The 62,880-nt window shown below is 44.5% G+C and overlaps 1 protein-coding gene across 1 annotated transcript; it reads left to right on the top strand.

Moving 5' to 3' along the window:
* The first annotated feature begins 2,180 nt into the window (after positions 1–2,180).
* ANKRD46 (ankyrin repeat domain 46) lies at positions 2,181–33,011 on the top strand. The gene is made up of 4 exons (XM_090040440.1): positions 2,181–2,323; positions 20,524–20,866; positions 21,868–22,026; positions 32,058–33,011. Exons 2-4 carry the CDS (start codon positions 20,556–20,558, stop codon positions 32,272–32,274), a joined length of 687 nt encoding a protein of 228 aa, XP_089896566.1. The 5' UTR covers positions 2,181–2,323; positions 20,524–20,555; the 3' UTR covers positions 32,275–33,011.
* Positions 33,012–62,880: the final 29,869 nt, after the last annotated feature.

Raw genomic sequence — 62,880 nt, 5'->3', positions numbered from 1 at the left:
ACTATCTCATCCTTTCATGACATGCATGTCTAACCTGATTTTTTTTAAGCCTACAGAGATCCCACAACTTACACAGATAATTCATTCCTGTGCTTAACTGTGCTTACAGTTGGAAAGAGGTTTTCCCCCCACCCTAATGTCTTTTAAATCTCTTGCTGCAACCTAAGCTTATTACTTGTCCTATCCCCAGTGGACATGGAGAACAAGGTATAACCTTTCTCTTTGCAGTAACCTCTCACTTAATTGAAGATTATGTCTGCTCATCAGTCTCTTCTAGACTAAACCAATCCAATTCTTTTTATCTTTCATCAGAGGTCATACTTTCTAGATCACTTTTGTGGCTCTCTGAATTCTTCCTAATTAGCCCACACCTTTTTAAAGTGCAGTGTCCAAAACTAGATGCAATGTTCCAATGGAGACCTTAGCAATAGTAAGTGGAGTGAAAGGATTATTTCATGCCTTCCATCTGATATTCCCATTTATACATATACTAAGTTTGTGATCTACTCTAGCCTCTAGATCGGGGTGGGCAAGATGCAGCCTGCTGGGCCATTCTATCCAGCCTGCAGGGCCCCTAAAAAATTTAGAAAATTAATATTAATCTGCCCTGGGTTGCCGGTCATGTGGCCCTCGATGGCTTGCCGAAACTCAGTAAGCAGCCCTCTGCCCAAAATAATTGCCTGCTCCTGCTCTAGATTCTCTTTCGAGAACTACTTCCAAGCCAGTTTCCTCTTTTTCTTTGTGTGGCTCGTGATTAGTTTAGTTCAATACTTTTGAATTTCTTCCTATTTATTTCAAACTGTTTCTCCAATTTGTCAAGATCCTTCTGAATTCTAATCCTGTCCTGCAAATGGAAAAACTGTACTTTTTATTCCATCATTAATATAATTAATGAAAATATTGACTAGCACTGGATGCAGAACCCCTCGCTTGATATATTTTTCCAGTTTTAAAGTGCGCTGTTTAGAACTACTCTGTGTAGTTTTTCAACCAATTTTGTAGCTACCTTACTGTAATTTCCCCTAGACCAGTGGTCTCCAACTTTTTAAGTAGAAGATCATCTTTAGCATCTAAAAGCAACCCAAGGTCTACAGTGCACCACCACCACCCCCCCTCTGTCCCGCACAGCAGGTAAGTCTGGGGAGAGAGAAGGGGGGGCAAATCAAAGCAGAAGGAGAAAAAAATTATCTGGGGGTGCACCCCCCTGCAGGTAAGTCATACCTGGCTGGGGCCCCACTCAACTTACCCCTCCTCCTGCCTCTGCGGCACTGTCCTTCACTGCAGGGGCCTTGATCTGGGCCCTGCCCCTTCTGTCCCCCACGGACTGACCTGCTGGGCTGGGACATAGACACGCAGGCAGGCACTCAGCCCTTGCCCCAGCCTTGGATTGACTTCAAGAGGCTTTGAGATCTCCTGGTGGATCAAAATCCACTGGCTGGTGATCACTGCCCTAGACCACAGTTCCCTAAATGGCTTAAAAAGCTGTTATTTAGGACTGTGCTAAAAAGCATTGCTGAAGTCCAGATCTATCACATCTAGTTTATTTCTCTATTCACTAAGCCCACTATTGGGTTGTGCAGAAATTAGGCTGGTTGACGCAACTTGTTCTTGAGAACACAGGTGGAGTATTTATTTCCTTATGTTTCTGAGAAGAGGCTGGGCTGGCTGCTCTGCAATCCCCTGGATTTTCCTGTTTAAGGATAGCAACCGTGAGCCTTTCCGCAGTTTCCTGGAGCCTCGCCCCTCCCCCACGCGTTGTCCAGGCTGGGGGAGAGCAGTCGGGGGCAGCCCTCTGGCCGGCTGCCGCAAGCTGAGTCCTGCCCTCCAGGCCCCTCTCACCTGCCCAGTGCCGTAACAACCACGATTGGTGCCCGCACAGAGCCGGGGCCACGCGCCCACGTGCTTCCCGGGAGCGCAGGCCGGGCCGGGAACCGCCCTTCCCCGCCTCCGCGCCCCCAACCAGCTGCTCGCGGCTCCGCCCTGCGCCGGCCGGGCAGCGCCTCTGGGAGCCCCTTCAGTTCAGCTCCTGGGCTGGTCTCCCTTCTGCTCCCCGCCCTACACACTCTGCTCTGCTTGTTGCTCCCTACGTGATCTGCTGCTCTGCTTTCGGTTACCGGCAGTCCTCCCGCCTGATCTGCTTGCTGCTCCTCAGTTGAAGTGCTGCTCTGCGCCACCCACCCATCTGCGCCTCTGCTTGCTGCTCCGCTCCGCGACCTCCGGCCTGCAGGGGGCGCTCCCCCGGGCGGCGCGTGGCCAGTGCCTTCCCTCTCGGCGCCGGGCGAGACCAGGCCGAGGCCGGCGCGCAGCCCGGGAGGGGGGACAGGTACGGGCGGGCCGCGGCGGTTGCGGGAGGAGGGCGGGTTTGTTCGCGGGAGCGGAGGAGCCCCCGGCCCGGCCCGGCCCGGCCCGCGGCAGCGGGGGTGGGAGGAGAACAATGACAAGGACGGGGGGGCGCCTCTGAATTGAAAACCCTGGGGGGGCAGCGGCACTGGCCGTGTCCGCCTTGCCGGCGTCGGGGAATGGGGGAGACCCGGTGTGCAGCTCTGGAGAAGCGCGGGGGACACTGCCGCCTGCCCGCCCCTTCCCCCCCCGGCTGCGTTCGTGCTCCCTCCCTGCCCCCCTCCCTCACCTTCTTCTCTGGCTCTGCCCCTCTCCCCAGCTGCCCCTTCCCCTCCGACCTTTTGCTCCAGCGCTGGCGCCCCTGCCTGGCTGGGGGCTGCCACCGCTGCTCTTGGGCTGGGCAGAGTCCGGCCTGCTGCTGCGGCTGCCTGTCAGAGCTGGAGGTAGGCGTGGGGGGAAGATGTAGGGAGCAGGAACAGGCTCAGGCACAGAGGGGCAGGGGGGAGCCGGGTCTGGCACAGACATGGGGTGAGCAGCAGATCTCTTGCTCTTTGCCACTCCTTCTCCTGCCCCATTACTGCAGAAGGGGGATGATTTAAGATGACCTTCCACTATTTAGATTCTTCACATGTTATAGCACATGTGTAACTTCCCACCACATTTACCCAAATCCAAGACAACTTCAGATTTAAGATGACCCCCCAATAATTAGAGTCTCTGTACATGCAAAATTATAAAGATGTTATAATTTTCCATGTAAAGAGTCTAATTAGTGGAAGATCATCTCAAATTTGAAGTTGTCGTAGATTTAGGTAACTATGATTACTGTACTATGCAAATAGCAAAAGTTAAACTTTTGTAACAGTTTTATAACAGTGACAAGCAACATGTGTTTTAATATTCTGTTCTGTATAATGTAGGGTTCAGGGGAAGGACTACATTAATTCATCTTTCTCCTGAATTCTGTAAGCTAAACTTTCTAATATGCTGCAGCCTTTTCATACTGCCAGAGTAGATCAAAGGGCCAGGGCCTTGCTCAAAAAATACTTCAGGTATTCTGTTTTCCCTGGGTGGTGAACAGCTTCCAGAATTCAGATTCATTCTCATCGTCTCTGTTGGAGTACACAGTGTTCAGAGTATGCCATACCTTGCTATAAGTCCTTGCATAGAATTATAGAAAAATAGGACTGGAAGGGGCTTCAAAAGGTTATCTAGTCCGACCACTTGCTAAAAGTAGGATCATTTCTATCCAAACTGCCCTAGCCCAGTGTTTAACCTCTAAAAACTTCCAGGGATGGGGAGTCCAAAACCTCTCTAGAGACGTGGCCACATGAGAGTTTATTGTGGAGTTGCCTAATTAGCTCTGCAGTAAACTTCTGGCATCTACAGGTGCAGGGCTATTAGGCTGGAGTAAATTAATAAACTCTGCAGCAAGATAGTGAATACAAGTACTATCCTGTTGTGGAGCTTTTTTTACTCTGCAGCAGTGCACATCCAGACACTGAAGTAGCTGGTTGGAGTACAAAGGTGCTGCCAGCTAGCCCTGCACTGCAGCACTCTTGTGCCCTAGCCAGCCCTGCCGCAGCATGTTGAGCAGTGTCAGAGCAGCCCTGGGCTGGCAAGCTGACCCTGCCAGCCAGCACTACTCCGAATGTTTAGCAGCTCTCATGGTGAGAGAATTAATATGTAACCAAAATTTTCCTTGGTGTAATTTAAGATGGTTATATCCTGTCCTGTCCCTTGTGTCCATGGTGAATAGTCAGTTGTCAACATCCTATTTAAGTAGCTCCCCACCTTTTTTTTTGCTGCAACCCTAAACTGGCCACCAACGGGACCTCCCGACCAAGTGCTGTGGGAATTGCTGGAAGCAGTGCGGTGGCAGTGACAACAGCAGCCTGGGGCCAGGGGCAGGGATGGGGGAGCCGCCACTGCTCACTTTGTTCACGGCAGCCCTGCCCTGCCCACCGCTCCCGGGTCACGTGTGTTGTGCATGGGCCCTTTGCAACCCTACTAAGGACTCCTGTGATCCTGATTTGGGTTGTGCCCTGAGGTTGGGAACCAGTGTCCTATTTACAATCATATTTTAGGTATTTGAAGACATATTAAATCCCCCTTCAGTGTTCTCTTCTTCAGACTAAATAGTTCTTCCAGACGTTCCTTTTTTATCTTGTTTCCTAAACCCCTGATTGTTTCTGTTGCTCTCCACTGGACTCTTCCTAGTTTGTCCATGTTTCTCTTGAATACACTGCCCAAAAGTGAACTCGGTACTCCAGGTGAGTAGCACTAGCACTAAACTGAATAGAAAAATCACTTTGACTTGCAAGTGACATTCTTGTTAATGTCATCTGGTATGCTGTTGGCTTGTTTTGCAGCCATTGTATCTATTGTAACTTGTTTTTGGCTTATGTTCTGTCATAAATCCCAGGTCTCTTTCTGCAGTACTGCAGTGTAGCTCATCCATCACCAGTCTGTATTTATGTGTCTGATGGTTCTGTCTTAAGTGCAGAACTGAGTCCTAATTCTGTGCTCCAGTGTGTTTGCAACTCCACCAACCTTGTCATCTGCAAATTTGCTAACCTTTCTTTCAGGCCCTTTTTCAAGGTCATTAACAATGGCGTTAAACAATGAACCTAGAACAGATCCTTGAGTAACCCTGGTCAGTACCTATTCCCACTTATATATCAAACCATTGATGACTTCGCTTTGAGCTTGATGATTCCACTTGTTATGTGTGCACCTTATAGTACTTTCTTCTAAACCAGTAGAGGCCAACCTTTTTGGGAGGTGTACCACAAAATAAAATCCATGGCATCCCTGAGTGTTACTCTGCTCCCCCTGACCAATCTGCTGCTCTCCTTTCTGCTTCCTGTCCCATCTTTTATATGGTAAGACACATAAAGACTGCCCTGCTACACATGCTACAGATTGAACACATCTCATGAGAGAGTGTATTGAAAGCTTTACTGAAGCTGAGGTAGATCACATCCACTGCCACTGCTTTCCCTTCACCCAGAAAGCCTGTTGCCTTGTCATAAAAGCAAATCAGGTCGATCAGACATGACTTGATTTAAGTGAATCTGTGCTAGTGATTCCTAGTCATTTTGTTATCCTCAAGGCACTTAGAAGTAGATTCCTTGCTGCCCTACTCAATGATCTTTCCTGGTTTCCAAGTCAGACTGACCAGTCTAATTCCATGGATCAGCCTCCTTTTTGTTTTTGTAAAGATACACACCATATTTCTCTGTTCCTGCTCATCTGGGACCTCACCCAACCTCCATGAGGTCACAAAGAGAGTAGCCAGTGGCTCTGCAATTACCTCCACCAGTTCCTTGAGTTGTCTAGAATGTGGCTTGTCTGGCAGTGTTAATTTGAAAACATTCAGCTCCTCTACGTAAATCTCTTGTTCTTTCCCTGCTCTAGCTTGCTTATTTCTTCCTCTGTCCTTGCTGCCAACTGTGCCTGTCATCTAGCAGCTGACCTTATTTGTGAAAACTCAAGTTAAAAAAATAAATGCTTCAGCAGCTTCCATTACTAGATTGCCCTTGTGTTCAGCAAGGGACCTACACTTTCTGCTTTGCGTGTGGTTGCAAAATGATACAGTGGGACCTGGGTAAAAAAAAAAAGGGAGATTATGAAGAACCTGTCTTACTTTGACCTTTGCATTACTAAGGACTTGTTTGCACAAGTACATTGACAGGAATAGTTTCCTTTGTGCTCATTGTTATTCAGAGTAAGAGTAACCATATGAATAGCAAATAGCCACTATATTTTAAATGTATACCCTATCTTATTTGAGAAAAACTTTTCTTTGTAATCAAGCTCTGAATGTCTCAGAATGGTAACCTCATTGGACATTTTTCCCCCTTTGAAATCTGCCTTCCACTTTTAACTTTTAATACCATAATAAACAGTGTAGTTCTTTTTCTCCCCAGCCCTCCTCCATTTACTGTTATTATTCACTAAAGTGCTTTGGCAGCTTGCCTCCCAGCGTTTTCTAAAATTTAGAAGGATTGTGAGGAAACAGTGAGAGGTCAGAGCCAGATGTGAAGTCTAATTAATTTTTATTCAAATAGTGTCAAATAGAATCAAATAAAAGCTTGTATATGAAAGGATACTTATTGCATTGCTTAGTCTATAACCCAGAAAACATAAGAGTAACACAATGGACTGCAAAAGCAATACTGTGGGTGTCTAATTTTAGCTTTATAATGTTATCTGTTATACAAAACTGAGTTTCTGTGTTTAAAATACAAAACAAAATCTATCGACAAGTTGAAAGCTTTTGCTGGTTAAGGCTAGGTCTGAGCACCACCTGTGCTGGTGTTGTATTTTAGATATCTCCATTTAGTCATGATCCACTGTGCAGTCAGGTGGTTCTTGGGTGATTATTTTGGAAGCAGTTAAGAGGTAAATCATGGTCAAATAGCTGTGGTTTAGAACCTTATTGATTGGGGATAGGCAAGGCATTTTAGCCTGAAAAACTGTGCATTTTTGCTTTAATTTTAGTAGCTATTCTACTGTTTATTCTAGAAAAGCACAACTTGAAAAATTAAATGAACAAGAAATTTGAGGTATATCTGTGTAGCACATTGGAGCTCCCTATTGAGACACACCACCCAGGAAGGCTCTCTCAGCTGTACTAGGCAGCATCTTGCAGAGTTTATTGGTCCATCTACAGAACTACTTGGCTGTGCGCCGTCTGACTGGAGAATAAGGCACATGGAGCAGATGTGGTGTCTCAGCTTGGCGCCACATAGGCATACCCCAGATTCCTACAGCAATCAGTATCAGGACAAAAGAATGTAAACAGAAAGAAGTGGAGCTTCCTGATGTTTAACTTGTTTGTAAATTTTGATAAGGAAAGGGCTGGTACGTACCATCAGTTTGTTTGCTAGTTAGATATATAGTACAATAGCGTATCATTGCATCTTGTCATGGCATGTGATATGGCATTACTTTATAAACCCAATAAAAGTATTTAAAATCATAGTTTACTGGAAAACTTAAAACATGAGAAAGAGGTTGTTATTTCAGTCCAGTTGTCTGTTAAGCAGCGATAAAGTGATTCTGCCATCTGTCGTTTAAAGTTTGCCCCATTTTTGTCCTGTTGGCGTGGTAAGAGCTGTATATCTGCTGGTGCTAATTTTACTACCTTTGCTATTGAAAATAAATATATTAAAAATAAGCAAGACAGTGAATTGGTTTTATTTTAGGGCTGTCAATTAATTGTTGTTAATGTGCAAAATTAACGCAAGAACCAATTCACACGTCAGTTATTTTTAATGCGTTAATTGCACATGTGGTTTTGGAACCGGTGCCCCAGGTGCCCTGTCCTGCTGCCATCACCACCACCTCCGAGCTGCCCAGGAGGGCAGCAGTGGCAGTGCAGAGGAGCTGTAGAGCAGCCCAGGTGTGGGCTCCAAGCAGCTGCAGCACAAAAATGGGGAAGGGGGCATACCCACATGCCTATAAACCCCATCCAGGGCCCCAAGCAGCCAGGCTGGCAGTTTTGGGGTTTCAGGGAAGTCAGCTCTGAGCTGCAGCGAAGCTGCCTGGCACTCTTGGGCCCTATGGCATGGGCTTGGGGGATTGGGATCACCTGGGAGCTCCAGCAGGAGCTGCCTCTGAGCCCACAGGTCCCCATGCATCCCCAGTCTGGGACTCCAAGGAGTGGCAGCAATGGCAGGCCCATACCTTGTGCACCCATGGAGGCAGCCACTGCCAGCAGGCAGGGGTTGGATTCCTGCGGAACCACCTCCTGCAGTCCTTGGCCCATGCCACACACCTGGCCCCAGCCCAGCATCAACGGAAGTCAAGCTGCACCTAGCACCACTGCAGCACCGGGCAGAACTACTGCTCTCCTCCCCACACTGGGCTCCCACACAGAGCTGCCGAACCTGCTGGGTCCCGGCAAGAGCCCAGGCAGTGCAGGGAGGAGAGCGGTGGCTCTGCTCAGCAGTATCACTGGGCACAGATCAGACCCCATCAGCACTAGAGTGGGGCCGGATGTGCGGCATGGGCTGGGGGCTGTGGGAGGTGGCTCCATAGGAATCCCGCCTACTGGTACTGACTGCCTCCACCGACAGGCAGGTGCCGGGCTGCTGTCACTGCCACTTCCTGAGGGCTCGGACCAGGGATGTGTGGGGACCCTGGAGGCAGCTCATGCTGGAGCTCCCCAACGGTCCTGACTTGTCCTGAGCCCAAGTTGCAGGACCCGAAGATGCCAGGCAGCTCCTCTGCAGTGACTCTGTGCAGGTCCTGGCAGGATGCAGGGTCTAGGTGGCTGCAGCAGGAGGAGGTGTGGGGGGCATACCCACAAACCCCCATCCAGATCCCCAAGCAGCTGAGCCAGCAGCTCCAGGGGTTCCGAGATAGCGACACTGGGCTGTGGTGAGGCTGCTTGGGTTGGGACTGCCTGGGACCCGCTGAGCAAGTAAGCAGGGAAGTTTGGTCCTGAGCAACTGCCCCCAACCCAGGCTGCCTATGGCTGCTGCTGCTAGGGCCATGTTTGGGCAGGCGGCACACCTCGGGCCAGGGGCAGCTCCACAGAGACCCCGCCCAGATTGGCCATCCTGCCAGGGTGTACAGGGGTCCCCCCTCCCTAGGCTTCATACCCCCCTGCAGGCAACCCCCCTCCCTGGGGTCCAAGCCCAGTACACACCCCCATAGCCTGCTACACCTTCACAGGTTCCTCTCTCCCCCCCCCATCATACAAAATACATGAATTACTTTGCATAACATTGAGGTTTTTCTTGCATAATTTTAAAGTTTCTACAAGAATTATGCAACACTGCAAATAATGCTCACATTTAAAATTTTGTTGAGCTGGCATTCTCTTAAACTTTATTTTCACATCTGTCAGTCCTTCCAGATTATGGTGCATGTGTGAAAGGTTACTCAGACCTTTGATATATGCTTAGATAGGAGTTTTTGAAGGAGCAGAGGTTGCCCAGACCTTCCATTCCCCCTTTAGGCCACTGAGACAATTCAATGGCTAGACTGAACCTGGACATTTGGTGCTTCTATGGCTGTAGTTGTGTAAGTGTCCAGGAATCAAACCTAGGTCTTCTGTGCAGCAGACAAGGATTCTACCACTGAACCACAAGAGACTCCTTTCTTAAAATGAGCCGGGTCTGTTCCCTAGCTATTATAATAAATACCAGCAAGACCACAGAAACCTTATGAAGAGGACTTGGAAGGTTAAATTCATGGGTAAGAGATTCAGCGTAGAAATATGTAAGCTAATAAACCCTAGTGCAGATGTTCATAGAAGGAAATATACATCGGAACATAACCTTTGTAGTATTGAGACCTAAGCTTAGACAGAACTTTATAAATAGTAAAAGACAAAAAAGAAGGGAATATGATAGCATGGAGTTTGTGCTAGGCTGATTTGTAACCTGTACATCCTAGTTTGCCAGACTACACAGACTTAGTACTTGTTATTTACTGTAATTCTATGTCACAGAGGGACAATGAGTCTCCAGTGTGGTAACAGCAGGGTATTGAGGCCATGACAGGCTATACATAGACTGTTCCTCTAAGACACCTGGCCAGACCTGTGATTTCAACAGAATTGGCTCAGATTAGTCAGGACCACTGTCTTTGGCATAAATGAAGATACAGGAATTTTGGTTCTAAATTTTCTCTATCACTGGATGATACACTCACTTTTTTTAACTGAATACTTCAAAACAATCTCATAGTGTGTTGCAGTTACAGTAATTTATACTAACTTTCTCAAGATTTCTTTTGATGACTCTTGTTTCATCATCCTATTAGTTTAAAATCTTATTTCCAATTCCCCCCCCCAAGAAAATCAGGAGCAAAGCAAAAGAAAAATGATTAGAGTATGTCTAGTTTGTCACAACTGAATGTGAACTCAGTAGACCACATGGTGGCATCATTCATCCACGTAAAACCAGAGCTTATGCAATTTAAGAGCAATTGCTTATTAAAGAACTGTTTCCTGATGCACACTCAATGAGTATCAGTTGTCTCTTTTTCCATAAGGTTCTTCCAGGATCAGCAGTAAATTTAAGTTGAAATGCACCAAGAGCTGGAAATAATTTTAGCTTTTAAACAAAACTGACTTTTGTGACCTTGATGACTCCTGTGGATGAATTTCTGGAAACCCTTTCTGCAGTATCCCACTGGAGACAGAGAATTTGCATAAGGGTTTCTGAGCAGTAAAGTGTGCACTTCACTAACTTCCCGTAAAAGCAGAAGTACTGGAATGGGTAGCATTAGCCAACATGTATTGTTTATGCTTCCAGATTGGGTTTAAAGTATTTAGCTCCTTCAGTCACAGTATTTAGCTCCTTCAGAGCACAATGACAGTGAATCAAGGCCCCATATAATTTGAACAGGTTTGTTCAGTACTACATTATCTTAGTCCCTGTTTATGGAAAAAAAAATGCCCAGAATCAGAAATGCTTTTTAAAGGTATCATATAGTAAACTGTCCTGAAACACATTCGAGCAAAAGAATGCAATTAGTGTAACTGATTGATCTGAGTATTGTTGCTGAAGAGAGTTGTTTGGAAATGCCCTCATCAGTAGTTTTGGTTTAGGTAAAATTTACAGTATTTAAAGGACAGGGCAAATGTAACAAGACCTTCCATCCTTTTTTGCACTGTGCTATCATTTTGTTACTTTGGGAGGCATTGTGGTATAGCAGGGTGTGGACAGAATTAACAATGTAAATGTTTCAAATGCCTTTGAAATGCTTCAGGGAGCCAGGCGTGTAAATGTATGTGCCCTTTGAAATGTTCCAGAATAGTACCTCTTGAAATTAGATCTTGTTTTGAGGTGTTTCACTTGTTGCATGTGCTTGGGGACAGGGGACCCATAGTTCCTCCAGAATCCTTCCACTCCCATCATAGGGTGGGAGGAGGGGAGGGTGAGCAATGTGAACAGGCTGGTAACCTGCCGGACTGTTTAGGTGTGGGGTCCTAATCTGCAGTCCTGGTGACTCCAGCCCTGGGGTGTACCTCTTCTCCAGTGAGATGGGGAGAGGAGAGTTTCAGGGGATTGGGGTTGGGGACCTTGGCACCAGCAGTGACAGGAGGTCTCCAGCATGTGCTGTTGGGATTCTCCACCCCCCATATCTTGTTGGAGGAGGGGAAGGGAATAGTGGAGCTAGGGGGTGCCACAGGGGTTGTATGGTGCCACAGGGGTTGTATGGCTTGTTATGCATGGATACATTTCAAAAGCTGCTTCTGTCCACATCTGTAGATAAAGCACTGGATTGGGAGGTGAGACTGGGAAACAGTTTTTCTGGCTCTTGCTATCTACATTATATTGGGCAAGACACTTCACTTCTCTTTGACTCTATACCCATCTTACAGCAGCAGGTGATACTATTTTATGCCCCAAAATTTTTGTCAATTTATGGTTGTTTCTGAAGTCAAGATAATGTAACTGTAAACCCTGCAGATGCACATGCATTGCCAATGAGGGAAGATGGGAATGACTTACAGGAGCACAAGTGTCCCACTGAATGCCAACAACAGCATAAAGTGCTGCTTTTGCATTGTCACCAGCTCATATCTGTAATGACTTAGAAAGCATTACAGAAGAGATGATTCATAAGGACTGACTGAGACACCTTGCAAACTGGAACTATTAATAAAATAACTCAAGGCAAGAAGAGGGGAAGTGCTGCTTGCTTTCTTTTAGGAAAATATAATGCTGCTTATTATGATTCCTGTATCTAAAAGCTTTCCGGGATTGGTTTTGCTCATCTGAGAGGTCTTCTCCCCCCGCAGTCTTGTATTGGTAGTAATCCACTAGGGGGAGGGCTTGTTAGTGCTGCAGACAGAACTGCCAGAGAAACCAGATGTGTTCAATGGACCGCTCCCCAAGCAAAAATTACAGTAGAGTTTACCATTTTCAGACTGAATATGCAACGTGTTTGTTCCATTTAACTCTTCCTCAGTAACTTCTACAAACAAAAACAAATCCACATACAAGCACATCCTGTAAACTAACCAGGCAATTTCTCCTCCACATGGAGAAGGGAGAGAGAGAGCTGGCATTGTTTCTACTTTTAAATACTTTGGTGGGACTCCCATCCGACAGTAATGGGGAAGGGGTACCATTTCCTGTAGGACTGTGTTTGTATTTCCTCTTATGGATAGAAGTATATATTTTGAATGTTGCTTTTATCTTGTATGCACATATAAATATGGTGTATTTGGGGTTGCTTTTTTTTCCTCTTTAAATGTGACTGCATATAAAACATCACTTTCAGAAAGGATCTCAAAGGTCATTCAGTCCAGCCTCCTGCACAGATGCAGGATTCACTATTCCAAAATATGTCTATAACCCAGTCTGTTCCTGAAAATCTTCACCACTGCCCTGGCCCTGGCCCTGCTTCTGGGAGGCTACGGCATGGGGTGGTGGGTGGGAGCGCTCCGTCCCTGCCCACTAGGGCTTCCGCAAGTACCCCCGGGGGTATGCATACCCCCACTTGACAACCTCTGCTCTATATCATATTCTAAACATTGTCATTAGTCCCTTGATATAAGGATAACTGTCTTCCAGTAAAAAGAGAAGTCATCAATGAGTCTGTAGATGACTGAGAAGGTCAGTCTGTGGCTGATAGTTCAGGGACAAAGGAGTAGATTCTGGTGATGTTGGGTCGCAGCTGCTTTCCTTTGTTTCTCTGATCTATCTGTCTCCATAGTGAAATGTTTGCTCAGAATGATTGATGGCTTGTTGTATATCATGGCACCACTGAGCACAAGTCATTGCTTGAGTCTCTCGGGTATTGATCCCAGGTATTGGCCAGGGATCACAGGAGGTGGTTAATATCTCATCTCTTCAGACTGGCCAACAAGGTGTCCTTGAGTGTCTTCTTGTGCCCACCTGTAGAGTGGTGACCATTGGTGAATTGGAAGTACAGGACCTGTTTGGGGAGCCATTTGTCAAGCATCTTTATGACATGCTTTTTCCAGTGGAGCTAGTACCATGTAAACATAGCGTCAATGCTGGTGGTGTTTGCTTCAGACATAACACTCGTGTTTGTTCTTCAGTCCTTCCAATTGATATGGAGGATTTTCCAAAGACATCGCTAGTGGTGACATTCCAAAACTTTCAAGGGTTTTTCCAGTATGCTGGCCAAGTTTCACACCCATATAGCAGGGTAGGGATGACAACAGATTGCTAGATGAGAAGTTTGGTTTGGGTCCTGATGTCATGATCATTGAAAATACAGTTTTGGAGAGGTCCAAAGGCAGCACTGGCGGATTTTATCTGGCGTTGAATATCCTTGTCTATATTTATTTTTTAGGAAATGTGTTTACCCAGGTAGGAGTAATGCTTAACGTTCTCCAAGGATTGCCCTTGAATTGGAGCAAGTAGAGGAGCCCCTCATTGGTTTTGGGTGGTTTGGTAAGGCATTTGGGTTTTTGTGAAGTTGACAGTGAATCCCAGCATTTCACATGCAGCCCAAAAGAAATCACAAGCTACCTGGAGCTCTTCAACTGAGTGGGCACACATGACACAATAGTCAGTGTATTGAAAATCAGTATTGAAGTTGTTGACTATCTTGGATTTGGAAAGTAACCAGTTGATATTAAAGAGATTCCTGTTCATATGATCCTGGTTGCTGACTTCAGATCTATCAGCAATGAGATGCAGAATAGCTGAAATATAGATGGAAAAGAGTGTTCATGGAAGCACACAGCCTTGCTTGACTCCAGTTCTGATAGTGATGGGATCCATTTCTGAGCCATTGCTTAGGCTTAGGATGACTGATTTCATGTTGCTACTTGTATGGTTGAGGGCCTGCAGGCAAGACCCTTTGAAGACAGACTGAGGGATCTGAATCTCTTCAGCCTCAGCAAGAGAAGGCTGAGAGGCAATCTTGTAGCTGCCTACAAACTCATCGGGGGCAGGGGGGCAGCAGGGAATAGAGGCACTGTGTTTACCAGGGCTTCTCTCCCGGGTTACCAGGAATAATGGCCACAAACTGAAGGAGAACAGGTTTAGATTGTACGTAAGGAAGAAATTCTTTATGGTAAGGGTTGCCAAAATATGGAATGGGCTTCCAAGGGAGGTGATGCTTTCCCCTACCCTAGAGGTTTTCAGGAGGAGATTAGACAGGCATCTAGCTGGGGTTACCTAATCCCAGAGCTCTTTCCTGCCTGGAGCAGGGGGTCGGACCCAATGATCTACCAGATCTCTTCTGACTCTAGAAATCTATGTTATCATGAAGAAGTCTAATAATGGTAACAAAATTTGGTAGGTATCCAGATCTCATTAGCATCTTCCTTAGGGTGTCTCTGTTGATTGAATCGTAGGCTTTAGTCAGTTCAACAAAGGCCATATGAATATCTCAGTCTTGCATGTGGAACTTCTTCTGTAGCTTTCTAGCAACATAGATCATATCTGTTATACTTCTGAGTGGTCTGGAACCACACTGGGACTTGGGTAGAGCTCCTTAGTGAGGAAAGTAAGTCTAGTGAGGAGAATGTGGGCACAGATTTTCCTAGCTCTGGACAGGAGTGCAATACTACAATAATTGTTGCAGTCTAACCTATCTCCTTTCTTGAATATGGTAATGATTCTGGTATCCCAAGTCACTGGGAATCTGTTTATGCTTCTAGATTTTCATAATAGTAGCATCTAGTCGGACAGATTTTTTTTCCAGCTTGCCTATAAATTTCAGCTGGTATTGTGTCAGGACCACGTGCCTTGCTTTATCTGCTTAATGGCTTTCAAGACCTCTTGACAAGTTGGTGGATCTGCAAGGTAGTCCTTTATGAAGTGTTGTGGAATGGCTTTGATGGTATTTTGTCTTCAGCATCAGAATCTTAGTTCAGGAACTCTTGAACACGATCCTTTTACCATGTGTTGATGGTGGAACTGTCTTTAAAGAGTAGGCCATCCTTGAACCTCAGCGTGAGTTTCTTGTATGTTTGGCCCATAAAAACTTTGGTTGCCCTAAAGAAATTATGCATGTCGTGGTTATCAGCAAGCTTTTGAATCTCCTTTGCTTTATGATGAGCCAGTACTACATTGTACCTCTTTATTGGGCTACCCATCCCAGAAGTTAGCCTCAGATGCTATTGATGGAACCTCTCCAAAGATTTAGATGTGAAATTTGTAGCATAGTCTCAGTTCATGAACATCAGTGAGGTAGGGGGATGCTTTATAGCAATGATATTCAACCATGAAGACCTTTTAAAGGTGCTGTATAGTACTGCCTGTTCTTTAGCTCTCAAATTTTCCCATATCTTCCCTTCAATGTGGTAATTAGTGTCTTGCTTCTGTTTGGAGTTGATGGTATTCTGCCAAACTTTGGAAGCTCTCTTTTTTCTGTCAGTAAGAGCTTGAATTTCCTTATCATTCTCATTGAATCAGTCCTGATGTTTCTTTTGTGCAGAAGCCTAGAGATTCTTCACACACCTTATTGATGCCGTTCTTGAGGCTCTCCCAGTAGTGTCTCTCAGTAGTTTCAAGATCATCTGGGAGGTCAGAGTTTCTCACTGAGGCATTGCTGGAAATTATTGTTTTTATCAGAGTCTTTCAAGCACTCAGTGTTGAACCTGTTCCTTGGTTGCTGCTTCTGTTCTTATCATTTTGGGGTGATATGAATGGACATAGTGGAACTTATCAAACAATGTCTATGTAGCAGTCATCTGTGCTGGTCATAGCTCTGGTCATATGGACATCACACCAGTCCCGTCACACCATGATCAGGTGCCAATGTTTTGAGCAGGTGGTTTTTAGTTAGATGACTCTGTTTTTATGTTAGATTTAGAGCTGCCATCAAATTCATTTTTCTAAAACAAGGTTTCTGACCGTCCATAAATTTACTGATGGTCTGTAAAAAAACAAAACAAAAACTACCCCCCACCCCCCCAAAAATAAAAATCCAAACTCTAAAAATGCCTATCCATAATAAAAATTGAGCTGTCTGTAAGACTGAGTTCATTTCAGAATCTGTGTGAATAAAACTAGATGCAAATGTGTTTGGACATAGATTGTAGAGCAGCATTACCTGGTATCTTAAATGGGTGGCTGTTCAGAGCCCTCAAGTGACTGTCTGTCTGTCAGGGCTTTCTGGCCCACTAGAGCCTCTGTAGCTCACTCTAACAATTGTTGCCACTGTATGCCTGCCTGCTCAGTGCTCACTTTGAACGTACTATATACAGGGCCCACCAGCCCTAGGGTGGGCAAGACAGGTGGAACCATGGGCCAGGGTGATGTGGGGAGAGGTAGAGGGTGAGGGTTTATTCTGGGACATGATGGATGGAACCGGCAGGATTAAGGCTGGTGGTGAGCTAGGGAGCAGCATGGTGCAAGCGAGGTACAATTGGGGGTGTCAGGGTATGGTTTCAAAATTGTGTAAAACCATTGCTATAGAGGGGGTTGCCAACCCAAGAATTTTTTTTTACTGACAGTGAAAACATGTCAGTAAAAAGTTTGGTTGCTGGTAAAAAGTTTGCAAATTGTCAGTTAAACAAAAAAAGTGTTGGTTTAGCAGCCCTGTTCTGAAACCATTTAAGGCGAATGATTAGTAAGGATTTTTTCTGACATAATTAAATGACCAGTTCTGCACAAATTAGACTTTTTTGACACATCATGGATAAGGTTGCAAATTCTGAGGTGAGTGCTAAATCCAGAGTTTGTTTATTTAAGGGTGTCTAAGGAAACAAACCATTTTATAATTTTTCCAGAATTTTGGTTGGTAGATATGTTGCCGAACCAAATTCTGTTCAATGGGGGAATGTATTTATTTATTTCTATATTTATTTATTTATTTAAAATTCTGATATTAGAGGGTGGCCTCACTCAGTTTACTGATACTTTGAGAGGGATTATTTCTTCTTTGTAATTGGGTTGTATCTGGCACAAGTCAGGTAGCTTAATAGAGAATTAAGTTTGCAGAATATCATTAGTAACAAAGATTATTCAGACCAGATGGAATAGTGGGAGTATATTTTGTGAGCTGCAATGTAACAGTTGCTTAGTTCATAATCCTCAAGCATTGGTAGGTGGGATTTATTTTTGCCTTTTTAATGTTACTTAATTATTGTGGAACACTTGTTTTCTCTAATTTTCTTGCTTATTAATTAACAATTCTTTGCCAGGTCCTAATTATCATCAGTTTTAAAGTAGGTCCCTGGCAATCCTGCTCCATGATAAACAGCTGCTTCTATGCCCCCCCACCTTTATAAGAGTCTTAAAGTTCTTTTTGGTCCTTAATTTATGTTCCAGTAGGTATGCATGAAAGTGGAGAACACTTTACCAGACTTATAAACAACCCCACATTTTCCAGTACTCACTACTCTATTTCAGGAAGTACTGTACTGTTCTAATAGAATATTCGCCTTGTTATAGATTTGTGCTGGCACCAGAAGACATTTATTTTATTAAGCAAGCTTAAAAATCCCAGTGGTGTCCTGCAGCCACTGAAGGCAAGATCTGTTTTCTTAAAAATAACTGGGATTTTACACTGTTGGTATGTTTGATAGCTGACAATATTAAAGCAATTTATGATCCTACTTTAGGATCTTGTGCAATACTGTAATGAGTTCTTTGGAAATTGGGCCTGACAGTTTGTGGGGAAGGTTAGGACTAGTAGAACTGAAGAAGATACAATTAAGTCATTTAAATTCTGGAAGAGAAACAGGCAAGAAAACGTAGACTGCCTCCTGGATGGGAAATTGTCATGAAATTGCAGATTGCTGTGAGTTAGAATTCTAGCCCTGCAACCCACCAGAATGTTTGTTGAATTTCAAGTGGAAATAGCTGGTAAATTCTGCTTTCCTTCAATTGCACTGGCATATTTGTATGAAAAGGAAGCAGTTGGGGTCCTAGAGGGCATTGCTAATGTTTGAACTGCTTTTGGCCCCCCAGTGAACTAGCCTTCTGTTATTGGAGATGGTTTTGGAAAAGAGTGCTTGAAATAGGCAATAAATCATCCTGTACATAAATAGTCCTTGCAGACTAAAGGAATGTATTCTGCATAGGTGCTGACTTATTAAGTCATTCTTTATGTAACTATTCAGAGCAGAAAGTTATTTCCTTACCTCTCCATCTTCCAAATATGCAGTAGGAAAAGGAAGTTTTGTCTCTTGCCTTGACAAATCAATGTTGAAGCAGTTGTTGGTAGTGGAATTTATCCAGATAATAAATGCAGCCTAGTGAGGCTTAAATAAGACTAGTTAATGTAAACACTCTAAAATATTAGTCTCTTAATCAGACCAGCATGTGCAAATTGACACCTGAGTATTTGGAGTGGGTATTTCAGAATGATTAATTTAAAGCACTAGAGAAGAGCTATAAACTATGAACACTGTAAGTTCCCAGAAAACAGAAGAGGTCATAAATCTAATTCTTTGGCCATATTTCCATTTTTCTAGTTAAATGAGCACACTAGGATGAGCGGATACCTTATATGGACAGGAAAATTAAAATTCTTCAGTATGGTACTAAAGGGTCAGATGGTTAATCATAACACTGGTTAAAATATGCTAGAAAAATCATGATCATGGAGTGCCAGGTGTTCAGGATCCATAATTTCCTCTTCATTCCTGTCTGCAAAACTCTAGTCCTAAGTTTTTGTCATCTTTCAGGTCCATTGCCTTAAATAGTGTCTTAATTCTCCCCTCCCCTTCACTGCAGTCTATTCAGTATCCATCTGCTGAAATAATTTGGCGGACATCGTGACTGTATTCAGATCTGGTTACTGGGTACTCATTGATTTCAACATTAATTTGACTTGCTGGTCAAGGTCCTACATAGACTTCCATGAGAAGTCCCACCTCTAGGGCCTCTTAACATCTTATCTGCTCCTTTCACATGCTTTGGAGCAGCACGACCTCCTGCATAATCATTCTTTTCCTCTTCTCCCATTTTTATCTTCACGTCCTTTTCATGGCTGTCCTCTGTCTGTGAAACCATTTAATTGATCTTTCTGAACGTTATCTTCTCCCTATCCAAATCCATCTTAAAAATTTGTTTCATCCACAAAGCTATTATATCTAATCAGTCAGTTGAATTATAGCTCATCAAATAATAATCAAGTAATCTATGGTGCAGCCAGCCCTTGCCTTCCACTCTTAGGCCCTGGTCCAGCTGAGCACTTAATCACATGTTTAATAACTACTGCTTAGCTGTGCTAGAGCAGGTTCTAGTGCAATAATAGCATCCCACATGCTCTAGTCCCCCTTCTGAGTTATTATGGTCCTCCTTACATCTGTTTAACATAGTGAGGGGCATGCTACAGGTTAAGCCCTGTGCCCTCTCCAAGTGCCACTCCAGTCCCCTTCCCCTGCCTGACCTGCTGCTCTGTTCTCTGCTCCCTTTTTGCTCTGCTTTTTACTCCCTGCCCTACCTGCCACCATGCTGCTTACCCCTTTCCTGATCTGTTGCGTGCCATGCAGAGGCCACCTGTGCCACTTCTGGCATGTGTGGTAGAGGTTGGCTACCCCGATTGTAACGGTTTTTTTCACTTTTTCTTTCATGGAATTTCACATCCTATTTCCTGTGGTCTCTGCTGCTGCGAGCAAAACACCACGCACAGAGATGGTTGAAAAGTGTAATCTCCTGTGGCACAAAGGATGTAGTACTCACAATAATGATGCATTTTCCAGCAGTTGTCTGCTACTGTGTACTGAAGTTCAAATGTAAAGAAGGAACAGATTAAAGAATAAGGAAATCTCATTTAAGTGGCTTCATTATTAATTGGTGCTGCTAGATGTTTTACACTGGCAGAGCCCAATATGTGTGTTCAATTCTAGGTTCCTGAATTATAAAAAGGTGACTCTTCCTCCCTCCAACCCCCATGCCTCTTCCTTTCTGGAATTAACCCACAGCTGGGATATAACAAAGTTCCTTTTTGATACTGAGAAGTACAGTGTGTGATCTCTTTCTAGGTGGGGTTTACTTTCTGCCTTGCATTCATGGTAGTGCTTTAGAGCAGTCCTCAGAAGTAACAAGGCTCTTCTGTTCTGTTCCTGCAGATGTGAACAGGATTAAAAGGAGCATTATCCATGTACCAGAAAAGAATGCAGCATATTAAATTCATATGTTAGGCATAAGGATTTTAGAGCTTATATTCCTAAGAAGTTTGCATTCTTAATTGAGAGATTCAGTGATTTGTTAGAAGTCTGCATTGCATTTATGTATGTGGCTTCACCATCATCTCTTCTTATTTTACCAACAGGCTTGCTTCACACACCAGCTACAAACAGAGCAATGTCCTACGTTTTTGTAAACGATTCTTCCCAGACCAATGTGCCCCTGCTGCAGGCCTGTATTGATGGAGACTTTAACTATTCCAAGCGACTGTTAGAAAGTGGCTTTGACCCAAATATTCGTGACAGTCGTGGCCGAACTGGGCTCCACCTTGCAGCAGCCAGAGGAAATGTAGACATCTGTCAGCTCTTGCACAAATTTGGTGCTGACCTCTTGGCCACTGATTATCAGGGTAACACAGCCCTTCATCTGTGTGGGCATGTGGACACCATTCAATTCCTAGTTTCTAATGGACTCAAAATTGACATTTGGTAAGTTTGCTGTCGCATTTTTTCAGAGACCAGATCTTTCTTGCTAGTGTATTAATGCCTTCTCTCCAAATTATTTAGTACAAATTTGGTGCCTGATATAACTGCTGTAGTGTTATATTCAGTGCAGTTGTTTTTGGGAGGTTTTAAAATGTCAGCTGTAAATAAAAACTGGACAAGAACAATAAAATGGGCCCACTTTTGTTGATCATATGCATTGTGAAAGACAAATACAAGCAACAGGTCTTGGATAGGTTTTGCACAGGCGTTGCTTCTCATTAGCTGATGGCTGGTTTGGCCAGCCAGGCAGGTTGGGGGTGTGTGGCACCACACAACAATTTCACATTGACTGCTATTTATTTATTTTACAGTTTTATGTACCCTGGTCCTGATGCTTTAATTTCTCCACTGTAAAGAGCAAAGGAAATACAGTAAATATGTGCCCTAGTTTTTTCACCATACTCTTTGGTAGACAGTGTTGCTGTTCAGGGCTTGCACCCTCCCTCAATGCCTGTGTTTCAGTCCTCCTTTTAAATATTGTATATTGTTTCTTAGCTTCTAGCAGCTGTCAGATACCAGTGCTTTAACACAGGCACTTAGAGAACTAACTAGCTAACTGTTTTATTAAATACAGTTAGAATTAACCAGGGCTATTTTGTTTTTCTGCACTTACATCCCAGTAGAGGAAAAATGGTAGACATTAGTAAATGCCCCTTGGGACTTTTGTTCATGCTTGTCTAATGTAGCTCCTGTGATCTCGTAGCAGAATATTGGCTAGCCAGGATCATTGCCTGTTTTTATTGCAAACATCTGTTTGCTGACCATTCTTAATCCAAAGATAACAAAAGTAATCCACCTCTGTATTTTTTTAAGATAGTGGTAGCAGGATCCACCCATCCTGTGTTTCATGTATTGCCTAATGTCATGAGACCAGTCTGAAATTAGGAGCTCTGATGAGCTTAATTCTCTGTAGTAATCATGCAATATCTCTTGCATTATATTAGCAACCATCAAGGTGCAACACCACTTGTTCTGGCAAAACGAAGAGGCGTAAATAAAGATGTCATTCGATTGCTGGAGTCTTTGGAGGAGCAAGAAGTGAAAGGTTTTAACAGAGGCACTCACTCTAAACTGGAAACTATGCAGACTGCTGAAAGTGAAAGGTATTTACAATGCACGAAGATATTTGCTAGAAAAACTAATGGTACAACTATAAAATATTTGTGGTAGATCTGTTTTTCAGATTGCTGTCTAAGTTGGCTGGTTTGTTTGTTCCTTGCAGCAGACAAGGTTAATTTGGCCTCTGGCTTTGGATCTGTCAAAAAGAATACCTTTCATAATATTCAGATTTTTTTTTAATGTAATTTTGGCATTTCCAGTGGAAGAAGCTAAATTTCACATTACAGTGCTCATTGTTCCATTTTACTTGTGAAATTCACTGCACCTGGTCATAAACAGTCCCAAAGGAATAAGCTTCCAGGTTGTGGTTAAAAGGGGATGGGAGTGGAGGCTGGGAACTCACCCAGAAGTTTCTAACATCAAGTACAAAATAATGAAGAGTTGTTTTCTAGAAGCCTGTAGGGACCCTGAACCATAGTTCTCAAGGATAAGAATGGATTCTTTGCTTTTAATCTCTGACAGGTTTATTCTGCAACTGAATGGTTATACTTAAAATAACTTTTGTTGCCCTTGATTATTTTACTGCTTATTTTTGTTACTAAATCATCCAGCTAATCTGTTAATTCCACAAATTTGATTAGTCTTATACTTTCCTAGGTAACTAAAGCCCCACCTGTTCCCTCCTCTGTTGACAAAGCTCCACCCGTGTGAAATCTAACACTTTTTACAAGGAAGTTATGAGTTGCTAGTATAAAAATATAGTAATGTGGTGCACTGAAAATCTGCAGGGAAAGTAAAATCATGTTTAATAACTAGTTAATGAAGTCAGCTGGACTTGAAAAGCTCAGAGTGTTGACTATAAAAGAGACTGGGAATTTTTTTTGTTCTTTACACCTTCTTGACTTAATCTGGAAGCAAGGAGAAAAAAATTCAGGGAAGTGTTCCAGATTTTACTGGGTGGACACTGTTCAGAAAAGAATATTAAGAATAAGCCAACACAAAATGAGAGGAGAAGTGAGCAGCAAAGGAAATTAGCCTGTGGACACTTGCTATACAGTGAACTGGTGCTGAGTCATTCCTCTTTATTGGGCCCCTGTCCCAAAATTAGTCTCAGATGCTATTGATGGAATCTCTCCAAAGATCAGATGTACAGTTTGCAGCATGGTTAAAGTTTCACAACCAGAATGGAGGCAGGGTAATGCTGTTGCTTTATAACAGTGATTCTCCACCAGGGTGCCACAAAATTCTTTTAAGGGTGCTTCAGTGTACTGTGCAATACTAGCACAGTTAGGTGTGCAAACACCTATACAGGATTCACAAGATAAATCCAGACGTTTCAAATACAAACACATAATGTCAAAACATGATCACCCTGTGCAGTCTTTCTGAGTTCTTTGCATCAAAATTGCCATATTATTTTTTCATAGTTAAAAAATGAGTGGTAAGTGAAGACCTAGCATTTTTGAGAGAGTCCCTTGAGTCTGAAATGGTTGAAATCCACTCTTTTAAAGATTGACATCATGGTTTGGGGTATTAGCAGAATTTTCAGGTATTACTAGGTATTAACTGATGGGGTCACAATGTGAACACTTCTGCTATGGCCCCTATAGTAGTGTTTTTAAAGCCAGAGAAAGATGCATCTGACCCAAAGAGCTTTAGACCTACCTCTCTGCTATGTTACATGTACAAATTGTACAAATGACTAATGCTGAACTGACTTGCCCCATATGTCACTCTGGAAAATCAAAAACGAGCCAACTGCTCAATCTAACTCAACATACTGAGGACGGTTTTGAAAGAAGCCAAATCACTGAGGTAGGGCAGACTGAGGTGCTCTGGGTCAGCATACAAGGTGGCCAGGGGGGAAAGCGACCTAACAGTGGGGGTCTACTACAGGCCACCTAAGCAGGGGGAAGAGCTGGACTGGGAATTCTGTGATCAGCTCATGGAGGCAGTCAAGTCAAGGGACGTCATCATGGGTGACCTTATCCAGGCATCTTCTGGGAAGAGCAGTCAGCCAGGTCTGACCACTTATGTAGGTTCCTAGCCAAATTACAGGACCTCCATGTAACCCAGGAGGTGCACATATTAATGGCCTTCCTCAAGGAAGCAGACTTGCACCGCTATTATATAACATGTATATGAATGACCGGCAAATCAATTTGGAAACAAAAGGTTTAATCTGTGTAGATGACCTATGCATAACACCCCAAAACACTATCTCTGACCATGTTGAAATATCTGTAAGTAAGATACTCGTTGTCCTAACTTCATGCTACATTGAGCCAACCCAGCGATGCCTTCCATCTGAAAAACCATGAGATCAACCACCAGCTCAATGTTACATGGCCCAGGATCCCACTTTCCCACCATCCAAATCCAGTTTACCTTGGAGTCACCCTCAGTCGAACAAAGAACGCATCATGAAGACAAAAGCAAAGGTGAGCACGTTTAGCAGCATTCTGTATAAGCTCACCAGCTCAAAATGGGGAGCAACCCCTTTAACCACCTGAAACACTGCTCTGGTCCTCAGCTTCTCTGCTGAGTATGCATGCCCCATATGCATATATTAACCACCTTGACCCCATTCTGAATGGTCACTTCCGATACATCACAGAATATCTGAAGCCTACTAGCTAAACAGTTTGTACCTGCTGGCTGGCGTCACTTCACCTGACATCAAAAGAGCATTGGCCAGCAGGGTGGAACAGTCAAGACAAACAGAAGATGTGAGACACCTTCTGTACTACCACACCACAGCACACACATGTCTGAAGTCATGCAGGAGTTTCCTCACCAGCACCCAACCTTCGATGCCACACCCAAGGAGACACAGCTACAGATGTGGAACGAGAAGCTGAAGGAAATACTTGACAGTAAAAAAAATGGACACTCCAGCGGCTGAGTCCTTATCACCAGGGGCTGATGAACCATGGCAAAGGTGGAAATATCTCAACTGTCTATGTACACACCGAGGAACTAATGAACAAGTGGGGCTATACCTTTGGTTCAACAACCTCTGACTGGCACAGAGCCTCGGACTATGCAACACCTGCTTTGCCTACTACTTGAAGCCAAGCATGTGTAACAAAGTAGTCAAATGTGGTGTAAGACACAAAAAGAGGACAACAGACTGACATCTTGTCACCAAGAAACCCTTTTATTTCCTTGTATGAGACTTAAAGCTGCTAAAGGTACCAGAAGTACTTGCAACCCTCATCTGTATTAGGTAATCCATCTACAGACACTGCACTTCCCATATAGTGAAAGACTGAGGTTGTCATTAGTGATCATTGAGGCTAGTGCACTAAAGGCCCACTCAGCTTGACTTGTAAATTCAACATCATCAGTCTACAGAAACTCATCAATTACTACACTGTGCTAGCTTGGAGTGTAATTAGCCTGCTAGCTAATCTGTACCATACTCTGAAGTCAGGGGATGGGATATGGTCAAATGTATTATGGAGGATGAACGTAAGGTAGAGAGTGAAGACGACATAAGCCAGTGTGCAGCCCTGTCTAACACCAGTTGTGATGTCAAAGAGGAGAGGTTTGTAGACCACCAGTGAAGATGCACACTGGCGTCCCCTTGTGAAGCCAACAGACAGCTGCAAGGTTTATCCTAGCAAGTATTGACATTGTCCTACAATCTAGTTCAAGGGACATAGTCAAAAACTTTCACTAAGTCTATGAATGGCATGTAGAACTACATGTTGCCCTTTGCATTTTTCCAGCAGCTGCCTCCATTGTAAGTATCACATCAATTTTTGATCTGCCATGGCAGAAGCTACCAGATAAAGGCAGAGTTGATTCAAAATTATATGGACTACAGTCTTACCAACAGCAGTAAAATGGATGATCCCTTGGCAGTTATGGCAAATGAACCTGCATTTACAAGGCTTTTTCCTGAAGTTTTTGATGTTTTGTGGGATATCCTTAGCTTGCCACATTTAACTAGCAACTAATGCAGCCAAGGTAGCAGTGAAGGGCCACCTTTCATATGGATTTCACTGGGTATAACATCTTCCTTCAGGATTTTGTGACAACAACTGGGTGACTTCTTTTTCCACTTCGAGAGGTGGATCTGTAGTGAGTCGGTAGTTGAGTGCTGAGCGTCTCTGTTCGGGAGATGTTGATCAACATCTCTGGTTTGACTTACCAAGGTCGTGAAGAGCTCCTCCCATCTTACCAGTACAGCTTCTAGCTCCATGAAGTGTTATTTACCGTAAAACAGATGGACTTTGTCTGCCGAGCAGTTCAGTTTCAAAGAGGCCTCTGAAGTCATGCTGGGTCTGATGCATGTCTTTCGCGTCTGCATGTTCTAACCACCATCTATTTTGCACTCTTAAATTCTCTGGCAGTGAAAGGAGAAGGCATCAATTGAAAGTGACAGAAGAAGAGAAAGTTTTAGTCATAAAGCCACCAATATGAGGCAGCTCTGAAAAAGGCAAATACCTTGCCTGATTAAGATATTGAATGCATTTCCAACAGAGATAAGGGAAGTATTCATGCTATTGTAAAAGACACTAACAAGACTGCTTTAGGAATAGTGTGCACTATTCTGGTCATCCATATTCAGGAAACGTATTCAAACTGGAACAGATGCAGAGAAAAGGGTTACTAGGATGATCAGAGGAATGGAGAGTGTCTTACAAGAAGAAGCTAAAAGAGTTTGGCATGTTTAGTCAAGCAAAATGAAGTGTCAGATGGGATGTGATATGCTTTTTCTAAATACGTGAGAGGAATAAACCATCAAAGGAGGAAAAGATAGCTAGCTATTTAAGTTAAAAACAATGTTGGCACAAGGACAAATGGGTTTAAATTGCCCATTAAGAAATACAGGCTAAAATTTGAAGAAAAAAAAATCTAACATCTAATAGTGATGTTGTAGCCACAGTGGTACAGAAATTATGCAGGAGGCAAGGATTTCTTTGATATCTTTTATTGGACCAACTGTGTAGTTGGTATAGAATTAGACAAGCTTTCAAATGGAAGACATTCTTCATCGGGTCATCTCGAAGCCTGGTCTAACTTTATCTCAACTACATAATTGGACCAATAAAAGATATCACCCTAAGAGACCCTTGCCTTTTGAAAAAAAAAGTCAAACCACTGGAGCAGTGGGGTTCTGAAATAGCTTTCCAGCAGGAGTAGGGCAAAATGCATAGTTGATTTCAAAATGGAGCTTGAAACATTTATGAAGGGTTGAATTTGATGTGGTAGCCTGTAACAGCTGAGGACTAGATATGATGCAGGAGGTTGTTTTATATTTATTTGTTTTGTTTTATATTCCTTTATATTTTACATTTTTAAATGGCCTAATATAGCACCATGTCATCACCAGAGATGAGAAATCTTGTTGGAAAATTAGAATCCATGTATTTGCTTTAGAAAGTATAGGACCTTGACTATAACCAAGAGTGAACTTGGCTAGCCTTTCTCTCAACTTAGACAATGAAAAATGTGAAAATTGAACAAGTAGAATAAATGACGAAATGTTAAATTGGTTCTTTAAAGTATCTTCCACGCTTACATAGGAGACGCATGCAGTGATGCACTGGATCCAAAGACTGGTCTTTTTAATCTAGTGAGCATGAATGACTGGGACCAAATGCCTCATAAGAAAGGTCCAAGAAACCTTATAGTAGGCAAATATGGTATAACTTTTCCTCCAAAATAGGTGTCCCCTAATTCCTAATAGAGATCGATTTAAAACCTAGAGCACAGTTAATGGACTTTAATATTTAGCATTATTTTACAAAAATATTAGTGTTAACTTAGAATATCCAGGGTTCATTCATATCCAAATAAATGTACAGCCTTTCATTGAGTCGTGCCAAATTTTTAGGATCTCAAATATTTTGTGACACAGTTTTCACCCCTTCTGCCTAAGCGCTTTTGAAGCCATTGGGAGTTTTACCATTAATTTTAATAGGGACAGGATTCAGCTATAATTTTTGATCTGACAGTGACCCTTACAGTTTGTAACTTAATTTAACTTATCTTCTCTTCGATAATGCTATGTTGTTTGATTAGTAGCTTGCTTTCTGGAAATGCAGATATACAAACAGCATATTCCCCAACTTGTTTGTGAACTACTATAAAATGTCTGAAACACCTTTCTTTAAGATAATGCTGAATAATAATCATCATCATAATGATAATAATGGTTATTAAAGATGCAGATAAAAGAAAAAGCAAGAGAATCCATTTGATGTGTGTGGTTTTAATAGTAAAATGGTCATCTCTAATGGGGTTGGTTTTTCTGGTTTCTCTAGTTTCACTTCTACCTTCTGAAATTATTTTTTGATTCTAAGGATGGTCTGTGCAGCATTCCCACTTTTGTTCCCTGTCTCTCACCATGCATGAAGCCAAAGAAGGATATTTGGTGTTCCCTATAGAGATAGTGAGCTTTGCTCTTAAACTGACAGGAGAGGCTTCTAGGAAGCAATGCAAAAGTCTTCATTCCCTTTTTGGCTAAATTTACTGTCCCCTTCTCACTAAACAGAGTTGCTTTTGCCAAGGGAAGTGGACACAACTAGATTCCCAGCTAAGATTTTCTCTTTTTTTCTTTACCCCTAAGTGATGCATCGCATTGTGCTGTCACTGGGCAGAGAGTATATTTTAGGGTAGAGAATCTTACATTTTCCTTTGCTCTCGTGACATGTCACTGTAACTGCACAATGAGTTAAGACCATCATTCTATCAAAATACTAAAGTTTTTTGTTAAAAGAAGGGAAAAAAGCATCTGGGATTTGTCACAAATTCTTCCAAAATAGTTTTCATTCAGGCACATGTTGCCATATCAGGGTTGCTTTTAATTTGATTTCAGTGGAAAATAACACAGATGGTTTCTTGAGACCAGTGAGAACTCTTTTCTTACTATGAACATATGACCTCTTTATTTAGATTGCACTGGACCTTTATTTAACCTCTGTAATAGTTAGATATTAACTAGTTGGTGCTTAATTAGTAAGAGATTCTGTTTTACACCAACAGTTATCTTTTAATAATAAACTCTTTGTTTTGTTTGGGAAATCATAAGAAGTGGTAGAAATTTGTCCATAATTCCTGCAGTTTTGAGGAAACAAAATAGCTTTACAGTCAAGTAAATACTTAAAAACCAAAAAAGACAAGCTGCTTACTGGAAATATCTGAAATTTTCTGACGCACTGTAATACTTCATTAGACTAGTGGAACTTAACGTAATTATGATTCAGTAGTTGTACTTCATGATAAGTAAAATGCCACATGAATAATACTAAGGTGATCAGAGGTTTAATTTTGGACAAGGGTTTACAGATTAATCTTTCTGCTAGTGACACATTCCTGTTTGATTTATTCACATCAAAAGGTCTAAATGGATCATGTTAACATGCAAATTATGCTTTTTCTGAAACACTTTTTTCTCATTGTTACAAGAAACACCTAAGATTATTGTAACTGAAAAAGATTGGGAGAAATTCTCTTTCCCCTCTGTTTGCTTTGTGCCCTGACTTAGGTGCATGGTCAGTTTCATTGCTTTCTCCTCTGTGTGCAATCTGATCCCTGATCCTGCAAGCATACATGTATGTAATTTTGCTCATGTGGGAAGTCGTGGGACTTTTCAAATTGGTCCGGATACGCACAGGCTTAGGAATTTGGTGTCAAGCCATGAGTCATTTCTCCTGTTGTTTGCATGATTCTTTCATATAGCCATAGACCAAAGACGAACATGTTTCTAACTTTTATTACACTTATAAAACCACAGGAAGTGGCACAGGAACACAAAGGAAAATAGCATCTGAAATTCCTTGTAATTAACTTCGTCAGACTGACTTGGTTTCAAGCTGATTGTGTTCCTTTTAATAATTTCTATATTAAATGATAACTAGATTTTTCAGGTCCCAAATTTATAGTTCTGACAAAAGAAATTCATAGGATGGAGCAGCTCCCAGATTGCTGGTGACATGCTTACGTTTCAGTGGTATGCTTTGTATTCTTGTAGCAGAACATAGCAATGTTAACTGTTTCCAAAACAGAGGTGGGCAAACTACAGCCCACAGACCTGATCTGGCCCCCAGGTCATTTTATCTGGCCTGCAAGGCCCCTCCAAAAAAAAAATTATTACTGGCCCATGGCTGCACCTCTGAAAGGCAGCCGGAGGAGGGCTTTCAGAGATTACGCGCCATTGGACCTGGCAGGCTCTGTGCCTCAACCTCTGTTGGGCTTCTGCACTCCAGCTAGGAGGCCCATGTGGAGGAACTGAGCACGATGGCACGTGAGTGGGGCGGGGAGCTCCTGCCTACAGGAGGTGGGGGTAGGGTTGTGGGTGGATGTGGGGCCCCCATGACATTTCCCCCCTCCCACATCCCCCACCCCCCATGGCATACTGCCCTTGCCACCAGCAGCAGGCAGGCCCTAAGGGTGCTCAAGGCCCATGGCAGGCAGAGCTCCCGGTGGTGCGCAGCTCCACCTGTGTCCCAGGAGCAACACCTGGTCCAGCCCAGTGCCGTGTGCCTCCAGGCCAGACCAGGCTGGCTCCATACCAGTATGTGGGGCTCCTGGCACTGTAGGTGGGAACCATGTGTCAGCAGGCCGGGCTGGCTCTGTGCCTTCATGTGAGGTTTTAGTACTCCAGCAGGAAGCCACACGTGGTGGCACGGAGCCAGCCCAGCCCAATGGGACATGACTCCCCATGGCTCCATATCTGCCTGCCGTGAGACCAGGCTGGATCTGAGCCACCACTTGTGGTTCCCCACTGGAATGCTGGAAGCCCCACATGGAGGCATAGAGCCACCCCGACCCAGGTGATGGCACGTGGCTCTCACCTCCAGTGCCAGGAGCTCCACATGCTAGCATGGAGCTAGCTCAGTCTAGTTTGAAGGCACGCACCAGTGCCATGAGCACCCTAAGGGCCAGCCTCGTGCTGCTGGGGTGGGGAGGCATGTGGCAGGGCCCCCACCCCCACATCCTGTCCACAGACCCCTCACAAATCCCACCGGCCCACACAAACACCACGTACCTACCCCTCCACAAACCCCACACACACCCGCACAAGCCCCATACACATGCACACCACCCCAACCACAGCCCCCACACTCAATATACAAAAGTAAGACTTTATTTTGAACTATTATGCAATCATCTCTATATACACTATTTAAACACACACAGATTAGGACAACAAAAGTTTTTGAAATAAAATATGTTATTGCAGATGTTTGATTTTAGTATATGATTTGGGTTTTTTCTGGTTCCAAGACGGCAGCCCCCCCCCCCCCCCCCCCCCCCCAAGGAGACAGAAGTCCAGTGGCAAAAGTCAGGGGTTGAGGTGGCACTTCCAGTCCCAAACTGGTGGTCAGGGGACGGGGCTCTTGTCAAGGGGCAGGGCTACCCTTGCAGCCCTTGACCGCTCACTAAAGTCGTTAAGCAGCCTTCCAGCCGAAATAATTGCCCATTCCTGTTCCAAGAGAAGATCTCAGTTTCTAAACTTTATGTAATATAAATATTTTCTCTGAAATGTTTGTGCCTAGAAAGTTGTAGCTGTGAAAGAGGCCTTGTAACTATGTAGTTCAGTTAAATTAAATTCATCTTTTTTCAAAATTCAGAATGTTCAGTACCCAAAATGCATTGACTACAGGTTCCTTTTATAATCGAAAGGGGTTACTTCTAAATGACAATTCACTGTTTGTATTGATACACACAGCTATACTTAAATTATGCTTCATTAAATTTATTACAGTTTAGGCAGTAGGACTCACATGAACACATTTTCAAAAGGCTTCTAATTCATAGCCACACAAACCCTTCATTTGTACAGATCAAATACCACTCTGTTTATGCATATCAAAGATTATTGGAAAGTTGGTTTCAAAGACTTTGCTTGCTGACTGTTGTGTTTTGATTTTGAGGTGGAAGAGTGGAAGGAGTCCTTTTCTTATTTTTCTTGCCTTTAGATCACTGAGGCAGTATTGTAAACCTGAAAGTGTGTCTGCTTCTGTATTTAGAATATTTTAGTTGAGATGAAAAGATTACTAGCCTACTTAAAGATGTATTTTTTACTTGATATATCTATACTTTTTATTCTTCACAGTGCAATGGAAAGCCACTCCCTCCTTAATCCAAACCTGCAGCAAGGTGAAGGGGTTCTTTCCAGCTTCCGCACAACATGGCAAGAGTTTGTGGAGGACCTGGGCTTCTGGAGAGTGCTGCTCCTCATCATTGTTATTGCCCTTCTGTCTCTTGGAATTGCATACTATGTTAGTGGGGTACTTCCTTTTGTAGAAAATCAGCCTGAACTGGTCCACTAAAACCACTGTAAAAGATGCAGTGGGTTTTTTTTCTCTGAGGTCTTATCTTTCTTGTGAGCCTCTTATAATTCCTTCTCAGTGCAAGCAGTGGCAGCTGTATATACTGTTTGCCTTTTCTGTGTACTGTTAACCCTTTTAGAAAAATGAATTCATTTAAGCTAACACCACAAAAATGCTAAAACATTCCCAAGCTACCTCTTAACATGTTTTTGACTTTTAAGCAAGAAGTCAATAGTAATCTCTGTAGTGATTATAAAAGGCCCTTCATAAATGAAAAGCAAATCTCTGAGTCTGAAAAATACAGGACCATATCATCTTAATTTAATTTTTTTAATCTGTTGACTTTTCCTGTTTTTTTCAGTTAAACTAAAAATATTGTTCAAAAAGTCTACCCACATTAAATTGAACTAATACATAATCATAATCACTAATACATAATTTGACATATATGTAGCACTATACAGTAGGTGCATGGTTTCCTAATGCACTCAGTGTTTTCATGTTTCTGTTTTTATGAATAACATAGAAATTATATTTCAAAGAAATGAGAAACATTTCAAATTACAAAATCTCTCTTAACTTTCTTTGACATATTTGGATCCCTTTTATGATGATGTCTTTTCCAGATTAGTTTGGGAGTTGTTAGTATCTATTTGGAAATAAATCATGTAAAGCAAAGCTATTCATAGTGCTTTTGGAAGAAAATCTCTTATCACTAGACTTTAAAAAATGCACCTTTTCATTTGAAATATCTTTAAGGAAGCATTTCCTTTGTAAAGGTAGATGAAAAGTGATCTAAACATGTTGAACATATGGACTTCTGTAGTGTTATCTTTGTGAAACATGGCTTTATGCCAGGTAGTGTGGTATTCAGAAAAATGAATATGTTTATTTCGTTTGCAGTATTGTGGGAGGGCTTGATTGGGACTTTTTTTACTGTCAGATGTTTTCAGGAGGTACTTAATACCTGGTGGAGAATTTTCAGCATTATGTGTTGCAGTATATGCATTAAAAATCTCCATGTGCTTTGCTCCAGCAGTGACGACTTTTTGTGTTAATGATCAAAAGATGTAAATCTGATTATTTAGTACTCTTTTATGGAAACTAAGTCAATATTATTCATTAAAACTGAAACTTTTTAAAGAGTACCAGCTTATTCTCAGTTTAAGTGTCATTTAAATACCTAATGCCCTTAGAATAGGATTTTCAAAGGCACTTCAGTAAATTTTGCAGACTGTAATAAAACAACGAAAGTTGTTGTTTCTCATTTTTACTAAAACAATATATAATTATTACTAGCTGAGCTTCACAAGACGCTACTAATCTTCACAATAAGATTTGTAGAATTAGAAATGACAGTTGATGGCTATAACTGAATCTCTGCATTCTGCTAACATGTATTTGTTTTCTTGGTTATTCGTGAGTATTGGCTGAGGAGGCTTCTTATCTCTGCTGCATTGTGGTCTTTGCTGATGCATCCATTCTAAATTGCTTCTGAGAAATTCATAGTCTTATTTTGCAGTTTAAAGCAATGAAACAGCATTTTCTCTGATGGCACAAATGCAGCAAAGTGTCCAAAAACAACAAAATTAACTTCTTTCCTAAACAGTTAAATTTTCTGTATATGTGTTTGTGAATAGAAAAAACACAAGCTAATATATATATAAATTGTATTCAGTCCTGTAGGTAAGTACATTTCTATTATGAATCCTCTGTATCTTATATTAAATAATGACATTCTCCATTATAAACTTCCATTGTAATTTGTAATTGTTTCTGAGTATGGATGAATGCTACAAATAAACTAGTATGACTAAACAAGCTTTTATTTTATTAATATTTCAAGAGAGGACATGAAGAAGCTGCTTCATTTCAGCACCTCGATGTGATTGTTTTTCTCTTGTGCCCATGACATCAAATCAAAGAGTATATCAGAAATAGGCTTTTTGTCCACTCAGAAATTGCAGCATGAGGGTTATGATGCATATTTAGAAGGATACCCATTTTAGTGTTTCTTAATTTAACAAGTAAGGAGGTCCAATAATTTATTTTTTGGCTGGCATGTTGTATCTTCTCATTGCTGGAGTGTTTTAGTCACTTATCTCTCTGTTATCTAAGTCTATGGATTAATATGAAGCAGCTTTCATACTGTAGGAATCCAGAGCACTTCTTGTGCTTCCACATGAATTAAATATCGAAGTGCAGCTTTTCTAGGAAAGGATACAATCAGGAAGACATCTGGCAAAGTCGAGATGGGGAGGGGAAGGGAAGGGAAGTATTGTCTGAGTGCACCAAAACAATCATCTTCCTCTGTATGACATTCAGAAAGGACCTCAGGCATCCTCACTAAACCTCCACATGGTAAACCACATAGAATTCAAGCTTTCTCCTTTGCATGGATGCATGGAATAAGTTTAACTTATTCCGATTTAAACCTGTTGTTCTGGGAACCTTAGACATTTCTTATTTCTTGCATAGACCATAGATCACTTTGAATGACATATCCCCATGGGTGGATTTAGGATTTTTTAAAAGGGGTGTGAAGGTGGTGTGATATGTCATCGCATATAATTGCCAGTTAAAGATAATTTAGAAACTTTACCAATATGCCAGGGGCCTAGCGCTACGTTATTCAGTTTAAGATCAAAGCAAAATAGACATAATAACATTATTGGAATATGCCCTAATTTGCTAGATCATATATTAAATTTAAAAATCACAAAACCTAGGCCAAAAATGGTCACAGTAGTAAAAAGATAGTGTTTCATTAGTCCTGTAATCATTACAGTTAAAATTAATGTTTTTAGCTAGAGCTAAAAGCTCTGCAGGGCTGTGAAATCCAAGAGAGTCTTTACCAGGAATGGCTGAGAGACAGCAAAATCGCAGGAGAAAGTTTGGATAGTGGGATACCAAGACCATTAAAAAGGAGAGGGGGTTGTTAACATCTACAATGAGGCATTAGCAGGAAACAGGTAAATGATAATGAACCATGAAGTCAGTTGATTCATTGCTGCCTGAACAGAAATGCTGCTGCCACTTCCAGGCCATTGGTTTTAAAGTTTAGGTGGAACAGGAATTGAAGGGGATACAACTGCACCTTCGCCTGCCCCCGTCCCCGTCCCCCTCTCCCCCAATTCTGCCCCTGCATACGTTTCATTTGGATTTGTTACAGTGATACCTGGAAAAGCTGACTGGGATTTGGGACATGTTTTGCAACAAACTGTAGCTAGAGAGACAGTACCTTGAAGTTCTTCCAGTATAGACAGAGGAAAAAGCAGAAGTGGAAACAGATGCACAGAGAAATGCAGAGATTTGCCAGTGTCACTTATGTGGAAACTTGTTCCTCAAGGGTTTCTCTGATGAAGCCAGTCTGTGGTTCTGGAGGCTTGCATTATGTTTTGTAAGAGGAAATCATTGCATCGCTCTCCTGGAGTGCATACGCCTTCTGCACTCTGGGGTGCGTTGCCAGGGAATGTCCATACAAGGGAGGGAACTTGGTCTAGTTTTTTAGGCACAGGGCTGAACTTAGAAGATACAGATGCTGTTTCTGACTCTGCTCCTGACTAATAGTTGGATTTGGTGTAACTCGAGCTTTGGATACATGCTGGTATCACTGAGGCACTTCGTAGTACTACAGAAATAAAGCACTATGGAGGACTGCCCCCTGAATCAAGCACTGCTAATTTGCCTCAGAGGCACACTGCCCAGCCAGTGGCTGATAGGGGCTTCTTTGCCCTATCCCCCAGTTGGCTCCTGTGCCCTACCCACAAGACCCCAGGGGACCCTGTCAGTGAGCTGTGTCACTGGCAGCCTGTCCCCTCCCCACCATAGGTGGTGAAGAGGGAGGTGGAAGGAACAGCTTTCTCAGGGACAGCCAGTGTAGCGGGAGGATCAGCAGAAGCTGGTGTCCTTGGGCACTGATGGTTGAGGCAGCAGTTTCTGAAGGGACTGACCCTATAGGAGCACAGCAGGGCTTTGTAACAGCTTGCTACAACTGTGCGAGCTATCAGGGAGGCAAACGATCTCCCTTCCTTCCCTTGGAGGAGGGGTGGGGAAGGCAGAGCAGAGGACTGTAGGGCACTGAGGGTCCAAAAGACCTCCCTGTAATGCTACATGTCCAGACATCCACTGTCTAGAACACAGCACCACAGAGAAGATCCTCTTTGGAAGAGGAAAACTTTTGCGACAAATCTGCCACTTTTTGCAGTGCTACAGATGACTTGCATGCATGGGCACTTGCTTGTTGTAGCTCTTACAGTATGCTAGTACTGCCACAAATGTAATGCATGTCCAATGCCTCAATTAACCTTGCTTTGACTATTTCCCTTCTTTATTTCCATCTGGGAATGTTTAGCTGCCAAGGTTGTTTTAGATGAGCTGTTTAGCATCCAAAATTATTTTTTTTAGATGACTGGGCCTAAGGAAGTTTAAATTTGGTAGAAATTTACCTGGAATTAAGTATTTTAGATTAATACCAGAAAGCAGAGAATGCATCTAAAGAAATCTCTGCAGCTCCCAACAAATGTACAAGTGTTAACATTGCCCTGTTCAAATGTTTTATTTATATTTAAAATTAATGTTACAGTTGAGAACAGTGACATGCGTTTTAGAGGCAGTGACCAGGTCTGAAGCCTAAGCAAAACTGACATTCTCTTAATTGGAAAAATAACATAACTTCTTATCTCTGTACCCAAAGGTCATCTCCGTAGGCATGTGGGCTTTGTTAGGGACCTAAATAAGCCCTTAATGCAGGTTGGAATTAGATCCAACCATGGGCTGCATGTGGCTTTTAAGAGGTCGAGCTGTGGCCCCTGTGCTCCCCATCCTTCTTGTAGTTTTCACTTGCCCCCACCCCGAAGGCTGGGCAGCACAGCCTGGCCGGGGGTGCCTGAGGCTGGAGGTCTCCAGGGACCCTAGGTACTCTGCGTGGCGTGGGAGTGCTGGCACGGTACAGCAAGAGGAACACCTGCCCCACATGGCAGAGGGAGGGCACATAGTGTGGGGGACAGGGCCCCTGGCACAGTGCAGGTGGTGGGGAGGGGAGGCCCTCGCTGTGATCCACACAGTGAGTACAACATGGTGTGCAGCCCATGCAGTGAGTGGCCAGGGGGCCTGTGGAGCCCAGCCATTCAGAATTGGACAGCTAAATCAGAAGATTAAACCACCTTTATGATTTTGCTTTTTCTCTTTGTGTATTCCCTCTTGGTTTTACTTTGACATTAATCCTTACTGGTTAGCCACCCAGAATGTGCTTCTTAAAAATTCCTATGTGATCCAGAATGCTACCGAGAGATCAGCTGTGGTGCAGGTTGTTCAAATGCTTCTGATCTTTCTCGCAATACTGGCTCCCTAGAAAACTTTAATTTCCTTATGCTTCATCATACTCTGGTGGTTCCAAATCATTTGCTGGTTGAGGCCTAATGTTATGAAACTCCCCGCCCAATGCCATTAAAGCTAATTCAGTGTTTCTGCTTAGAAGCAAGAATGATGTGCCCTCTGTGTTTCGGTGCTAAACTTGTTGCTGCTTTTTTTTTTTGTACAGATCCTTATAAGAAAAATAGTTTATAACTGTATAGTCATAAAGAACAAATGCATTTAATTATAAAATTGTTGTCTGTAGCATGGAAATGGGATACTCTCAGGTTGTTAAATCCAAGATACAGAAACTAGAGAATAAGACTACAGAAAAATTCAGTTTGACAGTGCTCTTCAGTCACTTCATTGCTCTGCTATTTGTGCAAATTGGCAGTAAACATTTTTAAATGTGTATCTAGCTTAGGTATTTATGCCGTTTCCATCCCCAGACTCACTAAGCATTAAGTAAGAGGGTTTTTAGGAAGAAGGTACTGACCATGCTAATATATGGTTCATTTGCAAAAAACAGGTAGAAACAGTTCTTTCTTTCCAATCAAGATAGCACATCCACTAATAGGCATGATGAGGCAGGAGAATTACAAAATATTAATGCAAAGGGATCAGAAATCTGAGCCACTGTAAGTAATGGGTGACAAACTGTGGTTCTTTAAAATTATCCTCTGCTGCAGTAGGGCCCAACTTTGTTGGCAGAAGTGCCACAAATCAAGCCCCGTGCCCTCCCTGAGTGCCACTCTTATCCCCTTCACCTGCCTAATCTGCTGCCCTGCCTTCTGCCTTATCTGCCACTGTGCTGCCTCTCTGCCCCCCCAGTCTGCCACGTGGCCTACAGACAGGCTGCCCATGCCACTTGTAACAAGTGTATTGCAGGTTGACCACCTCTGGCTCTACTGGGTCAGGAAAAGTGAGGAGGCAGCTCTGAAAAGGAAACTGTAGAGTGAGGTATAAAGTTTAAAGAGAAGATAGCACATAAACAGGATGAGTGAGAATAGGAGCATGAAGAGGGAGGGAGAAGAGGCTTTTTATGAATCACTGCCTATGGGCCAGTCCAATGCTTGTAAGAAATGCTCCAGTTGTCCTGTGGAATCCATCGTAACGTAGTACTATGATTGACTTTCCTGGCCCCAGCCCTGCAACCTGAGCTATCCCATCTCTGCTTTCAGTGTTCAGTGTGCTTTCATTTCAGATGAGATAACTGTGTATTTGGGTGCCCGAGTCTCCACGGCTGTTTCAGTGTGGAAGTCTTACTGTCCCCTGTTGCCCCAACATACCTCAACGCATGAGCTATCAAAAGTTTTACTGCACATGAACGGTAGCTCCTTTTAGAACATTCAAATATTTCTGCTATTTTAAATTGTCTTTATCTAGATCTCAGAAGGCAGGAGTCCAGATGAAGGATCAAATGTATGTAAAAATGTCTCCCTCTTCTCTGCCAAAAAATAAGGTCAAATTGTGTTCCCTTCTCTGCAAAACAAAATGAAAATCATAGTTAATTTTGTTTTAAATTGAAGAATATGAATTCTCCTTTGTGCCAGAGGGTCTTGTTGGTGCTGGATTTATGATCCAGATACCTTGTTCCAGGTGGACCCAAAATTCTCAGACCAACCATATGACCTTTCCATTCAATAATAGGCAAATTTTATTGATATATGGTGATAGCAGATAAGAATAATGCAAACAATTCTATATCTACCAGTCCCAGAGTTCACAGAGTCAAGATATGTCTGGCCAGTACATAAGCTCCACTCAGGTTCTCTCTTGAATGTCAGATGTCAGCGGCCTGGAGGTTGGAGGCTGAGGCCCTACCCCTACTCCCTGCAGTGGGGTGGGTGAGACAGGCTGGTAATATGTTCTCTGTCCATCTTGGCCTTGGGTTCCCCCCTTGAGGACACTTTGCTGCTCTGAATTTCTTTCTTTTGTATTCTTTCTCTCTCCTGATGACTCTGTCTGTGGGCATCACTGATTGGTCTTCCTGTGGTTGTCATACTGTCCACGTTCTATCCTGTCAGCAAATGCCTTTGTTTCACAAACCCATCACATACACACATCCTAATTTGGGCTTTTCTGATGTCCTCCTAATTTGGTCCATCTACCAAAACAAGAAATCCCGAGGGCTCTGCACTTGGGTACTGTGACCTGGAGCCAGTACTTCAGAGTCCCTTATCTCATGTTATGGAACAATGTGGTACATGTTTTCAATTTCCCATCCTGCATGTCTGCTTGCTGCTTGCCTGAGTCAGACACAATGGGCCTTGAAGAAACTATCATAAACAGGCTTTTAGAAATCAATTAACCCTTGCTGTTGCCCTGGGCCATTGTTCTAATGCATCTACTTTACCTACAAGCCAATTCCCAAAAGCAAACCTCTAAATAGCATTTTCTAGCCATCAGGTCTGGCTGCTAACTTTCTCTGTTGCCGGAATTTTTCCAGTGTAGCTCTAACTCCCTGGTAGAGAAGCTTTATGTTGTGTTGGGCACCATTTTATAGCTTTGTGAAAATGACACTGTGTTTTAAAAAAAGAGATTGTACTGGGTTTGTGAAATCGGCTCATTGTAACAAAGGTGGGATGGTTAATGCCTGCCAAGTCATACGAGTTCATATGCTTCCCACTCTTCTTCCTTTTATTGATCCCTCAACACAAGTTTTAAAACTGCTGCCTGCTCAGTTTGTTTTTGAGTGCTTTATGTTTTCAGAAGAAAATTGAAGTATGCAGACTCCCATAGATTTAAACCTGGGATGTTGAGCAGGAAAGTTTCTACAATGGGAGCTATCAGAATGCCAGGGGAGCAGCTTTGTACTACTCAGGATCCAAGAAAGGCAGTTAAAAGACGATTTGGCTGTGGACTCTGTGCCAATCCCTTTCTTTTGGACAAATAGTTTTTCCCATCTATGGTACTTGGTATAATCCTGTGGACAGTAGATGGGTTTAATAGAAGCCTTGACCTGTAGGCTGCTTTCAGGATTATTAATTGCACTGGAAGTCAGACATTACTGTATTTTTCACTTGCAAGTTTTAGAATACTTTTTCATAACATGTTTGTGAGAATCATGGCCTATGTATCCTCACTGGTACTGAGCATGTGTGTGTTCTCCTTGCTCAGTCTGGCTGCATGTCACAATGAGCTTTCCTTAGGGGAAAGGAAGCTAAATTTACAACAAAAGCCCCGATGTAAGGAATTTTTTTGTCATTCCTCACCCAGTTCCTTATTTAATCAACTGTCAGTTCTATTTGTATTTATTTCATTGACTTCACTGCCTATTCTCCTGCTCTACTTACATTGCATATTTTTAGAAAATACAGGTCCCCTTATATACTTTGCAAAGCTAGTGACCTGTTTCACTAACTATGCTCCAGTATTTCAAATGATAAATTAACCCTGAAGTTTTCAAATGATTTAAACAGAAAACTTCTAAAAAGCTATTTCCAGGAGTGTAACTGGTCACTGAGGACACAGGCACAGTACAGAGAACTGATGCTCTCCCTAATCTCTGGACCATCAGATGGATTTTATTTTCATTTCTGTTTCTGCCACAGACTGGCCTGTGTGACCTTGAACAAGCTAATGCCTTGTTCTGACTTATTTTCTTGTCTTTTAAAATGAATACAATGAATGAAATCCTGGCCCCAACCAAATAAGTGACAAGGCAAGCCTCCTGTCAACTTCAATCAAGCTGGGAATTCACCCAAGGTTCTCATAACTCACAAATGTGGCGCGGGGGTGTGGCGCTCTACATTAAGGAGGAATACACATCCTCATCAGCTAGCACAGAGTCAGAGGAGGGGCACACTAAAGTGCTCTGGGTTTGAATACAAGGCAGTAAAGGGGAAAGAGACTTAACAGTGGGGGTCTACTACAGACCACCCAACCAAGAGGAAGAGCTGGACCAGGAATTCTTAAGTCAGCTCACAGACGTAGTTAGGTCAAAGGACGTGGTCATCATGGGTGACCTGAACTTTCCAGACATCTGCTGGGAAGAGCAGTCAGCCAGGTCTGACTGCTCACATAGGTTCCTAGCCAGAATGCAGGACCTCCATCTGACCCAGGAGGTGCACAGCCCCACCAGGGGAGACACCTTGTTGGACCTGGTGCTGGTCACTGGCGACGACCTGGTGCGGGGGCTGCGGGTGCTCGACCACCTGGGCAACAGTGATCATCGCCTGCTAGAATTCACCATCCAGCGCAAGGTAGCAAAGGCCTGCAGCAAAGCAGCAGCCCTAGATTTCAGGAGGGTGGACTTCAATGAGCTAAGGAGAATAGTCAGGGAAGCACAGAGGTCCTGGAGGAGAGGGGGGCCAGGTGTCCAAGAAGAGTTTCTCCTTAAGGAAATGATCCTCCAAGCCCAAAGGGAGGTAATCCCAACATGGATCAAAGGGAGCAGGAGCGCACCAAAACCATCCAGGAATGTCTCCTAGCTAAAAGGGAGGCATACACCCAATGGAAGGGAGGGGCCATCACCAGGGAGGATTATACTGCGGTTGCTTGGGGATGCAGGGGGGCAGTCAGGAAGGCCAAGGCGGAGATGGAACTGGGACTAGCTTCCTGGATCGAGGACAAGAAGTAGTCCTTTTTTAAATACATACGGGGCAAAAAGAAGGTACCTGGTAATGTGGGGCCCCTGCAAGACATGCTACGAAATTTGGTCGTTACACCAGACGACAAAACTAACCTATTTAATGACTTCTTTGCCTCCATTTTCCTGAGCAGGGACCAGATCAGCCCCTCCACTAAGGCCCCCCTCAGGCCCCAGGGGAGGCACACCTAGGCCAAGGGTCAGGGAGGAACTAGTCAGGGAACTTCTGGAGGGACTGGATATATTTAAATCAGCTGGTCTGGATGATCTCCACCCCAGAGTGCTGAGGGAATTAGCTGAGGTCATTGTGGGGCCCCTGGTATGGCTTTATGAACACTCGTGGTGCTCTGGTGTGGTGCCAGAGGACTGGAAAAGGGTCAGCGTGGTTCCCATCTTCAGAAAGGGGAGGAAGAAGGACCCAGGAAACTATAGGCCAGTTAGTCTTACCTCAATCCTGGGTAAGGTTTTTGAAATAATTATTCTGGCACATGTCCACGAGGGGCCAGCAGGGGAGATTATGCTTATGGGCAACCAACACAGGTTCATTAGAGGCAGGTCCTGTCAGACCAACCTGGTGGCCTTCTACAACCAGGTCACCCAATCCTTAGATGCAGGGGTAGCAGTGGACATAGTCTTCCTGGACTTTTGGAAGGCCTTTGACACTGTCTCTCACCCCGTTCTCATCAAGAAACTGGGGGACTGTGGTATCGACACTTACACAGTCAAATGGGTCGCCAACTGGCTGGAGGGCCGCACCCAGAGAGTGGTGGTGGATGGGTCATTTTCAGTCTGGAGGGATGTGGGCCAGGGGGTCCCCCAGGGCTCGGTCTTCGGGCCTGCACTGTTCAACATCTTCATCAGTGACTTGGACGAGGGGGTAAAAAGCACCCTGTTCAAATTTGCTGATGACACTAAGACGTGGGGGGACGTGGGCACGCTAGAAGGGAGGAATAGGTTACAATCGGACCTAGACAGGTTACAGGGGTGGGCAGATGAGAATAGGATGGGATTCAACACTGACACGTGCAAGGTGCTGCAGCTGGGGCGGAAGAACCAGCAGCATACGCACAGGCTGGGGAACTCCCTTCTCGTCAGTGCAGAGGCAAAAAAGGATCTTGGAGTCATCATTGATGCCAAGATGAACATGGGCTGGCAGTGTGGGGGGGGCAGTCAGGAAGGCCAACCGCACCTTGTCATGTATCCACAGATGCATCTCAAGCAGGTGCAAGGAGGTGATACTTCCCCTCTATGCGGCACTGGTCAGCCCGCAGCTGGAGTACTGCGTCCAGTTCTGGGCGCCGCACTTCAAGAGGGAAGTGGACAACATGGAGAGGGTCCAGAGGAGGGCCACTTGCATGATCAGGGGGCAGCAGGGCAGGCCCTACAAGGACAGGCTAAGGGACCTGAACCTGTTCAGCCTCCACAAGAGAAGGCTGAGAGGGGATGTAGTGGCCTGTTACAAACTAGTCAGAGGGGACCAGCAGGCATTGGTGGAGTCCCTGTTCCCCCGAGCACTACCAGAAGTGACTAGAAATAACGGTCACGAGCTGGCAGAGGGTAAATTCAGACTAGACATCAAGAGGCGCTACTTCACACTCAGGGCGGCTAGGATCTGGAACCAACTTTCAAGAGAAGTGGTGCTGGCTCCTACCCTGGGGGTCTTTAAGAGGAGGCTAGACAATCACTTTGCTGGTGTCGTTTGACCCCAGTACTCTTTCCTGCCATGGCAGGGGGTCGAACTTGATGATCTGTTCAGGTCCCTTCCGACCCTACTAACAATGAAACTATGAAACTACGAAGTGCTTCTGGGTGAATGTTTTCTAATATGTTTTTTGTCACATACTGTTAATTTCCCAGGTTGTAGGTTGTTGTCAAAATTGGAATGATTTTGAAACTATAGCCAGATACTGTTCAACCATTTATTTGCTACTAGGACTTATGAAAATTTACTAACAATATTTGGCTGAAATTTTGAGCATTTCAAGCTGGGTTAGAGTCATTGATTAGTTTCAGATCATGGGATATGGATCCTGGTTCCCTAACTTGTTAATCCCACCCCGTGCTGGGGAGAGGGCTGGCAGGACTTGATTTAGCACATTTTCATATTTCTGGGTATTCTCTTAGCCAGCTATAAAACAAGATAAGCAAAACTGGTGTCAGGACTATTATTCATCAGGGTGATCGTCAGCATTGTGTCATTTATCACCTTGCATCTCCATTCAGGATATGAAAAGATGACCTGAAAACCCTTGCAAAGATAGCAAAGGAAAGTACAGTCCTACCAGAGATGCTGGAAGAGGTCAGCAGATGCCCCTCTCTACAAAACAACACAGAGCATGTCTAAAAAAAGAGTTGGAGCCATGGTCTGTTGCAGAGAAGGAAATGGAGGGATCTTCCCATAGCTTGGATAGGTGAAGTAAACTTTCAGTCTCCTTATTTTTAAGGGCTATTCAGCACTAATTTTTTTTGTAGTTTTGCTTAGAAGAAGTAACTTTATGACATATTTTCAGGTGGACTTTTGCTATGTTGATGCTGGGGGCTTTATTCCTCTTGCAGTCAATTCATGCGAAGCACCCATGTTTTGGATACTCTGGTTTCCAGTGGGAACAAGAATGGTTCCACAGGCTGACTGATCTGTTGGTGTGACATTACAATCTGTATGATTAGTTGCGTCCCCATGGGCTATAACAGGTTTGTCCAATATGCGGCCCACCAAGCCATTTTATCCGGCCCAAGGCACCGTCAGCACCGCTGTGGAGCCGCAGCAGCGGTGGCAGGGCAGCAGTGAGGCGAGGTGAGGTGGGCAGGCCTGCCCGTGGACCCCAGCCGGCAGCGAGGGGAGGCGAGCTGCTTACCCCCGTGGGGCCGGGCTCATCAGTGAGCCTGGTCCTGCCGCTGGTGCCCCGAGGGGTGCGCGGCGCGGGGCTGCCCCAGCCGCGCCTGATTAGACGAGCTGGGCACGGCGCGTGCAGCTTGTTCCTTGGCTCCGCCCCCTGCCCCGGTGCGTGGCCTGCGCCCTGCCCACACGCGTGGTGGATAGAGGCACACGGTGGACACGTGGTGGACAGAGGTAAGTTCCCGCGCGGGGCCTGGGGGCCGGGCCGGGCCGGGGCGGAGGCACGGGATAAGTTCCCAAGCGGAGCAGGGGGCACCTCGGGGCTCGGCGGGGGCTGAGGGGCGCACGGTTGCCGGAGCCGGGCTGGGCGGGAGGCAGGAGGAGCCCGGCCCAGAGGCTGTATTTGTCTCCTCTGGGCCGGGCTTCTCCTGCCTCCCGCCCAGCCCGGCTCTGGCAACCGCGTGCCCCGCAGCCCCAGCCCGGCCCCGAGGCACCCCCAGCTCCACGTGGGAACTTACGGATGCCACTTCAGCCCCCTCCTCCCATGCCTCCCTCCCCTGCCTCCCTCCCCTTCTGCATTTCCCCCCTGTTGGTACTGCCCCACTCTCAACAGCAGAGATGGGGCAGAGGGGCAAGCAGGAGTGGGGCTGGAAACAAGGCAGCATCAGGGGTCAGGGGGCTGTTGGGGAGATACCCCAAATCAGAGGGAAGGAGGCAGTAGTGCTGAGGAAAGAACACGAGGCCAGGGCCAGGAACAGGCAGGGCTAGGATTAAATGAAAAGAGAGATCCTCTCCCTGCCTGTGGGGAAGGGGGAGATGGGAACAGCAGGAGAGGACACACGGCCCATGGGGAATGGAAGAGAGAAAGGAGGCAGTAACTAAACGGACAACCCCTGCCCCCCCTTATGCAGGACACCCCCCACCTGCCTTCTCTGCTCCCTCCGTGCTCCTCTCTCGGCCCTTGGGAACCAGGTACTTAGAAGGGGGCTGTGAAAGGGAAGAGGGAAGTGTCCTTGTTGAGGAGGAGGAGACAAGTTGGTTCAAATTTGGAGCCAGCATCTTTTTTAATTGGGAGATATACTGAACGTGTTGGACTGGTATTACAGGTTGGAGGAACGAAGACACAAGGCAAGGGCCTGAATCACTGATGAACCAGGGGTCCTCTGGAGTCCCCCCTGTCCAGTCTGCAAAGCTGCAGGGCACCTGCAGCTGAAACGCTGCTCAGCATGGGCACCTGCAGCTGGGGTGGTGGAAGCTGCGGGGCTCTGCCCCACTTGGAGTGAGCCCCAAGCTGAAACCAGTGAGAAGCTACAGCCCTCTAACAGATTTTAGCAAGGGAAATCACTTTTGTTGATTGCTTGCCCATTTCTCCAGCTCCTGCACAAAGGAGCTGATTGGGACTGTTCAAGGAGGAGGCAGAGCTTTTTTGCATCTACTCAACTGTGCAATCTACTCTCAAAAGAGAACAGCAAGGATATGGAGCAGAAAAAGGCCAGCAGCACAAGAGCCAGGTACAGACATTACACTTTTACTAGTGTAAGTGATTGGAAACCAGTATATGCCCATAACAGAACAGAAGTTCAGCATAATAAAGCAGTTTATATTCATAACAGAACAGAAGTTTGGCACACATAGACTGAGGTAAAAATGGCAGAACCAGGTCTAAAATTTGCCCCCCCAACCAAGAAATGTGTGTTCTTGGTTAGGAAAGTCAGGGAGACCTTGAGCATGCTGGGAGGGAGAGGAAAATGTTGGAGGCTGGCCTAAGGGCCCTGTGGAGAGTGTTTGGAGGGAACTCTCTCTGTGAACAGGAACAGAGTTTGATAGATTGAAACAGGCTGTCCTATTGAAACATTGACTGATCAGCAGGGATCCAGGTTTTCCGTTTCCCAAGGAATAATGGAGAAAATCATGGGCATTTCCCTTTGCCGGATTAAACCGTGGATTTCTCATTTTCCTGGAGAAACCCATGGATTTTGCTGTTTTACAAAGAGCTCTCTTCAGGCTGGCAGAGCTCTAGCTTGGTTGAAATCAAAATTCAGGATGTAGGTTAAGTAGTGGATTAAGTCCTGCCCTGATTCCCCATCGGCATTTGAGGTTGCACTTGCTTTTGATGGCAGCACCTGCACATGTCAGGCTGTACTTTACATATTATGACTATACCTGATGCGTGGGGGTCCATATTGATACCACAGTATTATTACACAGTAATAAAATGGTGATTTTTGAACTGGTGAGTTGTTTTTAACTTCACCTGTCTCTGCCAAACTAGTTTTTCTATGACTAAAATTAATTTTGGTTCTATTAGCTACAAAGCCTACACTACGCTCAAAAAATGGTGAATCAGAGGAAACGAAAAATTGATGCTGAATGTTGAGTTTTCAAAGAGAGTTGGACCACTGATTTTTTTTGTTCTTGAACAAAACAGGAACATCCTGTGTCTCATTTGCCAAGAGAAAATAGCTGTCTGCAAGGAGTACAATGCGAAGCGACATTATTGTACAAAACATGCAAAGAAATTTGACAGCCTGGTGGGTCAGATTAGAATTGATCAGGTGAACTCTCTAAAACAGCATGGATGGGCAACCGTCTTTTTTCAAAGCTGCAAGGGAGAAGTCTGAGGGAGCAACCAAGATCAGTTTCTTGATATCCGAGGCAATAGCTAAGAGAGGGAAACCATTGTCTGATGGAGAATTTGTGAAAGATTGCTTGGGCACATTTACATCTGAGGTATTCTCTGATGAACAGTCAGTGGTGGAGAATATCAGCCTTTCACATTAGACAGTTGCTGGAAGAGTAGACGACGTGGCATCAAACGCTGAAGATTCACTGATGAAAAGACTCAGTGCCTGTCAGTTTTACAGCTTGCGGGTTGATGAAAGCACAGATGCAAGTGATACAGCTCAACTGGCAATCTTTGTATGAGGAGTAATCAAACAATTCAGTGTTGTTGAGGAACTGCTCGACTTATGTCCAATGAAAGAGAAAACGACAGGACATTTTCAATAAAGTGAAACGTGTCTTGTTGCAATTCAGTCTTCCAAAGGACAAACTCTGTGGTCTAACAACTGATGGAGCCCCTGCGATGATAGGCAAGCACAATGGATTTGTCAGTTCGCTGGTCAAGTCAGTGCCTCAGGATGTCATCGCACATCACTGCATCACTCACCGGGAACAACTGTGTGCAAAGGCCCTGGAGATGAAACGTGATGGAAAAGGTTGTTTCTACAGTCAATTTCATAAGGTCAGAGGGGCTTAATCATAGATAGTTCCAAGCATTTCTTGCTGAGATATAGGATCAAACCATGATGATGTTATTTACTTCTGCCAAGTTCGTTGGCTTAGCAGGGCAGCCACACTAGCCAGATTAAACCTTCATGACAAACAAAGGAGAAGATGTTAGCTTCATGGACAATGATGCATGGCTGAATGACTTGGCATTCCTAGGTGACATCACCAAGTATCTTGCAGATTTGAATCTAAAACTATAAGGGAAGGATCAATTTATCAACAGACTGTATGAACATGTTGCACAAAAGCGGTTCGTTTCTCTGGAGGCCTGCAAAGATCACAGACACACAAACATCAGCTGGCACAAAAGAATGTATTTGTTTGCAAACAAGGTCAGAGTGGGGCATTGATGCCCAAATCAGCTTCTGACCAACTAATTGTGTTTGCAAGCGGAATTTATCTTCTCTCTCCTGAGCACGTGTGCAGACACCAGAACTCTTACAGCTACTTCCATTTCATACAAGCATACATGTAGTTACATCATTACATACATCGCATGTATAGTATAATTAGCTACTTAAGTATGCGGGGTGGAGAGATGAATATGCAACAGTTCATTAAGCATGCCCAGAAACTACAACAGTTTGCCAAAAGTTCATACCCCAAGGCCACAATCAATTGAATTCTAGCTTCTGGAATCAGCATGAGAAAGGCTAAGGCGGGTGAGGGGGAGAAAGGAGCCTTGGGCAGTATTTCTTTCTTATCAGGTGCAAGATGCAAGCTGTGCATTTCTAACAATATTCCATTTCTAACAATATTCCTCCCTCAAGATGCTTTCTGCTCCCCATTTTTATTTAGACAGATTAAGATAATTACGAGGAATTTTTCTGAGTACCATGACTTTTGCTACAGTCTGCCCTTTGAGGGGAACTGTTGCAACTTGCATTCCTTCAACTGTGGTGGCTATCAATCTTATGAAACAGGGAGTAAGGCAAGGAATAAAAATCAATCCAGTCAGAGCGCACAGAAATACAAGCCCTACTTTTTTCCACCAAGCTCCTCCAAACAGATTAGACCACCAGTCTTCATCCCATGTGTTTTTCCGCATTTGTATTGGTACATGAGCTACTTTCCTAATCTCTTTGGCAATCTCTAAGACTGTTTTCCCGTTATCAACCTTTCTAATTGTTGCCTCCAAATAGATGAACTTTCCACAGACTCCGCCATCCTCTGCGAGTAAATAGTCTAAGGCCATTCGATTTTGGTATATGGCTTCTCTCATCTGAGAACTCTGTCTGGCCAGTAACTCGAGAGCAGTGGCAGTTTGGTTAGTAATTATTTCTAAGACTGCCTGCAACCTGATAATTCTATTTAACATGTATATTGGTGTCCGGTATCCCCAACTCCCATCATCAGCCCATGTAGCTGGTCCATAATACTCAATAATCCTTTGAGGGGGCCATTCATCCTCCTTCCACTTTTGGGAGCCACCCTGTGTCAAACTTACATCAGTACTTCTCTTGGTCCTTTTCCAATCATCATACAAAGAGATTCCCAACTTATTTCCAACCTCGGACGGTAGTAAAAAGAAAGCTGGTACAATCACCCCAATGTGGCAGGTTCCTGCCCACCCTTGTGGTAGTATTGTATAGGCCCGTCGTCCGCAAATCCAATAATGTCCTTTTAAGGCCCTGTTCTCCCTTCCCAAGGCCAGGGGGTCACGGTTCCACCAGTAAAGAGGGGGATAGTATTTGTTGTCCCTATGCCCTAAAGGGCCGGTGTAATGGTCACTCGGTTTAAACCGACATCTCCATGCGCCATCTTTATCCCTATACTCACACTCGGTTACCTCATTTGTGTCATTTGAGGTACTCCAAAATTTATTAAACCACGCTATTGTGCCATTCGGGTGCACCCATTGCCAATTATAGAAGTAAGGTATGAATCGCTCACTTCGGGTCTCATTATATGCCTGACATTTTGTAATGTTAGGATCGAAATGTGATACTCTTGCCCTTTTGGCCTTTTGGAAGCAGGTGTCCTCATCATGCGGGGATGATTGTGGAGTGGATGGTTTACATTTCATCCACGTGGAGTTTGGAAGTTTGATAGCAGTAGAATTCCATTGAGCCACATACCTGCTGCAATTAAGGGCATAACAGCTAGTGCATGTTCAGACCCATTTTAATGTCCATGTACAATGGCTATGTCCCAAACTCCTCCCTGTGCCATTATTACTGATGCAATACTCTCCTAATGCCACTTGGGAAAGATCCCAGCTGCGGTTCTCATCCCATTCTTGACTAGTACTCTTAACATCCGCCTTACTACTCTCTAGCCACTTTGGAGCCAAAGGAAAAGCCCTCCAAGGTCACCGGCCTCCGGCCTCTTGGAGTCCCCCACAGGCCCAGCAGTTGGTGAGATTGAAGGTACCTGCAATTCTTTCCATCATGTCAACATACAAATTTGCTTCTGGGGGAGGAGTTGGGGGAAATGGGGATATAGGGTGGCGGCTAGGGCTGCTCAATCCTGCCTCTTTTACTACATAGATAACAACAAGGCATATTAAGACTCCCGCCATATCCTCCCTCTCTTGAGATCAAATACAGCCTAAACTTTTTCTTTGTTACTTCCTTATTTGATTTTCTGGACTCTGATTAAGCCGACTCAGGCGCACTTGGAGATCACCAGTAGGTTCACAGCTCCACCTGCTGGCTTCTTGTTCCGAGGACGGCTCAGCTTCTGGAGTGAGCTCGTCCAGGGAGCTGATGTCCTCTGATGCTCGTGGATGTCATTTCACACGGGTATGGTGTATCCAACGGTCATGGCCAGCAATCTTTACAGCGGTGTGGGTTGTTAGAAGCACCTGGAAAGGGCCACTCCACCTCTCAGTCAAAGGTTCCTTTTTCCACCGCTGCACCAAGACCCAGTCTCCCGGGCGGAAGTCATGTACCAGGACGTCTAAAGGCAGACGTTGAAAGGAGGCTGCATATCTGTGAAGAGAAGACAAGACAGACTGCAAAGCAATAACATACATGTGAAGCTCGCTATTACCTAATTCAAAAGTTACATTTTCTCGCATCCCAGGGGGTAAGACTCGAGGAGGCTTGCCAAACATAATTTCATATGGGGTTAATTTAATGCCCCGTCGGGGAGTGTTTTGAATGCAAGTAAGAGCTAGCGGCAATGCTTGAGGCCACTTAAGGTGTGCTTCAATACAGATCTTGGTGAGTAGAGTTTTTAAGGTCCTAGTCATGCGTTCCACTTGTCCTGAACTCTGTGGTCTCCATGGTGTGTGTAGTTTCCAAGTGATCTTGAGGGCTTGTGCGACCTCTTGAACTACTTTTCCCACAAAGTGTTGTCCTTGATCCGACTTGATGGATTCGTGCAGAGAGTACCGGGGAATGATTTCCTGCAACAGATACTTCACTACTGTAGCCACAGTGGCAGTCCTGGTGGGCCATGCCTCGACCCAACCGGAGGGCTGGTCTACCATGACAAGTAAAAATTTATGATGTCCGGACCGTGGGAGCTCGGCAAAATCAATCTGCCATGCTTGTCCAGGGTACGCTGCCCAGGGTCTACCTCCCATTGGCACAGGAGGTTTCATTCGAGGGTTTACTTTCTGACATGTGATGCACCTGGTAGCAATGCGCTGAGCTTCTACGTATAGCCCTGGGGCTACTGCTTGGCGGATCATTAGATCACCCATAGCCAAGCCTCCCATATGGGTACTTGAATGGAGCTGATGCAGCACCTCCCGAAGCAATGGCCTAGGTATCATGACTTTCCCTCCTGGTACTATCTACCACCCATGGGAGTTCTTTTCTGCGCAAGCCTCCTGTGCAAATTTATCTTCTTCAGGGGAATACTGCGGGACTAGATCCGGGACGTGTGGCCATACGGCATGGGACAAGGCCTGCCTGGATACTTCCTCCACCTCTCCACCAATAAATGCGGCTTCTTTTGCTGCCGCATCAGCCCTTGCGTTTCCAAGCTCATGCTTTTCCTCAGCAGCCTTCCCATGGGCCCGCACATGAATTACTGCTACCTCTTTAGGCTGGTGGAGTGCATCTAGCAGCTTGATAATCTGAGGGCCGTTAGCAATTTTATTCCCAGAAGCCGTAATGAAACCCCTTTCTTTCCACAATAGTCTGTGTGCGTGAACCTTAGAAAAAGCATAACGAGAATCAGTATATACATTAACTCGCTGGCCTGTCCCCAACTGTAATGCTCGGGTGAGCGCAGTGAGTTCTGCAGCCTGTGCCAACTATGAGCTCGGCAGTGATTCCCTCCATACCACCTTATCCAAGGTTACCACTGCACATCCTGTTCGTCTTTTTCCATCGGTGACAGAGCTGGAGCCGTCTACGAAGTATTCAGCATCTGGGTTTTCAATTGGGTCCTCAGTAAGATCAGGTCGCACCTGTGTGGTTTGATTCAGGACCTCAAGGCAGTCATGCGTTGGTCTCCCTGGTTCCGGCAGCAAGGTTGCAGGGTTCAAGGCTGTAGTATGTTTGAAAGTAAGTCCTGGATTAGAGAGCAAAAATATCTCATACCGTAATTGTCTGGAAGGGTTGAGAAACTTTCCTCCCTCAGTCCCTAGAATCTGGGGAACTCCATGAGGGGTGTGTACTTCCATGTCCGCACCCATGACTATCTTCTGGGCTTCTTCGACAACCACTGCTGTGGCTGCCACAGCCCAAAGACAGGCTGGTCACCTGAGCGCAACCAGATCTAGAACCTTTGAGTAATATCCCACAGGTCTCCAAGTTGGGCCTGATGGCTGCGTCAGCACCCCTGATGCAACCCCTCGATTCTCATGAACATACAGTCGATATGGCTTTTTATTATTTGGGATGGCCAGGGCAGGGGGCTGGGTTAATGCTGCCTTGAGCAAATCAAAGGCATGCTGCATTTCTTTAGTCCATTTCCATTCAGTGAGACTCTCCTTAGTCAGGGAGTCATACAGTGGTCTAGCCTTCCCACCATAATCTGGTATCCATAGTCGACAGAACCCAGTTAGCCCTAGGAATGCTCGCAGCTCCTTGGGTGACTTAGGTGAGGTTAGACCTTGGATTGCCTGTATGCGATCCGCACTCAGGGCTCTGACTCCTTTTGAGAGCTTATATCCCAAAAATGTAACTTGAGGCTGACATATTTGGGCTTTCTCTCTAGAGACCTTATATCCTTTTTCCCCTAGAGTGTTTAGCAGTGATCTGGTGGCTTCCTCGCAGAGTTGCAAATTTGGGCTTGCAACTAGCAGGTCATCCACATACTGGAGGAGAGTCACTGCGGGGTGTGATCCCTTCCACTCCTCCAAGTCCTGAAGGGCAAGTCCGAAAATATGGGGGGCTGCTATGAATCCTTGTGGGAGAACTGTCCACATGAGCTGAGCTTTATGGAAAGTATCTGGGTCCTCCCATTCAAAAGCAAACAATTTTTTACTCTCTCGGTGAAGGGGAATGGAGAAGAAAGCATCTTTCAAATCTAGCACTGAAAATATTTCAGCTTCCCCCGGTACTTGTGTCAAAATCGTGTGTGGGTTCGGGACTACAGGGTGGTCTGAAAAGACCTTCTTATTTACTGCTCGCAGGTCTTGGACCAGTCTGTATGAGACCCCATCTGCCTTTGGCACTCCAAGAATGGGGGTATTATATGGTGAGGACCCTTCCACTAGCCATCTGTACTTTTTGTATTTCTCTATTAATGGCTTGAGTCCAACTCTGGCCGCTCGGCTGAGTGGATACTGCTTTACCCGAACGGGCCCCTCCCCATCCTTGAGTATGATCCTTACCGGGGAGACCGACTTAGCTCGCGCAGGGGTTCCATCAGCCCATACCGAAGGGTCTACTCCAGTCATGTGATCTTCAGAACTTACTACAGGTCGTCGGTCCTCCAGGAGAGCCATCTGATAGTTCGAGCTCTGCTTGACAGGTAACTGGACCACCATCTGGTCGTCTCTGAAAAATATCTCAGCTTGCAGTTTTGTGAGTAGGTCCTGCCCAAGTAGTGCAACCGGGCAACTTGGAGAATATACAAAGGAGTGCTCAAGCAAATGGTCCCCCACTTTGGTGAGGAGTGGCTTACAAACGGGGAGTCGGGATTGCGTTCCCTCAATCCCTTCCACAAGAACATGTTGCTCACTAGCTCTTGCACAGGGTTTTTTTTCTGGAATCATTGAAAATGTAGCCGCAGTATCCACCAAGGCTTCAAAGTTTTTGCCACCAACCCTAATGGTTACCATGGGATCTTCTTGGGCTCCAACCCGAAGGGTAGTGGTCTTAGATCCCCGTCCCCTTCATTCTGTGTCCTCCCCCTTTTTCTCTGCCCGCATGAGGTGACCTCTTGGTTCACCCTCTCTCTTCTCCTTCAACTTTGGGCATTCCCTCTTCCAGTGTCCTTTCTCCCTGCAGTAAGCACAAACGTCTGCTCCCACTCTTCCTCCTTTCCCTTTCTGTATCCCAGCCTTTCCAGGGTTACCTCCAGTTATAGCAGCTGCCAGTGCTGCCATCTGTCGCTGAGCTTTTTTATCCTCCTTGCGCTCCTGTGCCTGCTCACGATTCCCATATACCTTATATGCAATTTCCACCAGCTCTGAAATCAGTTTCCCAGGACCTCCCTCAGTTTTCTGTAGCTTCCTACGAATATCAGCAGCGGATTGACCAATAAACATAAGATTTACCATGCGTTGATTATCTGGGGCTTCTGGATCTAGGTCCGAAAACCTGCGGAATGCCTCATACAGCCTCCCGAGGAAAGCTGATGGATCCTCTTCTTTTCCCTGTCTCACTTCATACAATTTAGACAGATTAGTAACCCGAGGCACTGCCTTCCCCATTGCTTCCACTATAATCCCCAGATACCGTGCACTCAGCTCTCTTCCTTCTGCGGTATGATTATCCCATCTCGGTTCCTCAACAGGGCAGGTATCATGCAAGGTATGACCAGCAGCTCCCTCAGCTTCTACCCTGGCTGCTGCAATGCGCTCTGCCGTCCCCAATACTAATCTCCTCTCCTCCGGGGTCAGGAGGGTTTGGAGCATCATCTGGACATCAGCCCAAGTGGGTCGATGGCTTTGCCCAATGGATCGAAACAAGTCCCACATCTTTTCAGGGTCTTCACGAAAAGAGGGGCTCTGATTCTTCCATTTAAATAAATCTGAAGTACTAAATGGGGTGTAGACAAAAGTTGCATTGCCCCCCTCTCCAATAACCTCTCACATCGGGCAGTTCAGCACCGGCCATGATTCTACAGTCTTGCGCAAATAATAGCCCTTATTCCCTGATTCAGATGGGGCACTTGGCTGAGGCTCACGCTCTGAATCATTAGGTATGCTTTGGTACGCCGGTGGTGGTTTCCCTGAGGGAGAGAGCGGTGGTGCAGAGGGACTGGATCCTGAGGAGGTGTCTGATTCATCCTCGCTACTTGTTAGGGTGACAGGAGAATGAGCCTGGTACTCGGCTAATTCAGGATCCCTCCCCCCCTCATCAGACTCAGGGAGTACAGGCGGTCCTCCTCGAGTCTTTCTTTTAACAACCATCACATGAGACTTTACTAAGCATTTCTTAATCCAAGGTGGCTGATTTTGAACCACTCCCAACCAACAGTCTATATAAGGAAATTGATCCCAATGTCCATCCTGCATAACTATTTCATGGATAGCTATCACTCTTTTACTACAAAGGATCCTTTCGGGGTCCAGTGGACTCCGAATGTTGGCCACTCGAGTTGACAAAACTTAATTAAATCATCCTTTTTCATCTTCACCCCATAATCTGCCTGCTTTGCAAATTTGCTAAAGTTCCGTAAAACACAACCCAAAGGAGTACCAGAGTTTTCTACATGGGAGCTACCCGCACCCATATTAATGCCCACAAGAGTGCACCCAACGCACACCAAATACCAAAAGATCCTAGTCACAGACCGTTCGCAAAAGTATGTCTAACACACACCAAATACTGGGCCAAAAATCCCCCGGTACAAAACCAAATCGAACAAATCTTTGCCTCCAGATCCAGAAACCAAATTGGGCAAGGGAATTCGTATACTCACTCAGGTATCCTAGAGATCTCGATCAGAATGCCGGAATGTGTGTCTGGCGTCCTCAGAAACCAAAAATTGTGCACAGGTAGCCTTTAATCTCCCGGATACCCCAACTCACGTCTCAAGCCCCCTGGGCGAGCCCAAAAAGGCGGCTCAGTGCGCAGTCCCTGTGGCGGCAGGGACGATCTTGTCACTGGGTTCCGGGGTGATCTAAAGAACTCCTGGCTGGCTCACCAGATTGTTGCACAAAAGCAGTTCGTTTCTCTGGAGGCCCACAAAGATCACAGACACACAAACATCAGCTGGCACAAAAAGGATCTTTTGTTTGCAAACAAGGTCAGAGTGGGGCATTGATGCCCAAATCAGCTTCTGACCAACTAATTGTGTTTGCAAGCGGAATTTATCTTCTCTCTCCTGAGCACGTGTGCAGACACCGGAACTCTTACAGCTACTTCCGTTTCATACAAGCATACATGTAGTTACATCATTACATACATTGCATGTATAGTATAATTAGCTACTTAAGTATGCGGGGTGGAGAGATGAATATGCAACAGTTCATTAAGCATGCCCAGAAACTACAACAGTTCGCCAAAAGTTCATACCCCAAGGCCACAGTCAATTGAATTCCAGCTTCTGCAATCAGCATGAGAAAAGCTAAGGCAGGTGAGGGGGAGAAAGGAGCCTTGGGCAGTATTTCTTTCTTATCAGGTGCAAGATGCAAGCTGCGCATTTCTAACAATATTCCATTTCTAACAAACACGTCCAATCCTTCATTCATAAGCTGGAATTGTTTCAGATACAGTTAAATAAAAAGAATGTCACCCATTTCACAATACTGTTAACAAGATGTGCTGAGACTGTGAACCATGACAAGTATTCTGCACTGATCGGCCGTCTGCTGGATGAATTCAAACAAAGATTTGCGGATTTCAGGGAACACAGTGATGAGTTGAAGCTGTTGGCAAATCCATTTGAAACGGCTGCCACCGATGCTCGTGACACGTTCCAAATGGAACTAATTGATATCCAAAATAACAGTGCCTTGAAGAGAGCTTTTGCAGAACATGACCTACTGACATTTTATAGTCAATATGTTACATGGCACTCTTTCCCAAATCTATTGAATCATGCACTTCAGTTCATTGCAATGTTTGGCAGCACGGATTGCTGTGAAGAGCTTTTCTCAAGAATGAAGAACATAAAAACAAAATCAAGATCACTTTTGAGAGATGGACATTTATCTGGAATACTCCACATTGCCACATCAGGTGTGCCAGCAGATATTGATAACTTGTGCAAGCAAAAACAATGCCAGGTATCACGCTAAAGAAATCAGTGTTCATTGTAGTTTTCAGAAAGTTAGTAAGAGTAGACTTGTACACATTGTTTTTACACTGTGCAGATGTGTTACTAACAAGTTATTAATTCAATAAAAGTAAATCTTCATGAAGATTATTCTCAAAAATGCCCATATTTTGTTGCTTTGATTAGTTTCCACTCTAGCTGGTATCTTTTCCACATTTGATCTGTTGACTTGCATTATGCTTCTTTCATTCATTGAGAAGTGAGTAGAAGCAAAAGTGTTTATTTTAGTCAAGTGTTTGGTATTATTTCATTCTTGCTTTTATAGTGTTTTTATTTTGGATTTTAAACCACATTTCCAGACCCATTTCATTGTCACTTCCTGCAACTTCATTGGTGTCAAAGGTCACGTGACAACACTTCCTGATGTGATACCACTTCCTGTGAGGTCTTTGAATATGGCTCGCCAGCCCACTGGGTGATAAAAAGTTCGTGATCCGGCCTCACATTCAAAAAGGTTGGACACCCCTGGGCTATAAGAGAGAAGTTTGCAGTGCGAGGAGCTTGCCACAGAGAAGATGCCTCATGGCCTTCAATCTGCACAGGCCCCCATTGCAGGGGCATTTCCCTGGCCTCTTGATATATGACAGTTGGATGGGCTTCTGTCTGAGCAGCTTCCAATTTTCCATAATTTTGAGTCCATTCACCAGTTTCCTTTCTGTCACTGCATCACTCCCAAGTTCCTTAGCCTTACCTGCAAGACCTACATATTCTTGCTTCTGTTTCACAGTACAACTATGCTCTCATTCCTTCCTCTCATTCCTTGCTCTCTCCACTGCTGTTGCTCCTCACTGCTATTTTCATAATTTTCCTTAGGTTCTGTGTCTTGGTTCATGATGTTTCCTATGTTTGGATGACCCATCAATAACTCACTGTCCAAAAATTAAAAAAAAAAAGTTTCTTCCAGGTACAAGGTAGAAAAGTTTTTTTCCACCTTACTGATTTTATACCCCCCTGCCCCCAGTATAAGTATCTTACTCGAACCATTGCCCTTTAGCAGTTTGATCCATCTTGGACTGTAAGCTCTTTGTGGAGTAAAGTATGGGCCTACAGTAGGGACTCGGCCTTCAGGCCATGTAAATGTAAGTCTAATTTCATCGGTTCATCTCCAGCAGTGGTTATCTTTTATTTATTTATTCTTTTTATTTATACCTGTCACAGTTAGGATCTGAGACAATTGCTTGCATATGTCTTCAGATCTGTTTTCTTTTCCCTAAAATTATGGCTGAGTCTATGCATCTGTTTGCTAAATCAAACTAAGGTACACATGCCCTGCTCCAGGCGCGCTATAAGGTGGCCCAGATTCTGAACTTTTTGGTGGGTGCAAGAAACAAAAATTCCTGTGTGCTAGCTCAGAGATCATTTGGATGGTGGGATTGGCTGGACACTCACTAGTATGCTCGCTCCCTGGGATAAGCTATAGCAGCCAGTGGGTTACTCTAGTTTATGTTCAGCCTGAAAACCCTAAACACAATCAGTGCAGGAATGCTAAAATCATCCTCCTAGCCGTGCCCCTAGTATATTCCTAGATCAAAAGGTTTAAAGAAGGAGATGCCATAGCACTAAGGCTAGGGATAGAAGTTACACATAATAAGGTTCAAGTGATCCGAAATTGGTTTAAACCTGTAATAAAAGCTCAGTGCACATAAACCAGTTTCAAAATGGCCGAAATAGATTTAAGATAAACCTGGTTGAATATAGTATCAGATTAAACTCATTTAGATCAAACCAGTTTATGAAACTTCTGTCCCAGACCTGTTTCTGGTTCAAGTTAAATCAGAATCCCCCAGCATGCTTTGCAGTCCAGGGTGTGCTGTCTGTTCCAGAGAGCAGGGCTGGCCTCACCTCTCTGCTCCCTAGCTGGAGCAATGAGGGCTGGTTCACTGCCCACCCCCAGGCAAACCCCGGTTGGGGCCGGGGCCGGGCCGGGGCCGGGGCCGGGGCCGGGGAGGAGTGTTAAACTTGCCTTCCCCTGAGTACAGAGGTGCTCTGCCCTGCTGGCTGAGACTGTGGACTACAAATCCCAGAGGCATCTAGAAGCAGGAAGTGATGAGCAACTCTGCAGAGTCCTGCTACTGTGATTGTGGCCTGCAAATCCCAGAGACCTCAGAGGCAGCAGGAAGGGGAAGCAAATATACAGCCCATGCTGGCTGAGTGCCAGAGAGCTGTGCTCCAGTGCCCCCTGTCTTCTGGCTTGAGCCATTGCAGACATGTGTGGCTGCATTTCCTGAATTAAAAGCGAATGTCTGTTCATTTGCTTATTGGTTATTGGACTAACCTACAAAGACTGAATCAATTCAGCCTCAGGCTTTTTGACTGTCTGTATTTAGCCTAAAACAGCAGCTGTCCCATCCTTGGGGAAATTCTCCTCTACTGGTGAGTGGTTCCACTGCCTTTACAGCACCATTTTACCAGCAGAGCTTGCATAAAGGAGCCAAAGAGGTCAGATTTGGGCCAATATATTAATATGTTGTCCAGTTTATTGTTAAATGATAACCAAGCAAGCAGTGGATTAGTAGAACACATCTATGTTCATTGTAGGTTCTGAGAGTGGTAGTTAATTGTGTTAGGCTGAAGTTAGGCAGAAGCTAGAGCAGGGTGACACCTTGTAGGCTAACTGGTTCAGAGACACACAAGCTTTGGTAGGCAACAGCCTACTTCATCAGACATTTTTGGCTGCTGCTATTTGCATTTATGCAACATCCCTCTGACTATTATTATAGGCAGGCAAGTTCATTTCAAAGATGAAAACAGATGCCTATTGAATTGCCTAGAAATGAAGAAGCAGAATCTGTACAAGGTCACTGACTATTTGTGTGGCTTATCAAGCAGTCTGTGGGTAGTGGGCTACATTTGAGTATCTCTGGGCACGTCTGCACATGTAATTAACACAAAGCAATAAACTCCAGAGCTTACTGGTCTGGAGTTCATTGTTCCTGGGAGCACCGTTTTAAAGTGCGCCTGGGACTGCAGCACTTTGAGCCACATCAGAGCAGCCCTGGCTGACAGAGGGCGCCAGAGATCAGCCTGTCAGCCTGGGGCTGCTCCCCCCAGCTCAACGTGCTGTAGGGGGGCTGGCTGGGGCACAAGGGTGTTCCAGTGTAGAGCTAGCCATCAGACAGCTCCCACACTGAAGCACCTTTGTTCCCCAGCCAGCCAGGACAGCATCTACACATGCACTGCTGCAGAGTAAACAACTTGTATTTACAAGTACTGTTATGCTGCAGATTAATTAGTTTACTCCAGCCTAATATGGGTGCACATACAGACATGCAATATTTACTGTGGAGCTAATTAGTCTACCCCACAGTAAATGTCTCATCATGTAGATGCACGAACTGATATGCAAAACAGTGCACGTTTCCTGCATGAAAAGTGTTCAATAGGCACCAAATATTCCTCTGGTTTTCACTGGTAAAAACAATGGTAGAACTTGAGCTCCTGTGTGACTCTGACACATGAATGGAGAATGCTGAAAGTGGAATAAAAAAGCAGGAAGCTAAAGGGAGATATGCCACTTCTTTAAACACTGCAAACTTTCCAAAGAAAAGAGCTAGGCAGGCTTAGACTTGTTGCCGGCCGAAAAGAATAGGGTCTGGGGAAATCTTTTTGTTTTCATACTCTGAGATGTAGGCATAAAATATCCTTTTTTTCTGTAGCTATAACTGCTGCAACAAGCAAAGCCGCCTCAGCTTTGTTACAGAAAACTTAAACTGAATCAGATTTTATTTTCATGGCCATGACTGATGATAAAATGTTATTGTGCATTTCTAAAACAGCATTCCAGATGTTTAAACATAATGGACCAAAACCCAGAAGGGGACTGTCCTGAGATGACAGAAACAAAGGGAGAAATGCCTTCTGTTCTCAGCTCTTCTGCACAGAATGAGTTTAAGATGTCAGGTTCTAAAATAAATATTCCCATTCATAACTTCCATTTCCACATTTTTATGTGATGGGTCAGAAACTTTCCTTCAGCTTCTTGACTTTAACCCAGCTTGAGTTTAAGTGAGGCCAGTAAGACCTTCATTCTGTGTTCTGCTTTTTGTTTCCTTCTTATTCAGCCTTTGGACCTCTCTCTCGCTCTCTCTGGACCCATGTGAGAATATCACGTGTTTGGAGGAGAGTGTGTGGATCACATTCCCTGGAGCATGAAGCTTTCTTCTCTACAAAAGGCCACACCAATCACATGTGTAAATATCTTGGTTAAGTGTCCCGCTGCTGCTGCTGCTTGCTGATCTTTGGGCATGGAAGCAGCAACCATGGGTTTTCAGGCACACCCAACCCTGAAGCAGTAGACTCTGTTAAGGAGGATCTTGTCCAAGGGGGAGTAGGAGGGAGTCTATGCTGGGTGTCAGTTGAAGCGGCCAGCATCTGTGAGTGAGAGCTAAGGGCCAGTGTGTGAAGACATCTTTGCCACACCACCTGCCAGAGCCCTCCCTGAGAGCTGGTACTGCCCCCTGCCAGCTGCTCTCCCAGCTACACTTACCTCCAAGTTCCAAACAGGTCCTTTATTCAAAGCCCTCCTCACTAAAGGAGGTCAGTCAAACAACAAATGATGGCCTTTTCTCTTCAGGCTAACAAACAAAATGGTGCATCTCTCCCTTCAGGCTCTCAAGACTTTCCAGCTTGCACAAGCTCCTGCGCCCTCTCTGTTCTCTTTCAGCTAGCCCTTTTTCATGCTCACAGCAGCATGATCCCCTCCACCTGTATCTCACCAACAAGCAGGGATAGTCGACCCTTCTAGATTTTTGCAGGGTCTACACTCTGGCACAAGTTCTCTCCTTCCCTGGGCTTGGCTGGTGGTGGAAACAGAGGTCTCGCTTGCTAGATGTACTTTAACCCAAAAATAGGCTGGTGAGGAAGAAAGGATCTTTTTATTTAATAGAAGCAGTAGCATCAGGCTGTAGTCTTTCAGCCTTCCAACCCGAAGAAGGACAATTCTGGGCCAAGGAAGGCCCTTGGTGAAGGCCCTATCCACAGGCAGACCAGCAACAGGCCCCTGGCATCTAGCAGAGGGTTCAGGTTGCAGGTGACAAAAACCCCAGATGGCTTTAACAAACCCTAGGTGCCAGGTGGTGATTATTTCCACATTCCACATTTATGACACATTTTGCAAACATCTTATGTATGCCTTAGTTGTTAGACTGAAATCTCACCTTAAAACAGGTTTTGATTTTCT

Source organism: Crocodylus siamensis, chromosome 3 (genome assembly GCF_052110815.1).
Source record: "Crocodylus siamensis isolate JL-2025a chromosome 3, ASM5211081v1, whole genome shotgun sequence".
Lineage (NCBI taxonomy): Eukaryota > Metazoa > Chordata > Crocodylia > Crocodylidae > Crocodylus > Crocodylus siamensis.
This window is presented reverse-complemented; position numbering and strand designations above follow the sequence as displayed.

Excerpts from the sequence above, each read along its gene's own strand:
- ANKRD46 (XM_090040440.1), top strand. The coding sequence starts at position 20,556 with ATGTCCTACGTTTTTGTAAACGATTCTTCCCAGACCAATGTGCCCCTG. Across the intron at positions 20,867-21,867 it reads GGACTCAAAATTGACATTTG|CAACCATCAAGGTGCAACAC; the intron begins GTAAGTTTGCTG and ends GCATTATATTAG. Across the intron at positions 22,027-32,057 it reads CAGACTGCTGAAAGTGAAAG|TGCAATGGAAAGCCACTCCC; the intron begins GTATTTACAATG and ends TATTCTTCACAG.